The sequence below is a fragment of the Apium graveolens genome, chromosome 3, assembly GCF_009905375.1.
Source record: "Apium graveolens cultivar Ventura chromosome 3, ASM990537v1, whole genome shotgun sequence".
Classification (NCBI taxonomy): Eukaryota; Viridiplantae; Streptophyta; class Magnoliopsida; order Apiales; family Apiaceae; genus Apium; species Apium graveolens.
The window spans coordinates 280,251,940-280,316,732 of NC_133649.1; the positions used below are offsets into that span (position 1 = coordinate 280,251,940).

General features: G+C 35.9%; 1 long non-coding RNA gene across 6 annotated transcripts; it reads left to right on the plus strand.

Moving 5' to 3' along the window:
- The first annotated feature begins 54,303 nt into the window (after positions 1-54,303).
- On the plus strand, positions 54,304-57,441 carry LOC141713445 (uncharacterized). Of its 6 annotated transcripts, none has more exons than XR_012571960.1 (9): positions 54,304-54,674; positions 54,796-54,859; positions 54,960-55,033; positions 55,116-55,226; positions 55,352-55,402; positions 56,009-56,043; positions 56,474-56,706; positions 56,981-57,020; positions 57,126-57,441. It is a non-coding gene; the product is annotated as an uncharacterized LOC141713445 (long non-coding RNA). The 6 variants fall into 6 exon arrangements; XR_012571956.1 differs by having other exon boundaries at positions 54,305-54,674; positions 56,474-56,607; XR_012571959.1 differs by having other exon boundaries at positions 54,305-54,674; positions 54,796-54,833; positions 56,474-56,607.
- The last annotated feature ends 7,352 nt before the right edge of the window (positions 57,442-64,793 follow it).

A 64,793-nucleotide genomic window follows, 5' to 3' on the forward strand; every position in this document is an offset into this window, starting at 1 on the left:
GATCAAGACAAACGCAAGAAGAGATATGCATGAAGAAGGAATTCTATGAAGAATAGAATACTTGGAAGAAAAGATAACTAGTTGATATATTTTAGGAAGCAGAATTATATTCCATATCAATTAGTGATTATCTTGTAACTGTGTAGTATATAAACACAGACATAGGGTTTACACTAAATATATTATCAATAACGAGAATAATATTCATTGTAACCCTAGCAGCTATCATGATATTTGTTCATCACTGAGAGAGGACAGTTCCATATTGTAACAGAGTTTAATAAAGTTTGTTTTCTATTACTTGTGTTCTTTTAATTCGATTTGATTGTGATAAACACTGTATTCAACCTCCTTCTACAGTGTGTGTGACCTAACAAGTGGTATCAGAGCAAATCTGTTAACACACAAACAGTTTAAGATCCAAAAAAAAACATTTCTGAAGAAGAAACTCCAACCAAGCCCACCAAAACTGAAGAACCTCCAAATACTCAAATCCATAGTCGATATGAGACTATTAGAGTTCCCATACTAAAACCATCTGAATATTCCATATGGAGGGTGAGGATGTCTATGTTTCTGGAAGCTATTGATCCAGAATACCTTGGCAGAATCAATGAAGGACCACACAAGCCAACCAAACTCTCTGTTGTAGTTGCAGGTCAACCAGCAAAGTCTGTACCAAAGGAGAAGAGTGATTATACTGCTGAAGATATCTCATCAATTGCTAAGGATGCTAAGGTACGACACTTGCTGCATAGTGTTATTGATAATGTAATGTCAAACAGGGTAATCAACTGCAAGACTGCAAAGGAGATATGAGATGCTTTGGAGACAAGATGCCAGGGAACCGAATCAATTAAGAAGAACAGGAAGACTATACTTACTCAAGAGTATGAACACTTTGAATCAAATCCTGATGAGTCATTAACTGGTTTATATGACAGATTTGTCAAACTCTTGAATGATTTGTCACTAGTTGACAAGGAATATGATCTTGAGGATTCAAATCTTAAATTCCTGTTAGCACTTTCTGAAAGATGGGATTTGAAGGCCACCACTATAAGAGACAATTATAATCTTGAAGAAACAACTCTTGATGAAATTTATGGGATGCTCAAGACTCATGAACTTGAGATGGAACAAAGAAGCAAGAGGAAAGGAGGAAATTTATAGTGATGATGACTCAGAAACTGAAAGCTTTCCTGAGATGGATGCTGATGAAGAGATGATGAAGCTGTGTGCTCTTATGGTGAAAGGAATCACAAGGATTGCATACAGAAAATTCAAGAAGGGAAAGAAATTTTCCAGGAAAGGTGCAAGTTCTGATAAGAAGAGTTTCATAAAATCTGAAGGCAAAGGAGGAAAGTCTGACAGAGGAGATTACACAAATGTCAAATGCTACAACTGTGGTGAGAAAGGCCACATATATCCTGATTGCAAGAAAGTGAAGAGTGACAAAGGCAAGGCTCTTGTCACAAAGAAGAAAAGCTGGACAGACACTTCAGATTTTGAAAGTGAGGAGAACTATGCCTTGATGGCAAATGCTGATAGCAGTTCTGATGCTGCTGAGTTAAAGGTACCTCAAACTACTTATGCCTTTCATACTGATGATATTAATGAGTTGAGAAGATATCTTAAAACCATGTTCATTAGTTATAGAGATCAAACTTTAACATGTGAAAGATTAACTTTTGAAAATATTGCTTGTAAAAAGAGGAATTATTATTTAGAAAAAGAGTTAGTCATGTTCCATCAAACTCAGAAAGATAGAGATGATGCTTTCTATGTTAGGGATGAAGTACTTAAAATGAATGAATCTCTAAAAACTGAGTTAGAAAAGGAAAGAGGGATTATCAGAACTTGGACTAACTCTGGCAGAACAACTAAGAATTTGTTAAGTAGTGGAAACTGGAAAGAAGGCTTAGGTTATGGAGATGATAAGAATGATAAAGGAACTGTAGAAATTGAGCCTATAGTTGTTAAACAAAAGTCAAAGGTAAAACCTGTTAAGTTTGTAGCTATAAAGTCTGATACTGAGAAATTAAAAGTTAAAGAGAAATTAACTTCTGACAAACTAAAACAGGAAAAGCCAACTGAAGTAACATAGGCTTAAGGACAAAGAAGCAGCTTAAGTACAAGCTGAAAGATGTTAAGAATGAGGTAAAGTCACCTAGGAAAAATAGGAATGAAAAGGAAGGTGTGAATAAAGGCAATGATTATAAGCCTGTTCCTAATGCTCCTAGAAAAACATGTCATAACTGTGGAAAATCTAACCATCTGGCTTCTTTTTGCAGGAAAAATAAGAACATAAACTCCTTACCTTCAAAATCAGGAGTTAAGAGTCAGTCTGTTAGATATAAGCCACAAAATCCTTATTTTCATTGTGGTAGTTTATGGCATTCCATTTATACTTGTAAGGAATATCATAGTTTGTACAATGATTATTATCAAATAAAACCTTCTTTAAAGAAAGTTAGCATTGTTCCTTCTAGTGTAAGTTCTGATACAAAGTCTGATAGTGTAAATGCTGATAAGAAAAATGTTAACATAAACTCTGATGCTAAATCCGCTGCAAATGTTAACAAATTTAATAAGGCCAAAGGATCCAAGCAAGCCTGGGTCCTTAAAACTAATCATTAATGGTCTTTGTGATTGCAGGGCAACAGGAAAAACATCCTAATTCTGGACAGTGGATGTTCAGGACATATGACTGGAAATAAAGCCCTGCTATCAGACTTTGTGGAGAAAGCTGACCCAAGTGTTTCTTATGGAGATGGCAACATTGGAAAAACCTTGGGATATGGCAATATCAATCTGGGGAATGTCATCATTGAAAAAGTAGCTCTGGTCTCAGGACTTAAACACAATCTGCTGAGTGTTAGTCAAATCTGTGACAGAGGTTATCATGTGGATTTCTTTGAAGAACACTGTGAAGTTGTAAGAAAATCTCAATTGAAGAAAGCTGGAATTGGCACAAGAAACTCTCTCATTTAAATTTCAACAATATAAATGAACTAGTCAAGAAAGATCTTGTGAGAGGACTGCCAAAATCAATATTTGCTCCTGATGGCCTTTGTGATTCTTGTCCAAAGGCTAAACAAAGAAAATCTTCATTCAAGAGCAAGACTGAATCATCAATTCTTGAGCCTTATCACCTACTACATGTTGATCTATTTGGTCCAGTGAATGTCATGTCTATTGCAAAGAAGAAATATGTTATGGTCATAGTGGATGAGTTCACCAGATACACATGGGTGTATTTCTTGCACACAAAAAGTGAAACTACATCTATTTTAATTGATCACGTCAAACAACTGGATAAATTGGTCAAAGATTTTGTGAAGATTATAAGAAGTGATAATGGCACTGAGTTCAAGAATTTGATTATGGAAGAGTTCTGCAAAGACCATGGAATAAAGCAGGAATTTTCTGCTCCTGGAACTCCACAGCAAAATGGAGTTGTTGAAAGAAAGAATAGAACTCTTATTGAAGTTGCACGAACTATGCTTGATGAAGCAAAGCTACCAACCTATTTTTGGGCTGAAGCTGTGCAGACTGCTTGTTTCACTCAGAATGCAACACTCATTAACAAGCATGGAAAGACACCATATGAGATGGTGAAGAAAAAGAAGCCAAATCTGAAGTATTTTCATGTATTTGGATGCAAGTGTTTTGTTCTTAAGACTCATCCTGAACAGCTATCCAAATTTGATCTAAAAGCTGATGAAGGAATTTTTGTTGGATATCCACTTTCCACAAAAGCCTTCAGAGTCTACAATTCAAGAACAAGGGTTGTCATGGAATCTATCAATGTCTCTTTTGATGATAAGTAGAATACTGGACTTGAAGATTTCAATGATCATGATCAGCTGAGATTTGAAAATGAAGATTTAAATTCTGATAATGTAAATCCTGACAGTCTAAAACCTGACAGTCTATATCCTGATACTGCAAACTCTGATGGATTAAACTCTGATATTATTGAAACTGTGGTGACTACACCAAAGGAAGATGCACCTGTGCAGGGGGAGCATACTGAAGATACAACCACATCTCAAGAAGCATTAGAACCTACAACTGGCTCTTCAAGTTCTGATTCATCAAGTTCTGATGAGCCAAGTTCTGATAATTCTGGAAACTCAAATTCTGAAGGATCCAACTCATAGAGCATAATATCAGGGGGAACATCAGAAAATGTTGATGAAGACAGCATGGATCATGGGGGAGCATCCAGTTCTAGAGAAAACCTTCCATCTGCAAGGAAGTGGACTAAATCACATACACCTGACTTAATTATTGGAAATCCTGATGCAGGTGTCAGAACTAGAACAGCTACATCAAATGAATATCCTTATAATTCTTTTCTTTCTCAGACTGAACCAAAGAAAGTGGAAGAAGCTCGTCAAGATGCTGATTGGTGCAAGCAATGCAGGAAGAGTTAAATGAATTTGAAAGAAACAAAGTCTGGACCCTAGTGCCAAGACCAAAGAACAGATCTGTTGTTGGTACAAAGCGGGTGTTCAGAAACAAAACTGATAGTGATGGCATAATTACAAGGAATAAAGCAAGGCCGGTTGCAAAAGGATATTCTCAACAGGAGGGAATTGATTATGATGAAATATTTGCACCAATTGCTAGATTGGAAGCCATAAGGATATTTTTGGCTTATGCTGCTCACAAAAAGTTTACTGTCTTTCAAACGGATGTAAAAAGTGCTTTTCTCAATGGAGAATTGGAAGAGGAAGTATATGTTGAACAACCTCCAGGCTTTGTAGATTCCAAACTTCCAAATCATGTCTACAGGCTTGATAAAGCACTTTATGGCCTTAAGCAAGCTCCAAGAGCATGGTATGAGACTTTAGCTCAGTTTCTTCTGGAAAGTGGATTTAACAGAGGAACTAATGACAAAACACTGTTCTATCTCAACCATGGAAAGGACTTACTTTTGGTGCAAATATATGTTGATGATATCATTTTTGGTTCTACAAATGACAGACTTTGCAAGAAGTTTGCCAAACTGATGCAGTCAAGATATCAAATGAGTATGATGGGGGAACTTAGCTATTTTCTAGGCCTTCAAGTCAAGCAGAATGAAGAAGGCACTTTTATTTATCAATCCAAGTACACCAGAAATTTGCTGAAGAAATTTGGAATGCAAGATTGTTCAAGTGCATCCACTCCCATGGCCACTGCAACAAAATTGGATAAGGATACTGGTACATCAGTAGATATTACTGATTACAGAGGTATGATTGGCTCATTACTCTATCTAACTGCAAGTAGACCTGATATCATGTATGATACCTGTCTTTGTGCAAGATTTCAAGCAGATCCAAGAGAACCTCACTTAACAGCTGTGAAAAGAATTTTCAAGTACCTTAAGGGTACAACTGATCTGGGATTGTGGTATCCTAGAGAATCAGACTTTAAGCTAATGGGTTACTCAGATGCAGATTTTGCAGGATGCAAAATTGACAGGAAAAGCACAAGTGGAAGCTGCCAATTTCTTGGAGGCAGATTAGTTTCTTGGTTTAGCAAGAAATAAAAGTCAATTTCCACATCAACTGCAGAAGCAGAGTACATTGCTGTAGGAAGCTATTGTGCACAGATTCTTTGGATGAAGAATCAATTACTAGATTATGGGTTAATATACTTTAAAATCCCTATTTACTGTGATAATCAAATTGCTATTTCTATGACAGGTAATCCAGTTCAACACTCTATGACAAAGCACATCAGCATTAGGTACCACTTCATTAGGGAACATGTGGATGAAGGTACAGTAGAATTGCATTTTGTTCCAACAGATCAACAACTAGCAAATATCTTCACAAAACCACTGTGTGAAGCTACTTTTACAAGATTGGTAAATGAACTTGGAATGGTTTCAGGTTCTTTCTCTAAATCTGCTTAGTTTATGTTCTGATACATAAGACTTTATGATCAGTATTTACAGATATTACTATCTTTGTGCATTCTGTGCTTAAATTGAAAATTTCTTAAGTGCTGATTGTTGTCTGATGTGAATTTCTAAACTCTGATAGTGATATGAATATTTCTGTGACTATTCAATCCAATGAGGATAACTGTGCTAGATGCTGACCTAGTAGTCTTTAATATACTAATGTCCCATATTTGAAGTAATTATTTATGTGGAAATCTTTTAAAAACAAGCAAATTCTGATATTGAGCTTAGTTAAGTTTACTTTGTGTATCTTATTACTAAGTCAAAAACTAGAATAGTGCTTCTTATCTGTTAAGTTCTGATGTTAGTAAATCTGATGGATGTACTAAGTGCTGATAAACCTCACTTATCAAAAGAAAAAGGAAAAGAAAAAGAAAAAGAAATAAAAATCAGGTACTCCTTTGAGATCTAGAGTAAAAATGTGGAAGGGACGACCCAAGTGCATTGCTGGTATTAAGTAATATGCATTAGAAAAGCAAAATAAAAATTTTCTTGGTGACTTTTCATACTCTGTGATTACTAGAGAAATACTCAGATAATAGCATAAATTCTGATAAGCAGTCGTGACTCACTTACACTGAGAAGCCACTGTAAAATGGAATTTCAAAAGATGCATAAAATGAGCACAAAACAGTTGAGGTGGACTCATGCATGAACTCATTCTAAAGTAGACTTCAGAATACTGACAGATTTTGAGCAAAGTTCTTAGTTATGCCTTATTTTTAAGATGTACTGAAGTGAATCAGACTTTAATCTTTATCTGATATTTAGCTTACTGCACACACATACACTCCATATGAATGATGAAAATTACTGTGGTGATAAATGTTATTTTAGATGAACAGGTTAAGTGTCAATTGCATAAATTCTGAGGACAAGTTATGATGGAAATTCTGATGATTAAGTTCTGACGAAACAAAATCAGTATTTGTGTGAAGAATTACAGGAATAGACAATCACTTTTCGAGTTAAGGAGCCATATTCTGATGACTGTTAAGTTCTTATATAAGTCTAAGTACTGATATTAAATCCTGATTCTTTACTTGACTTATTTATGGTTCAAATCTGAAACAGTCATATTTAAAATCAGAATATATTTGGGTGAGATATAAACAGTCAATATAATTTGGGTTAGTGGTACTCGTAAATGAATAGTAATTTTTATTTGTTTCGTATGCTCATTAACTCCTGTTTTAAGCTTCCAATGGCTGTCATTACTGCTCATCAGTCTAAGGAGTCGAGGGGTCATTTTTACTTGTAATTGTTGCCCAGTCCTCTCGTCCCTTGGTATTCCATTGGCTATTTAAACCAACGATTCATTCCAGCCAAAACATCCTTCACTTTCTCACAAACTCACTCTCTTTTTATTTATATCAACAAAAATGGTTGAGTTTGGTTGGTTTTACAACTATGGCACCGAAACTGTGCATATTTTTCAAAATGGAATTTTGACTGAATATCATATCAACAATATTCCTTATAATCTCTAGATTCAATTTCCAGAGATCATTAAAAATGACTTCTTGACTGTCCAAAGGACTCTTCATCTCCGTTATCTTCGTCAGCAAGAACGGATCATCCGTCTTGCATTGCTCTTCGTCAGCAGCAGAAGGAGTTAGTCGTTAGGCTTCTTAGCTTAGGACTAAAGCTGTTGATGTTAGGAATTATAGCTTAGGACTGTCTTGTAATTTTTGCATGTAATTCCTAAATTTCATCGCATGTAACATCTGATACATTAATGAAATTTTGATTAATTGCAAGATTTTGTCTCTAAAACGTTTCATATTCTGATGACCTATTAAATACTGATAATAATCAAGTTCTGATGACCTGTTAAGTTTTGCTAAAAATCAAGTTCTGATGCTGACGTGGCAGTATTTGTTTACTTGGTTTATTTTTGGTCATTACCTCATTGGTCATATTTTTACAGAATATTGGTAAAGCAGTAATAATCATTTATTTAGTGGGAACAGTTTTTTTAAAATATTTAAAACAAAACTGAACGTCCTTGATTAATGGGATTACTTGGTTAGTGGAGCAGTTTTTTTCTCCTTGAAAACTGCATGTGATAAGTAATGATTACTGAATACCCGTGCCCATTAATTATCTTTTACTGCTGCATGTCTGACAGGTGTCTCAACGGCTATTTTTTTACCGTGTCTAAGTAAAAGAGAGAAAAGATTGTAAAATCTTTTATTCACTTTCATACTCTATCTCTCTCTTTTTACTCTTATTCTCTCTCACAACTACTGACGATTTATCATACAGACATTTTATCAAACACCTTACAGGCAACCTAATTTCTCACTTATTTCTCATGGCACCCAAGGATTTGATTGTAGATGGAGCCAAGTTTGTACCTAACAACTATGCTGCAATCTTGAACAAGGCTGAAGTTCCATCTGATTTGCACTATGTGCAAGATTTTCTAGCAAATAGTGAGATTGGGTATGTTTTGACCCAACCTCAAGCCATTTCAAGCCAACAAGTTCTGACGTTCTGGCGGACTGGGCATTTTGATAATGGTGGTGCTACTGGTACTCCAAGCATCGTTTTTGAAGTGTATGATGTTGAGCATGTGGTTACTCCTGGAGCAGTTCGTAAAGCTCTCCACTTACTAGAAGGCTGTACTTTTTCAACAGTGGAGGAACCTGTTCTACAGCAGCTCATGGCCAGTTTGGGGTATGAGGGCAGTTTGGGAAAGCTTGGACAATTCAAAAGAGAAAAAATCAGGAAGGAATGGAGCTTTTGCTTCGATTGTATCTGTAATAACCCCAATTTTTGGAAATTTTTGAAACCCTTATGAATAGTGTTTTGCTGAATGAGAAAACTTTTCATGCCACACTATGTAGGGGTTCTGTTATTGATCTTCTGGGATATTATTAGTACTCTATGTGGTATATAAGTGTATGTAAAGATCGTCAGAATCCAATTCCGAACACTTTGATTTTTCCCGGAAATCCACTAGATACGGAAAGAATTGAGTATAAGGTAACAGGATAAAAAGGATTTAAATTAAAGGATTATAAGAGAGGATCATAAAAGGATTATAATGTATTGAGAAAGGTTAAGGAAACCCAAGTAATAAGATCCCGGGTATGATCCCTCAAACGATAAACGAAAACGAAAGTTAAGCGAACCGTATAACAGATCAGCGGTCATTAGGCAAACAATTAGGAGGTTAATCAAGGAGGTTAGGGATGATGAGGTCACCCAACCAATGAGAAGAGGGCAAGTAAGAGATGATGACACAATAAGGTGATGTAAGCATGACATAGGGAAGGAGGAGGTGTGGTTGGTTTATAACCACACAAATATAAGGTTATTAAGGTAATTAACCAAAAACAAAACAAAAAACAACCAAGCTAAGCCAAACAAATCAAAAAACACAAAATCATTTCATTCTCATCATCTTGCTCTCGGCTTTTCATCTTTTTCAAAGGAAGAAAAATCAAAAATCAAGTTCCAAGCATTGTTAAATCACAAGGTAATTATCTAAGGTTCCTTGTACATAGATATGGATATCCTATAAGTTTAAACTTCTAATTCCTTCACAATCTCTTCCAATAAATTAAGGAAGAAGATGGTGAATAGTAACCTTCAAGAAATAACTTTGGTTTTCTTGATTTTTATGAAAGTTCAAGGTAGCTTAAGCATAGATCAAGGATTCCATGGGCATTCCAAGGATCTTTCATTGATTAAGAAGCTTCAAGAAGGTATAAACTCCAAACCCTAGCTTTAGTTTTGAGTATTTAGGAATGGTTATGAGTAATATAGTATATGTGAAGCATGAAGCTTGTTTGTTTAGAGTTTGGGTTGGAGTGGTAGTGGTATGAATGTTGAATCTTGTTGATTTGTTAAAGGAATTAAGTATAGTTTAAGTTCATGATGAGAATAACATAAATTGGAAGAACTTGAGGTGTTGGGACTGTTGTAGTGTGTTTTGGATGAATGTTGATTGTATGAATGAATTGGGATTGATTGGTGGTTGTTTTGGAATGGTTTAAATTTGGGAAATCGCGTAAACATAGCCGTCGTAATGCCCAATTTACCGTAGACTGTTTTTGTTCTTAACATCAGAACCCTTGAACTCACTGCTAGGTTTTGAACATTGCCATGTTTAAATATTTCATGTTACGAGCTTCATTTTGATATGTGGTTCGTTTGATTCCGATGAACGGTTTAGGAGAAACGGCCGTTTTAAGTAACGACGTTTCGCGACCGAACCATTACCCCTCGCCTTACTTTGAAACCTTAGTTAAGGACTTTAAATGACTATTTGGGGTATGAAACATTTATGTAAAGTGAATTAGGCAGTTGGTAAGGTACTCGCGAAAGAATCGCTTTAAAATTCTTAATGGTAATTTTATTAAAAATGGTGGAGCCGAGGGTACTCGAGCGACTTAAGTAAATCGTTAAGCGCGAAAGCGAACGTTAGGACTCTAAATGGTTAAAGTCTAGTTTCTTAAGCGACCGGGGTTTAATTCCAACTTATGTTGTTGTTCATAGGTTATCGGACCCACTCTAAGCTTAAGTCTATCCGGGAGCACTCAGGCAAGTTTTCTACCCGTTATACTGTTGTTGTGATGTATATGTATATATGCATGATCTTGCGATATATGCATATTTGTTATTAGCAAATTCTTGCGATATATTGTAGCATGTGATATGGTACATATGCATGCCTGTTTCGTATTCTTGCCATATATATCTGTTGGTTCAGTTGATAATACCTATGCTAGAGAATAGCGGTAATTTGCATATACCCTTAGTATAGGGACCCAAAGGTGAAAACATTTTCTAAAACCGGGAGTTGAGGATCCCGAGTAGATTATATATATATATATATATTTATATATATATATATGGTTATAGTTTTCAAAACTATTAATCGAATAAGGTTTATTCGATAACTTTATTTTATTAATGAATATTATCTTGAATATTCATTCGAGGACTTATGACCCCTGTATATTATTTATTGAATATTACTTGGATATTCATTTGAGGATGTATGACTCCTTTATTTTATTTAATGAATATTATTTATAATATTAATTCGAGGTATTATGACTCCGCTTATTATTTAATAATATTTTTTATTTTATTAAAGAATAATGTTTCGATAATCAAACTTATTTTCGATTATTCAAATAAAGATTATACTTTCGTATAAGTATATCTTTGGTTATTTAATATCCATTTCAAGTATAAGTTTTAAAACTTCTACTTCAATTATTTTTATAAAGATTATTATTTATAGGAATATTATTTAAATAATAATATTCAGATATTTTCTAAATATATTGGGACTGATTTATTTTAATAAATCAGCAGTACTCCAAACATTCTTAAAAATGTTTTCGAGTCTTCAAAATGATTTTTAAAGTTAGAGTAGACCCCAAAACTCATTTTTATATTTAAGATCTTCCTTTCAAAGGGGATTTAAATACTCGCTCAAAACCTGGGGGATCCAGCTCTGTGGTGTATTTTACATTCGCAACGTGGTTGCTGTTTTGAGAAAACAATTTGATTACTTGCCCAACGTTCGGGAAGTAAGTCCATCTAATTGAGTCGGCATAAGCGACAGGCCGGGGTACGGTCTATCAAAGTGTAAGTGGCTGGGTGGCAGTCCATCAACGCGTAAGAGGCTGGTGGCGGTCCAGCACAAGGTCCTTATGTGGCCAGGGTGATGACCGGTGGGGGATTCATCCATCTACTAGTAGAAAAGGTTACTTAATGGGTATCTTTGCCTGATCAGCAAGATATCGGGTTTATGCCAAAATTCTTTTCTTTCCAAATTCATTGGATATTACAACTCTGTTCATATTTTACATGACAGAGATTTTCAGGAAATGTATGAGATATATATATATATATATATATATATATATGGATATATATATCAGGACTTAATGAAGTATCTCGTAACTTCATTATTTATAATGATATTTCAAAGATTGAATCTATTCAAGTCTTATCTTGTAGTCTCATCTGGGTGATGAACTTTGAAACTGATTATAACTTGAACGGTGGTAGTTCAAGTAGTATTCGGATATAAGTATATTGGAGTATCTTGTAACTTCATCTTTTAAACTTATATCTAGTAAATGATTATCTTATGCATGACAAAGATTTTCAGAAAAATGTTGAGACAAGGTTAGATATATGAGATCACCTTGCAACGATATTTTTATACAGTTATAAACTGGAACTCTGTGTATATTATGCATGGAAGAGGACTTCCAAGATTTTGAAAAGTATATATACATATATACTGAATATTTTGCGACTTGGTCGCGTTAAGATATCAACTTGGTTCATTTCTTCTTGACCAAGACTTTCATGAGTACTATGAGAATGCTCATATATTGTAAATCACTATACATATTATTTTGGTGGGCTTGTTGCTCACCCTTGCTTTCTTCTTTCATCACACAACATCAGATAGACAAGATGAACAGGACCAAGCTCCCAATTCGCGAGCGGATAGGAAATGTTCCGCAGTTTCCTATAGGCGTTGATGTCGCTGTAGCTGAGGTAGGAACTACCAATAGGCTAGGCTTTCAACTTTTGATGTACCACATTATGTATATTTATGAATTGTAATAATGGCAAAGAAATGTAAATTTATTCAGAAACCTTTTTAAGGTGTATTGGCATATAATTGTGGAATAAAACGACTTGTGATTATTTTTGGATATTCATCTCTGAGACTATAAATTGTGGTGTGTGTGTTTATTGTGGGGTCACAGTACATAGTAGTTGATTGTTTATTAAGATTGGGTGTTATTAAGGAAAATGGAACTCATGACAACCCAGATCCCCGACCCCGGATTTGGGGGTGTTATAGAAGTGGTATCAGAGCTAAGCGTTATAAACCTCAGAGATGATGCGACGTTAAGATAATAAGTTCACTAAGATAATAAGAACTCTTGCCAAGTTCATAGTCGGGCTACCTAACGTAGTACTGACAATTAAAACCCTTATGGGAACCCTTATAAATATCGTGATAGAAGCGTAGTTCGTTATCGTATATGGTAGCGGGACTCCGAACCCTGAGGTTGAGGAGCAACAATGCGATGATGTTTTATTAATTATTGGAGATCAGATTGTGGACCCGATAGAGCGTCCTAACGCAGGACCGGATGATGTTCATATTGAGGATGTAGCGGTTGAGGATGTTGTCCTAGAAGGGATTGTGGCTGAGGAGGATTCCGTGGAAGATCCTAACAAGAATGAATAAAGGACCATTGAGGAATTGATGACCATGGTTAGGGAAACTACCAGAGGTAGGATTGGCCGGTCACTACCGGAGGTTCGTTCAAGTTTGTAAAGATAGTAGCCCCTTTGACGCAGCTTACTCGTAAGACTAAGAAGTTTGAATGGACAGAGAAATATGAGAAAAGATTTTAACAACTAAAGCAAAGGTTGGTGGCGGCCTATATGTTGGCGTTGCCAGATGAAAAAGGAGATTTTGTGAATTGTAGTGACCCTTCGCATAAGGAATTAGGGTGCTTCTTATACAGCACAGCTAAGTAATCGCGTACGCGTCAAGACAATTAAGGGAATATAAAATTCGATATCCCCACCTATGAGCTTGGGCTCATGGCAATAGTTTTGCCCTAAAGATTGGAGGCACTACTTGTATGGAGAGAAGTGCGAGAATTACCTAAGCCATAAGTACTCTAGTACATTTTCACGTAGAAAGAGCGCAACATACGCCAGAGGAGGCGGTTAGAGCTAATCAAGGATTACGATTATGAGATTCTTTATCATTCGGGGAAAGCCAATGTGGTGGCTGATGCCCTTAGTAAAAAGGAGAGACTCAAGATGATAATGTCTTTGAGAGAGTTTATAAGAGGTTTTGAGAAAATGGAAATAGAAGTGAAGGTAATCGGAGCCGGTACCGAAAAGCTATTTGAGATTGCAATATAGCCCGAATTATTGGAAAAGAACAGATTGTGCCAGAAAAAGTGATGAATGAAGGCAGGGAGCCAACAAATAGATAAGAGATTAATACCGAGAAAGATGATAAGGGAATAATGAGGTATTCCTACAGAATTTGGGTTCCAAATGTTCAAGAGCTTAAAGATGAGATCTTAGATGAAAGCTAGTTTGAGGAATAAGATTTAGAGCAAACCCTGAACGTGATAGTCAGGGAGGTCGCCATCAAGATAGAAGGAACCCATAACATAATGAAGTGGAAAATAAGGATTTTTAACGTATAAGATAACCCCGATTATGGGAGAAGTTGGAACATTTCATACTGAGAAAATAGAAGTTGAACAAGATAGGGAGAATCAGGATGGTACTCCTATTGGGCAATTCATGGACCTGCCTAAACAGAACTTATACTATTATCCCCAACCACCACCCTGAGGAAACAATGCGGTGAGAAATTCTTTCAGGTTCTTTAAGTCGCTAAGCTCTCAGAGTTCCAAGGAACAAGCTGACCCAGTCGAGGCAAGAGCCTGGCTAAAGGAAATACAGGAATCATTTGAGATTCTAAATGATTGACGAATCACAAAAGAGTGTTTTTGTCACTTACCCTCCTAAGAGAGAGACCACCCGCTGGTGAAAGTCCAAGGAAGGCACGGAGCCAGAGGTTACAATAAACTGATTAAAGTTCAGTCAATTGTTTTCAGGAAAGTACTTCCCAAGGTTATGGAGATAGTGTAAAAGCTTTAGAGCCAGAACAAAGGCGGACGAGTATGATGAATTATGAATCTAAGTTGTAAAAGTTGTCAAGATTCGTTCTGAGGACACGAATCCAGAATGACGGGATATTTGAAATCAATGCTTATGTTGTGTTGGTTCATGAAATAAGTATAATAGAAAGGAAAATAAAAAGAAACTGAAGTGGAAAGGAATATTAAGGCATAAGAGATACATATATTTTATCCCCTGTAAGTTGGGAGGATTCGAGGAAACCTTGAGATAGTTCGAAGGATAAATAATGAGACGCGGATAGACTGAGGAGACAAGGAAGTAAGAAATTAGGAAAATTGGATGAAGGAAGTGACCTTCAAGAATGTGAAGTGTAAGACCGGTAGCTTGATACCCAGAAAGGGAGACGCCAGGTATGAAAGATATCCCAACATTGAGATGACTGTTGAAATAAACAACAAAAGTAAATAAGGAATTATTAAGAAGAAGTTCCCGTTGAACACGACCAATATCTTCCAGAACATCCTTGTTATTGTTACCAAATTAGGCAAGAAAAGCGGATGACCATTGTTATCTTTTGGAGGCCATATGGATTGACCTCAATTTGAATAAGGATGATATTATGAAATTAGGTATAGACTATCGAGGTGGGAATGATGAATAAGATAATCTATCAAGGATATATGACTTGATTTATCCATGGAAGGATGCAAGTACCTTTTTAAAGGTGGGATTAAGGATATAACTTCGATAACTTGAGATGAACTATAGGGGAATGCATGAAGGTTGGCATTTCACCCTTAATAGGGATAGTATGAGTTTTGACAGTATGAATTGGAAAATATTAAGGTAATGATGACCTTTAAGTATCAGTGGAGAAAATTTTTCAGAAACATATAGATAATGGTTCTAGTATTAGTAAAGGGTATTTTGATATGCCCTGTATCTAGGGAATACAGGAGGAACGAATCAAGGATAACCTTAGAGGTTTTACAAGGAGAAAGGTAATATTCAAAATTCTCAAGAATAGAAATATTGATAAAGGAGATATGACGTAATTATAATGATGCCAAGTGGGGCACGTGTTAAACCACGAGAAAGTATGGATCGAACCAGTAAAGGTCGAAACTGTTCAGGGAAATTAGGACCTAAGATAAAAGATGTTCTAAGTATGATTGAGAGTCATTCGTGACAGTGATCAACCTCTAAAGACTGAGGCAATAACTTATGGAAAAATGGTGATATTTTTTTTTATTTACTCATCAGATATTAAAGAAAAGCATTTTCACATAAGCAGTGATTGAAATGAGGTAGAAAATTTATTTGGAGGTGGTTAAAATGACATTGACTGTAAGGAAATTTTACTATCAGGAAAGGCCAAAGAGGTGGCCGACACTTTAAATGTAAGAGGATAATTATAGGCGCTCGTGCGAGAGGAATACGGTGATGATGGTTAAAGCCGGGAAGGTTGTATTACGGTTCGGAAGATTGACATTCCTTCTGATGACTGTGCAATACTCAACCGTAATAGTAGTTGGGTAAAGGTTTAATTCGTGTAATCGCCATTAGCGGGCTATCTATCTTAGAAGATCCTATCTTGAGAATAAGCCAGGACCATATTTCAAAAAGGACCAAACAAACCTTTGAGTTAAGTCTTCTATTGAAGCATATGATTAAGAATGGTATTAACCTGCTATCGTTGCTTTGATTGAAACTCTTCTGCAATTTTATCTGCTTCATGTCATGTATGTATGTCAGGATCAGGAGTGTTCTTCATGAATCATGAATGGTGATTATGTTACCTCCTTAGAAGGATTTGATACGACATGTATGGACTCCGTATGGTTAGATATTAAGATTTCATGGAACATGAATGACGACAGTAGGTCAGTAGTGGACCATAGTAATGCAACAATGATTCTGCGAGTAATGAGCTGATTACAACCGTGAGAGTTGTATTGGAATGGAGGTTGAGATTAAGTACCACTAATCAGGTCATGTTGACGTATAAGTTATCTTTGATAGAAAAACTAGGTCGATTATTTACCTATTGAGTATCCATTCCTTCTTATCAATAGGGAGTCATGTTACTATACGAGGAAGGTTGCAGTGCAAGCATAGAATTCAAGTAACGATGATGTCTAGAATGAGATTCCAGATTCGATTTTCGATGTCGAGGGAGTTTCAAAGGTGATTGAGTATAAGCTCGAGGAAGAGCATGGGTTCATAGAATGATGGACGGAATAGCAAAAATATTTAAGCATGCGAAATGCGATGCGATAATACTTGATGTTGATATATATATACACATATGTTTTGTTCTCCTATGACAAACCTCTATAGTTCAGAGGTAGATTCCAAGCCAGATATTTTATGGCAATAAATTTTCTTTACGTATATACAATACTTTTCAGTTCGTTCTTTTCTCTTCTTTTCATTTCATATAAACTGAGAAGAACAACCCTTCCAGAAGGGGAGGTATTGCCGAATGACTATCTATCTGTGTGATAGAAGTCGAGTAGGATACCAGCTATTGTTTAATTGCTTGTCAAGTACTAAAGGCTGGCCACCTTCTGTACTAACTATGCGATATAACAAGTGTTCATGATCATAGTGATCTCTCAACAAATTCCTTTACTTATATATGATTGATCAAATTTTGGAAAATAGAAACAGCTGAAAAAGGAGTAATAAAGTTGTGGTAGTATTCGGAATGGAAACACATTCGTGATACTAAGGTTGACATGGTTATTAAAAGGTTATAGAACGATAATGAGCAAAAGTGTAACCAGTATAATATTATGTACGGAAGATAGTAACGACTACGAACTGGAAAAGGATGGGTAGTGAGAAGCAAAAGCTATAATGCGAGAAGCTATAATGAGAATCTGTGCAATAGACTTGAAAGAATTTGGAATGATCACTTAACGCGGATTGAGTTTTCTTACGACAATAGATCATATGTCAGTATTGAGATATCGCCTTATGAGATCCTTGAGGGAAGACAATGTCGATCTCTCTTATGTTAGGATGAAGTTGTAGAGCGTAAAATGCTCGGACCAGCAGTGGTCTAAAGGACCAAGGATATGATAGATCTAATCAGAGGACGGCTGGTAGTAGCCCAAGATGGACATGATACATATGTTAATTTGACACGAAAGGACAAGGAATAGGAAGTAGGGGACCTAGTGCTGTTATAGGTATTCCCTCGGAAAGGATTGATGAGATTCGGAAAGAAAGGAAAGCTAAGTCCACAATGTGTCGGACCCTTGGATATATTAAGAAGTATTGGGAGGTTAGCATATGAGCTAGCCTTACCCCAGAACATGTAGCAAGTCATAACGTGTTTCAAATATCAATGTTAAGGAAGTGTAATTCGGATGCCAGACAAATAGGGGCATATGAGCGCATAGACATGCAACCCGACGTAACCTATATGGAGCAACCAGGAAGGGTTATAGAGTGAAAAGGAACAAGTGCTTAGGAGAAGAGTTATCAAACTATTCAGAGTTTGATGGAAGAACCAAAATGTGGGAAAATTTACTCGAGAGTTAGAAAGTGTAATGTTAATAAAGTATCCCTATTCATTTTCTATCTGATTCTGGGACGGAATCCTTTTAAGGAGGGGAGACTGTAATAACCCCAATTTTTGGAAATTTTTGAAACCCTTATGAATAGTGTTTTGCTGAATGAGAAAACTTTTCATGCCACACTATGTAGGGGTTCTGTTATTGATCTTCTGGGATATTATTAGTACTCTATGTGGTATATAAGTGTATGTAAAGATCGTCAGAATCCAATTCCGAACACTTTGATTTTTCCCGGAAATCCACTAGATACGGAAAGAATTGAGTATAAGGTAACAGGATAAAAAGGATTTAAATTAAAGGATTATAAGAGAGGATCATAAAAGGATTATAATGTATTGAGAAAGGTTAAGGAAACCCAAGTAATAAGATCCCGGGTATGATCCCTCAAACGATAAACGAAAACGAAAGTTAAGCGAACCGTATAACAGATCAGCAGTCATTAGGCAAACAATTAGGAGGTTAATCAAGGAGGTTAGGGATGATGAGTTCACCCAACCAATGAGAAAAGGGCAAGTAAGAGATGATGACATAATAAGGTGATGTAAGCATGACATAGGGAAGGAGGAGGTGTGGTTGGTTTATAACCACACAAATATAAGGTTATTAAGGTAATTAACCAAAAACAAAACAAAAAACAACCAAGCTAAGCCAAACAAATCAAAAAACACAAAATTATTTCATTCTCCTCATCTTGCTCTCGGCTTTTCATCTTTTTCAAAGGAAGAAAAATCAAAAATCAAGTTCCAAGCATTGTTAAATCACAAGGTAATTATCTAAGGTTCCTTGTACATAGATATGGATATCCTATAAGTTTAAACTTCTAATTCCTTCACAATCTCTTCCAATAAATTAAGGAAGAAGATGGTGAATAGTAACCTTCAAGAAATAACTTTGGTTTTCTTGATTTTTATGAAAGTTCAAGGTAGCTTAAGCATAGATCAAGGCTTCCATGGGCATTCCAAGGATCTTTCATTGATTAAGAAGCTTCAAGAAGGTATAAACTCCAAACCCTAGCTTTAGTTTTGAGTATTTAGGAATGGTTATGAGTAATATAGTATATGTGAAGCATGAAGCTTGTTTGTTTAGAGTTTGGGTTGGAGTGGTAGTGGTATGAATGTTGAATCTTGTTGATTTGTTAAAGGAATTAAGTATAGTTTAAGTTCATGATGAGAATAACATAAATTGGAAGAACTTGAGGTGTTGGGACTGTTGTAGTGTGTTTTGGATGAATGTTGATTGTATGAATGAATTGGGATTGATTGGTGGTTGTTTTGGAATGGTTAAAATTTGGGAAATCGCGTAAACATAGCCGTCGTAATGCCCGATTTACCGTAGACTGTTTTTGTTCTTAACATCAGAACCCTTGAACTCACTGCTAGGTTTTGACCATTGCCATGTTTAAATAGTTCATGTTACAAGCTTCGTTTTGATATGTGGTTCGTTTGATTCCGATGAACGGTTTAGGAGAAACGGCCGTTTTAAGTAACGACGTTTCGCGACCGAACCATTACCCCTCGCCTTACTTTGAAACCTTGGTTAAGGACTTTAAATGACTATTTGGGGTTTGAAACATTTATGTAAAGTGGATTAGGCAGTTGGTAAGGTACTCGCGAAAGAATCGCTTTAAAATTCTTAATGGTTAATTTATTAAAAATGGTGGAGCCGAGGGTACTCGAGCGACTTAAGTAAATCGTTAAGCGCGAAAGCGAACGTTAGGACTCTAAATGGTTAAAGTCTAGTTTCTTAAGCGATCGGGGTTTAATTCCGACTTATGTTGTTGTTCATAGGTTATCGGACCCACTCTAAGCTTAAGTCTATCCGGGAGCACTCAGGCAAGTTTTCTACCCGTTATACTGTTGTTGTGATGTATATGTATATATACATGATCTTGCGATAAATGCATATTTGTTATTAGCAAATTCTTGCGATATATTGTAGCATGTGATATGGTACATATGCATGCCTGTTTCGTATTCTTGCCATATATATCTGTTGGTTCAGTTGATAATACCTATGCTAGAGAATAGCGGTAATTTGCATATACCCTTAGTATAGGGACCCAAAGGTGAAAACATTTTCTAAAACCGGGAGTCGAGGATCCCGAGTAGATTTTATATATATATATATATATATATATATATTTATATATATATGGTTATAGTTTTCAAAACTATTAATCGAATAAGGTTTATTCGATAACTTTATTTTATTAATGAATATTATCTTGAATATTCATTCGAGGACTTATGACTCCTGTATATTATTTATTGAATATTACTTGGATATTCATTTGAGGATGTATGACTCCTTTATTTTATTTAATGAATATTATTTATAATATTCATTCGAGGTATTATGACTCCGCTTATTATTTAATAATATTCTTTATTTTATTAAAAAATAATGTTTCGATAATCAAACTTATTTTCGATTATTCAAATAAAGATTATACTTTCGTATAAGTATATCTTTGGTTATTTAATATCCATTTCAAGTATGAGTTTTAAAACTTTTACTTCAATTATTTTTATAAAGATTATTATTTATGGGAATATTATTTAAATAATAATATTCAGATATTTTCTAAATATATTGGGACTGATTTATTTTAGTAAATCAGCAGTACTCCAAATATTTTTAAAAATATTTTCGAGTCTTCAAAATGATTTTTAAAGTTAGAGTGGACCCCAAAACTCATTTTTATATTTAAGATCTTCCTTTCAAAGGGGATTTAAATACTCGCTCAAAACCTGGGGGATCCAGCTCTGTGGTGTATTTTACATTCGCAACGTGGTTGCTGTTTTGAGAAAATAATTTGATTACTTGCCCAACGTTCGGGAAGTAAGTCCATCTAATTGAGTCGGCATAAGCGACAGGCCGGGGTACGGTCTATCAAAGTGTAAGTGGCTGGGTGGCAGTCCATCAACGCGTAAGAGGCCGGGTGGCGGTCCAGCACAAGGTCCTTATGTGGCCAGGGTGATGACCGGTAGGGGATTCATCCATCTACTAGTAGAAAAGGTTACTTAATGGGTATCTTTGCCTGATCAGCAAGATATCGGGTTTATGCCAAAATTCTTTTCTTTCCAAATTCATTGGATATTACAACTCTGTTCATATTTTACATGACAGAGATTTTCAGGAAATGTATGAGATATATATATATATATATATATATATATGGATATATATATCAGGACTTAATGAAGTATCTCGTAACTTCATTATTTATAATGATATTTCAAAGATTGAATCTATTCAAGTCTTATCTTGTAGTCTCATCTGGGTGATGAACTTTGAAACTGATTATAACTTGAACGGTGGTAGTTCAAGTAGTATTCGGATATAAGTATATTGGAGTATCTTGTAACTTCATCTTTTAAACTTATATCTAGTAAATGATTATCTTATGCATGACAAAGATTTTCAGAAAAATGTTGAGACAAGGTTAGATATATGAGATCACCTTGCAACGATATTTTTATACAGTTATAAACTGGAACTCTGTGTATATTATGCATGGAAGAGGACTTCCAAGATTTTGAAAAGTATATATACATATATACTGAATATTTTGCGACTTGGTCGCGTTAAGATATCAACTTGGTTCATTTCTTCTTGACCAAGACTTTCATGAGTACTATGAGAATGCTCATATATTGTAAATCACTATACATATTATTTTGGTGGGCTTGTTGCTCACCCTTGCTTTCTTCTTTCATCACACAATATCAGATAGATAAGATGAACATGACCAAGCTCCCAATTCACGAGCGGATAGGAAATGTTCCGCAGTTTCCTATAGGCGTTGATGTCGCTGTAGCTGAGGTAGGAACTAACAATAGGCTAGGCTTTCAACTTTTGATGTACCAGATTATGTATATTTATGAATTGTAATAATAGCAAAGAAATGTAAATTTATTCAGAAACCTTTTTAAGGTGTATTGGCATATAATTGTGGAATAAAACGACTTGTGATTATTTTTGGATATTCATCTCTGAGACTATAACTTGTGGTGTGTGTGTTTATTGTGGGGTCACAGTATAGAGTAGTTCATTGTTTATTAAGATTGGGTGTTATTAAGGGAAATGGAACTCGTGACAACCCAGATCCCCGACCCCGGATTTGGGGGTGTTACAGTATCACTAAGGCATTCGCCAATAAGTGCTCCAACTTTGATGTCATTCCAATTATGAGTCAGCACATCGGGTATGCTCTTATTCATCAAACTCACTTTGAGTTTGCAAGTGATGTGCTAGGTTTCATAGGGGATAGGATGACAGAAGATAGGAATGTAGTGTACTTTGCTAGATTCTGTCAGCTTATATATAATTTCTGTTGTGTTGATGAACCCCAACCTACCACTGATTTAATTCCACCCTTTAAGCTTACAAAACGGGCTTTTAATGATTTGTTAAATGCTGACATAAAGAAACAAGTGGTTAGACCCTTACAGATACCTCAGTCTGTAAAACAGATCCTGGTAAATGCTGATCCTCAAACCTACACATCTATTTTCCCTGATGTTTAACCCACCAGCACATCCCAGCCACCACAACAACTATCAGAACATACAACACCTACACCTCAAACTTCTCAACCTCAACCTACTCAACCCTCCATTAGAACATATTTCAAACCATCACAGACATCTCAACCTTCACCATCAGCACATCCTAAGAGGACAAAGATTGTACCTCAGACACAACAGAAGAGAAAGAGGATTGTTCTGAGAGATGAGTCAGACAGTGAGGAATAGGTTCCAGTATCAGAACCTGTTGTTGAAGAAGGTGAGAAGATTTCCTCTCAGAAGGATGTTAAAACTGGGAGTTCTAAGCTTCTCAAAAGACTTAGAATGATGTATTCTGATAAAACTCCCAAAGTCTCTCCACCTTCAAAGAGACATAAAAAGCAAAGAGCCAGGAGGCCTGTCAGTGTATCATCACATTCTGAAGAAACTCTAGAAGAAGGAGCTAAGGAAGGGGGGTCAGGAATCTCTGATCTCAACAGAACCAATTGTTGTTAATTTTCTTCCTTCAGCATAACCAGAACCTACTCAAGACAGACTGCCTACTCCTCCTGTGTCTCCTGTAATTGAACCAGTACATACTGAAGACCCAGGCACAAGTGCTGGGATTGATATTCACAACATGATTGTGCCTGAGTTTTTGTACTTAGAAGCTCCACCAGCTCCAATCACTCCACCACCAACACCACTTCTTGATGTTAATTTTAATCCAGAATTGCCTACAACACCTTCTCTGCATCTAGATACTGAAGATCAGATTTTAGGTGAGCATCAGAATATGGATGTTGATCAGAACTTAATTGGAGATCAGCACTTAGAGGATGATGTTGAAGCCTCCATAGCCTCTCATACTATTCTTTTATCAGAGGATGCTGATGATGCCGATTCTATAAGTTCTGATGCTGCTAATGATGAAGTTACTGGTGAAGCTGCTGCTCCAAATGTAGATGCTGATGCAGCTGGTCCATCAGGACATGCACCTCAACAAACTGTTCATAAAGCTGAGATAGTCAAGAAGTTTGTTACAGGGGAAGCACCAGTACCTTAGAGTGAAACTCCTAGAGGACAGGAGTGGACTAAGGAGTGGAACACAGTTAGTTTTGTTCTTTCTGAAAAGATTCTTGCTGAGCATCTTGCAAAAGCTGATGAAATGCTGATAAATGATGATTTCAAGGCACAACTGCGAGTTACTGCATTGAGTACAAGGCACCTTCAAGGTCAACACTCAATAACTCATGACAAGGTGAATAAAATTCAAGAAAACTTGATCCAGCAAGATATGAATCTAAAACTTGAAAAGAAAAGGTTTTTCCAACCTACTTTGACAGAATTGCCTACATTGAGAAAACCCAAGAGAAGCAACAGTCTCAGATTAATGAAATTTTGAAGAATCAAGCTTCTCATCAAAATCAACTCAATGAGATCCAATCCTCAGTGGAATTGCTTGTCTCTCTTTTATTACCTGCTGATGCCAAAAAGGGGGATAAAGTAATTAAGTCCAAATGCAAACCTATTAAGACACTGAAGGGAAAGGATGATGGAAAAGATGATCCGGGAAACTCTGGAATGGGTTGAGGTCATGGTCAAGGTAAAGGTCTTTCATCAAGTAGAACTGGAATTACAAGTCAAAGAACAAATTCTGATACTGGGAGAAGAATAACTTCTAATACTGGTAAAAGGATAAGTTCTGATGAACATCTGGAACTTGATAAGGAGATTTCAAGACAGTTATTTCTGAAAGAAAATCCAGGAATGGACTTTGAGAGTCTAAAGGAAGAAGAAGCTAGACTTAAGTTAGAAAAAGTCAACTCCAAATCTGAAGCTTCTATTATTGAAAAGAAACTTCCTAAGGCTAAAGGCATTGTGATAAAAGAAAGGACAAATCCTGAGGCAACTAAGGCCAAATCACAAATGGAGATAGGTCCAAGGGCAAAGAGAAAGTTGGTGAACCTGTAAAGGTTTATGTGCCTCCTATGGATGAAAAAATATTTGTTGAAGATGTTAATCTTACTCTGATTTCAAAGAAGATTTCTCAAACAACCTTTGACATGGCTCAAGTTGTTCAGAGTCAAGATATAGTAAGTTCTGATATGACAATTAAGCAAGCAACCTCTGACATAGCTCAAGTTGGCTTGATAACAGAAGATAAGTTAAAGGAAACCTCTGACATTGCTCACGTTAAATCCTCAAGGTTACTCCTACCAGGATTCACTAAAGCCAAACAAACTCAATCTTTGAAGACTGCAACAAGTGGTTTTGAAGCAAGAGTGGTTACAGGAAAGGAAGCAAGAGATAAATCTGGATTGGGTAGTGCTGATGAAAGAAGAGTGCAGAACACAACCAATGATCCAACTTCCTTAAGTGAACCAGGTGTTGGAGCAACTCCTGAAAGATTGAATCAGCTTGAATCTGTACAGATGGTTTACCATACCTTCTTGAAAGAACACATCTTGTTATATTTCATGACAGATGGAAGGGTTTATGTAAGGCATATGTCATAGCCTATTTGTATATTCGAGGATTTAACTCAATTCAAATAAGAATGTAATAAGTAAATAGTGGATCTACCGTCAAAGAGATCTCGCAAAGTAATATCTGTCAAAGGATTCAGAAACAAGGTTCATCTATAGACTTGAGGAATTAATTCACTGGAAGAAGTTCAAGAAATTGATCAAGCCTCAGTGATATAAATCAAGGTTGTGGATTTAATCAAGTGACAGAGATCTCGTTAGGGTATCAAAGAATTACAAGGATTTAATCTGAAGAAAATCAATTATCAAAGTCAAGACATGAAGAAACGTCACGGAAGTTAGTCACTCATGAATCAGACAGTACATCGAGTGTCAACATTGAAGTGGTGGAATTGATTCATAATTTTCAGTGATTTTCAGAAGATTTGTAGAAGAATGGTTGCTGCTCAAGATTAGTATTAATTCTCTATTAATTAATTAAGTCATATAATTTAATTAAGAAAATAAATTATATCTGCAAAGATTAATTTATTGATTAATTGAATTAATTGGTTAATTAATTCTGAATTAATATTATGCATTTTTCAGAAATGATTTTGAATTAATATTCAAGATTAAATCAGCAAGACAAATATTTGAACTGGTATGACAATTGGATTGTCATACCGAAAGTCTTTCCAAGCCATTTTCAATAGTATCACCGAAAGTTACACTGGGAGGAGGATTGTCTTGCTAGTTCATTCTGATAGTCTTGCTAGTTCATTCTGATAGACTTGCTAGTTCATTTGATTGTCATACCGAAAGTCTTGCTGAGCTTACAGGATTGTCTTGCCAGTTCATTTCAGTTCTGTTGAATGAATTAAAAAGAAGAAAAGCAGCAGAAAATAAATACAGAAAACAAGTCAACAAACAAGAACTCATCAGAAAAGAGAAGCAAAATATTTCATCCTTCATCTGCAAACTTCAATATCATAATTTCTAGTTTGTAAAGTTAAATCCAATCAACTAATAATCATTCTCTTGTTCTTGTGTAACTATCTAGCGGATCAAAATCCCTAGAACTTAATCTCAAATTGCGTTTAGCATTTATATCTTTTTATTACAAAAATAGATAAAGTTCATGTCGAATTTATTCTAGATTTATGATAATTAATTTGAGATTAATTCCTTGTAATCGATACAGTTGTTGTAACACCTTTCAAGTTTAATAATATTCTTATTTAACTTGAATTTTGTTTCACTTTTTTATTCCGCATTTAATTCGATTATTCGGTACTGTTTGTATTCAACCCCCCCTTTTACAAACACATTGGGACCTAACAGTTTACCACATAAGGGAGAATGCTATACCACTGAAGTATTTTGAGGAACTAGAACATGTTCTATTCTTACTTCAAGTGAAGAACAGATTAACAGAAAGTGCTGCAAATTATTTGAAGACTTAAATTCAGAGACAGAAGAAGCTTTATTCTGTAAAGTCTGATAGCACATAATGTCCCAAGTACAGAGATCACAAAGGTGATATTGTTGAGATGAAGCCTAACTCTGCTAAGATTACAACTACCTTTCTGGGTTATAAGACTGTAGAATTCAATCTTGAGTCTGACAAGGCATATATGATCAGACTGGATCAGGACATAAGGAAAGCCAGAATAAATGATCTCAGGGCTGCTATCTTTCAAATTGGTGAAGATACAGTTGAATTGAAGAATGCTAAAAGGAGGATGATTGATGAACTTAAATATGCTGAGAGATGTTTATTAAAGAACTATCTCAGAACAACTCCTGACATCAAAGAGATCAGTAATTGAAGCCAAGTCAAGATCTACAACTGCTCAAATTCTGATGTGTATACAGACTGAAGCTGTTATCAGAAGTTAAAGTTGGTAAAGCTTTAAGGACTGTAAGTTGTAGTTGTCTAGTCAAATTCTCATGCATTTGTACTTAATATTTTTGACATCATCAAATATCTGTTAAACTTGTATATTACGCTAATTTACAAGTTAGGGGAGATTGTTAGATATATTTGATAATGTCATGTCTAATATGATTTGTGTTTAGTTTTCAGATCTTACTTAAACAGGACAAATCAGTACTTAACTGGAAATCAACACTTATACTGAAGTTAGTACTTAAGATATCAGAACTTAAGTGGTCAGGACTTAAGTTATCATGAGATATTTATCAGGAGATAATATCAGGACTTAAGGAGACTTTCAGATAAGGAAGGCGGCTGATTGAAAGGAAAGAAGATCAAGACAAACGCAAGAGGAGATATGCATGAAGAAGGAATTCTATGAAGAATAGAATACTTGGAAGAAAAGATAACTAGTTGATATATTTTAGGAAGCAGAATTATATTCCATATCAATTAGCGATTATCTTGTAACTGTGTAGTATATAAACACAGACATAGGGTTTACACTAAATATGTTTGTTATTCCCAGTGGACTAACAATGAGATTTACAGAAGGGAGGTTGAATGTAAATCTCAAAACTTTTTCAAGTTTTGAGCAGTTTCTAAGACTAAGTGTTTTGATGAACAAATGTGTGTAAATTGCTTTAAGCTAATACAGACAGATATATATTCAAGCACAAATGTAAAGAACACAAAGAACTTAAAAACTTTTCTGGTGGATTTGTTGTTCCACCAGAGATGTGTTATTTCAGAAAATCTGTGAATCAAAGAATTGATCACAGCTGCGTCCTAGTACAAACTAGATGATTTTCTCTCTGGATTTTTTTAAACAGCTCTGAAAATTCACCATCTAATTACTAGCTGCTACTTGGTTTATATATCACCAAGTTTACAAGTGAAGACAAAACTGTAAAATACAATTAAAAGATTCTTCACATGTTTCTTCTTCATTTCTCTATCCAATGCAATTTAGGTTTAGCTGTGAATCTTTGAATACTTCCTTGTTTGCACCAGAATGGAAATGCTGCTTTTTCTTGATTCCTCCAAGAGGCTACCACATTCCAGTTTGTCTCTGTCAACCCATGTGCCTCTCTCAGCTTATGAATTATCACTATTAACTGCTATTGAACTTAGCATCCGTTAAAGCTTTCATCCGTTGATGGCTTTATCCGTTGAAGCTTTATCCGCTGATGCATTAGCAGTTGAAGCTTTAGAGACATCCGTTGAAGCTTTGTTTCTCATCCGTTGAAGGCCTTTAATATCAGTTGATACTACTTCACTTATACAAAATTACAAGGCATGAAATATTTACAATTAGCCCTCCTATTTGCATATCCACTAGTAGTCAACATGACTCATAATTTCCCACATCTAAGAATTACAACTTAAATGCAGAGAATTAAATGTGCTACAATACTAAACTTATTTCTAAGTAAGGTTACTCCTTCAACAGATAGCCAGAATGGTCTTATCCGTTGAGGCTATAAACACAAGATTTCTACTTAAGTGTTTTGTTGAACTTATCATCAAACTAATACACATATTCCTAACAATCTCCCCCTATTTATGTCTACTAGAACTGTAAGCATAAATTTGGGTTTAACTTGATGATAACAAAACACTTAACAAACATATGATCTGAAATAAAGAAGAAATTCAAAAATGCTGCAAAAGTATGTGTACTGAGATAGAATTGAAGAATTACATTATTTTCAAGGGTGCTCCTTTAGCCTGAGCAGATTAATTCCTTTTCCTTTGATCCCTTGTTTTCTTCCCTAGCCTCCTGTCATTCTCCTCTATTTGGAGTTGGAGTTGTCTGTAGAATTCAGCTTCATCTTCTTCATTGATGTCCAACTTAGATTGCATATCCTTGAGAGTTTCATTACTGGCAATCTTGAGCTGATCTTCAAGTATGAAAAATCTTCTGACTCTTTTATTGTGTCTGAACTCCATCAACCAATGAGGTGATTTATGAACTGTAACTCCATGCTCTGGGATGAGTAATGTTCTAGGCAAGGCATTGGGCTCCTACTAAGTTTTCCTTATACTGGCAATCTTGTTGAGAATCTCAGTTTTGGCAGTCCTGGTAAAGCCAGAATCCCTTTTTATAGCTGAGTAGACTCTAACCAAGGTAGAATAGCCTTCATCCAAAATTCTATAAAGGGGCCAAGTCCTTTCCCCACTTCCTTTATATTTGAACACTAGTCTTTCTGGTAGATGTCTGTAGGCATCTATTCCCCTTACTTCCTCCAGCTCATCCAGATAGAGTTTAATGTCTGTAAACTCCTTTATGTCACAAATGTGAACATAATCATCCTTTGAGGCTTGTGGCTTAGGCTTAGGCTTCTGAGTGAATTTGATTGAGGTTAGAGGAGGTGTTGATTTGATTTTTCTTTTCTGTTTCTTTGATGGTGGAGAAGTGGTTAAGAAGGTGGGCAATTTGATGGTGTTCCAATCAATTGGTTCCTCCTTAGGAGTGATTGTTTCACCATGGATGTTTATGAAGGGGTCAGGCACAATGGGTTCAGGAATGGAAGGTAATGGTTTGGATTTTGATTGGGTTTCTTCAGTTTTATCTACAATCTTCCTTTTTGCATTGGCCTTCTTTCTGTTCCCTTTCTGCCATTTCTTTCTTTCCTCACTTCTTTCTTCCACATCATCACTAAACATGTCCCCCATACCTACATCTCCACCCTTGTCTTCAATTTCTTTCTTTTCTTCAGCTTGACTTGACTTTAGCTATTTTTCAAGCTTTGCTTGTGCTCTTTTGTCAGCCTTTAGCTTTTCAGCTTCTTCCTTCAACCTTCTGGTTTCTTCCCTCTTGGCTATTGAGAATTTGGAATGTCCTTGTATCACACAGATACTCTTTCCCTCTCTGAAGATAATAGCCATGTTCATTCTTTCAACCACATCCTTGGTCTCCTTGTGCTTTATGATATTACCACCTAAAACCTTGTCTTCATCAGGCTTTGGAAGAGGAAAATCCACTCCTTTCAACTGAGCAAGGCTTAAAGGGTTCTTTGTAGAGTCCTTGTTGGATCTGTTGTTGGGCTTGAGAACCATAGGTTTCAGATTCTTGGAAGAAGTCTCTCCAACCTTATTCCTCCTTACTGGCTTGAGCTCCATAATGATTGGCTCCACCTTTGTGCTATGCTTCACAGATTGTGATTTTGAAGTTGTAGAACCAAAAATTTGTTGCATCCTTTCATCAATTCTCCTCCTTTGCTCTTTGACTTTCATCTCAGCTGCTGCTATCTGGATTAGATCAATTCCATCAAGCTTTCCTTTGATTTTAAGTGTTGGAGAAGTGGTGATGGCAGGAACTAACACTTTAGATATTTGAACTTTTGTTGATGGCTCTCCTTCCCCTTCCCCTTTATACTCCCCTTTTTTGTTATCATCAAGAATAGGGGTCAAGCCTTGTGCTTTTGCCAGTTGCAATAGTAGACTTGTCTGAGATTGTTGATTTTGAAGAATGGTGACCACGGAGTTTTCAATGACTTGAACTCTGTCTTCCAACTTGGCCAGCCTCTTGTTAGCATCAGATTCTCTCCCCAGTCTCAGCAACAAATCTTGCATTGTACCATAAGGCATGACTGAATCCAACTTCTCAGAACTGTAGGCTTTCAAGTCAGCAATATCCTTTTTGAGTTCATCCACACTCAAATTCTGTCTGTTGTGCTGCAACTGCAGGAGATGCGGAGAGTCTAGATGAGCTTGAAGAATAGCCTTGGTACCAGCATCTGAAGTTGTCTGAAGGGTCTTTTGAATAGCCATGACCTGCTTGACCAAAGCTACACCAAACTGTCCTGGTGTAGATTTCTTTGTCCATGCCCATTCAGGTAAATTTGGAACAGAACTTGGGCCTTCATCTCCCCCTAAGTTCATGCTTCCATCCAAAGAAATAGAGTCATCATCATTAGAATTTACTTCAAATTCTTCAGATGGCTCACCAGCTTGAGAAGGCATCCAATTAACAGCAGCTTTATCTCTTTGAAGAGATTCTGAAGTGTGCACTATGTTCAAAGTCTGCTATGCCTCCACATTACCCTGAGCAGCCAACAGTTGATAGGCTGAAACAGGATGAGTAAAAGTGTCAGCATCCAAGGAAATGTTATCAATTACAGTTTTGTAATGTTGCTAAAATTGTCTTTCCTTTTCAGCATCATCCACAATCATTGACTCACTAGCAGTGGCTGGATCCACCCTTATAGCTTCTGTACCTGCTTTTCTCTCATTTTCTCTATATTCTTGCATCAGGGGCTCCCCCTGGCTCACACACACCCTCACACCCTCACCCTCACCTACTAAGGTGGCACTCCTCTCACTCACTTTTGCCATGCTGGAAGAAATAGCATGCATATTTTGACTCTCAACCTCTCCTTTTGCCTGGGAGCAACCCAGCCTCTCACTCAAATTATCACTCCCTTCCCTCAATCCTAGAAGTGATTGTACAGTAACCATGTCTTCTACACTTGGAATTGATTCAGTTATATGTGTAGAGACCATCAACGGATAGGGAGTATCCGTTGAAGTAGAAACTGACGATATCAACGGATAACTGCTGTTAAGCTTATCCGTCGAAGAACAACCACTTGTCAACGGATGAGCGATATCCGTTGAAGAAGGAAAAGATGTAGATGTTGAAAGTGACATAATTGTTGAATCTGTGTGGATGGATTTTAAGTGAGTGACACAGATTCTTCAACTAAGTCTGAAAGAATTGGCTGATGATCCAACAAATCATCTAAAAGATGATGATCACCAGGATTTGAGTGGGGCTCCTCCCTGAGTTTTAAAGAGGGAGAATCAGGAATTGATGTGAATATCATATCCACATCCAGAGATGGTGATGGAGAATTTGGTGATTGATGTGTGTCTATTATGAGAGAATGGGGCTGTGACTCCACATTTGCTGGACCCACATCAAGCTGAATTTGAGAAGGCAAAGATACAGGTGGATGTATCTGTGCAGTGTGTGCCCCCTGTGTTGAAACTAGGGTTTTAGCCTTCTTTCTTCTTGAAAAGGCTTTGATAGGTGAATGTGTGGCTTCAGTGTCCCTCCCTCTTTTGTTCTGTGTCCCTGGTTGGGGACTATTTTCAATAGCTGCATCCTTTTGGGAGGATGCAACTAGGGATGTGTTTGAATCCTTTTGAACCACCACAGTCTTTTGAGAAACTGTGGCTTGGCTGGCTAGGGTACCACTCACCTCTCCCACCATATCCTGGGGGGTTTCTTGATGTTCACCCCTCCCCTCACCACTCACACCCTGTTCATTCTCTTCAGGGTTTATGGTAGTTGTTACAACTGTTGTCTTTTGAGAAACAACATAGGTGGTTTTCTTTGACTTGTGTTGTGGAATTTTAGTTTTGGTGGCTTTGGTAGGAATCTGTTGGGACAAAGACACTGATTCCATTGCCACACTAGAAGGCAAAAAAACAATGGGGTTGGAAGAAGTAGGAGTTGCAGAAGTATTTACCTCACTTACCTGAGGTGCATTCATTATTGGTAAATATACCAATGGCACCTGGCTATTGAGGTTAATTCTTAAAAGGTCTGCAAGGACCCTTTTCTCTTGTGCCCAACATTTGAGTTTATTGCTCTCATTAGTTATGACCAAACCTTCAGCAACATGGTTAGCCAATAACATAAAGAATCTAGCATAGTAGATGTTATGAGGTCTATTAGCTTTGTTACCTAACCTGGAACCTAATTCTATCAGGACATAGTTGCTAAAATTAAAGTACCTATCAGAAACTAGCATATAGAGCATATTAACAAGAGATGAAGTTATGGCATCAAAATTGCTAATCTTTCCAGAGAAAACCTTGATAAAGGCATCTCCAAGAAAATTCCACTCTTTCCTAAGGCCCTTTCTTCTAATGCTCCCTAAACTAGCAGAATCAAAAGAATAGCCTATGGAATCTAACATAGCAGATACATCATTATCAGTGTGTGGTGTCATGACATTATTCTCAGGTAGCTTAAAGCAAGACTGTATATCATCACAGTTAATACAGTAATCCTTACCTTTGAGAGAGAAAGCAATGGTCATATATGTGGAATTGAACTCTGCAGTTGTCCAAATCTCCTCAATTACCTCACAATAGATAGTTGGGGCTTCCAGCATTGCATAGCTTAGTTTGCAGTTTTTGATGAAGTCCATCATCTTGTGATAATCAGAGTGGGCTTCATTCTTTTCCACCAAGGCTAAGAAATTGTTCTTTTCATAAACAAATCCAGACTGAGACATAATCTTGACTATTGGTGCCATAGTTGTGAGTAGAGGTTGCAGAGAAAGATTGAGAGTTTTGGGAGAGAAAGAGAATAAAAATTGCAGGAAAGCGTAAAGAGAAAATAAGAATTCAAGGGGCTTTTATACTTTCTCGAATTAAAACGTAAATAGAATGATTAAATAATACTTTTAAGTAAATTACAGCCGTTTGAGAATAAAGAAAACTGTAGAAATTCTGAAAACTGCCTTTAATACAAATACATACAACTATGTATATATGTATCAACGGTTAAGTAAAAGAATCAACGGCTGTGACTCACTTAAAGTAACTGATGTGACACTTCAACGGATGAGGTAAATAGTTATCCGTTGAAGATTAACACAGTTTTATCCGTTGAAGGATAAAATTACCAGAAATGTATTTGTCTTTCAACGGATAATGAACATCCGTTGATAGAACAATTTTGGCTTTCAACGGATAGGGAATATCCATTGATAGAATAATCTTTACTTAAAGCCAACTTTGTTCTTGCAACAAAATCATTTCAGGCTTAAATACAGATTATAATGAGGACATGAGTTTATGAATAATTAAGCATACCTAGCTCACTTACTAATCTTGTGAATGTTGATTCATCAAGTGGCTTGGTAAATATGTCTGCAATCTGCTTTTCACTTGGAACAAAATGAAGTTCCACTGTACCTTTCATCACATGTTCCCTTATGAAGTGGTACTTGATGTCAATGTGCTTGATTCTTGAGTGTTGTACTGGATTTTCAGTAATGGCACTTGTGTTATCACAGAATATAGGAATTTTGTCAACAGTTATTCCATAGTCAAATAGTTGATTTCTCATCCACAGTATCTGTGCACAGCAACTACCAGCAGCAATGTACTCAGCAACTACCAGCAGCAATGTACTCAGCTTCAGCTGTTGATGTAGAAACATAATTTTGCTTCTTGCTGAACCATGACACAAGCTTATTCCCTAGAAACTGAAAGGTGCCAGTTGTACTTTTCCTGTCTATTTTGCAACCTGCATAATCTGCATCTGAGTAGCCAATTAGATCAAAACCAGTCTCTCTAGGGTACCAAATTCATAGATTTGGAGTACCTTTGAGATATCTGAAAATCCTTTTAATAGCCACTAGGTGAGACTCTTTAGGGTCGGCTTGAAATCTAGCACAGAGACATGTAGAAAACATTATATCAGGTCTACTAGTAGTTAAATATAAAAGTGAGCCAACCATGCCTCTATAACTTGAAATATCCACAGACTTTTCAGCCTTGTTTAATTCAAGCTTGGTGGCAGTGGCCATGGGAGTTTTTGCAGATGAACAATCCATTAAGTCAAACTTCTTTAAGAGATCATAAATATATTTAGTTTGACTAATGAAAATTCCACCACTAACTTGTTTAACTTGTAAACCAAGAAAATAAGTTAGCTCTCCCATCATGCTCATTTCATATTTACTTTACATTAACTTAGCAAACTTTTTACAAAGCTTATCATCTGTAGAACCAAATATAATATCATCTACATAAATTTGAACAAGTATTGTAGAGCCATTAACATTTCTAAAGAAAAGAGTTTTGTCAACAGTATCTCTTGTGAAGTAATTATCTAGAAGAAATTTTGACAAAGTCTCATACCAGGCTCTAGGTGCTTGCTTTAGTCCATAGAGTGCTTTCAACAAATAATACACATAGTCTGGAAAATTTGGATCTTCAAATCCTGGAGGTTGGCTTACATAAACTTCTTCCTCCAATTTTCCATTCAGAAATGCACTCTTGACATCCATTTGATAGACCTTGAAATTGGCATGGGTTGCAGGCTAGAAAGATTCTGATGGCTTCAAGTCTGGCAACTGGAGCAAATGTCTCATCAAAATCTATTCCCTCTTGTTAAGAATATCCTTTAGCAACCAATCTGGCTTTATTCCTTATGACAATGCCATTTTCATCCATCTTGTTTCTGAATACCCATTTTGTGTCAATAGAACTCTTGTTCTTTAGCTTGGGTACCAGCTTCCATACTTTGTTTCTCTCAAATTGGTTTAGCTCTTCTTGCATTGCTAAAATCCAATCTGGATCCAATAGGGCTTCTTCCACTCTCTTAGGTTCCTCCTGTGATAGAAAACTACTATACAGACATTCATCTTGAGTAGCCCTTCTAGTTTGCACTTTAGATGTAGCATCACCAATGATCAATTCAAAAGGGTGATTCTTGGTCCATTTCCTTTGAAGTGGTAGATTAGCTCTAGATGAGGTTGCCTCGGTATTGTCATGATGTGAGATAGAATGTTGATTGGTTGAAACTCCCCCTGAGTTGCTGATCCTTTGAAAGGAATTGGGAGTTCTAGTGAAATGATTATCCATTGACAGACTGTGATCAACGGATGCTTCATTATGAACTTCAACGGATGATGCACTTTGTCTTTCAATGGATGTTGCATTGCTTCTATCAACGGAAGCTGAATTATGACTTTCAACGGATGCAGCATTCTGTGTATTGTCCAAAAGCAGATTTTGAATTCTTTTCGAGGTGCCTTCTCCATCATTCTCATCTTTACTATCATCACAATATATCTCAATGTTGTCAAATTTGATTCCTTCATGATGTCCCTCATCTTTTAGTCCATCAATCTTTTTATCATCAAACACAACATGCACAGATTCCATGACAATGTTGGTTCTTAGATTGTAGACCCTATATGATTTTCCAGCAGAATAACCAACAAATATTTCTTCATCAGCCTTTGCATCAAATTTCCCTTTGTGATCAGTTGATTCCTTAGAATGTAGCATTTGCAACCAAAGACATGAAGAAAGTTTAAAGTTGGTTTTCTTCTCTTGAACAATTGATAGGGAGTCATGCCTTTTGCCTGATTGATTAGAGAAATATTCTGAGTGTAACATGCACAGTTAACAGCCTTAGCCCAAAAGTATGTTGGGAGTTTTGACTCTTCAAGCATTGTTCTAGCAGCTTCAATTAGTGATATGTTCTTCCTTTCCACCACACCATTCTGTTGTGGAGTCCTTGGAGCTGAGAACTCATGCATGATCCCTTTTTCTTCACAGAACAACTTCATGGTTGAATTCTTGAACTCAGTTCTATTGTCACTCCTGATATTCCTTACTTTGAAATCCGGATGATTGTTGACTTGCTTGATATGATTGATAATGATTTCACTAGCTTCATCCTTTGATCCAAGAAAATAAACCCATAAAAACTTTGAGAAACCATCTACAATCACTAGGCAATATCTTTTCCTTGAAATTGACAATACATTGACTGGTCCAAAAAGATCCATGTGTAGCAGTTGTAATGGTTCATCAATTGTTGATTCAAGCTTCTTACTGAATGATGCTTTCTTTTGCTTTCCTTTCTGACAAGCATCACACAGTCCATCCCTTGTGAATTCCACCAGAGGCATTCCTCTAACTAAGTCCTTTTTGACTAGATCATTCATTATCTTGAAATTCAAATGGGACAGCCTCTTGTGCCATAGCCAACTTTCATCTGGACTTGCTTTGCTGAGAAGACAAGTAATTGATTCTGAATCTGTAGAGTTGAAGTCAGCTAAGTACACATTTCCTTTTCTAACTCCAGTTAGAACCACTTTGTTGTCCTTCTTACTTGTGACAACACAGGATTCAGAATTGAAGGAAACAGTATTCCCTCTGTCACATAGTTGACTGATGCTCAATAGATTGTGTTTGAGACCATCAACTAATGCAACTTCATCAATGATGACATTTTCTTTTGAAATCAAGCCATATCCCATAGTGAACCCTTTGTTGTCAACTCCAAAGGTTATGCTAGGGCCAGCTCTCGCCTTGAACTCTGTGAGCAGGGTGAAATCTCCTGTCATGTGCCTTGAACAGCCACTGTCCAAGTACCATAGATTCCTTCTTTTTCCCTGCACACGACAAAATCAATCAAGTTGATTTTGGTACCCAAGTTTCCTTGGGTCCAGCCTTGTTAGTCTTTTTCCTAGACTTCATTCCTCCTGCGTCTTTTGACTTAGGTAACTTTGGGTCAACCTTGGTCTCAGATGTAGTTGGTTGAAGTGTAGGGTTAGTCACAGAATCATTTAGCACATTTGGTTGAATTTGATAAGGCATAGATTGTGCAAACATATTATTCCATATAGGCATGTTGTATGGCATTTGAGGCATACTGAATGCAGTAAAATAAGGATTATTAACATATGACATGTTTGCAAAATGTGCATGAGGATTCTGATGAGACATAACAGGCATAGCATGCAGAGGTGACATAGACATGTTAGGCATGGAAGGAGTTAAAGGCATGAGAGCATTCTTAACAGATTTGCAGTTATCAGATAAATGATTAACACTTTTATAATGCACACAGCTTTTTCTAGTAGCATACTTATCAGGTGTGTAATTGTTATGTTTGTTAATCCCTACCTTCCCATTTCTATTAGATTTTCTTTTAGTTTCCTTTTTATCCTCAACCAACATAAGCCTATTTTTTAACTAATCTAAAGTCATGTGTCCTATATTCACCTTACTGGCATCTTTGGATGTGCTAGCTCCTTCTTTGACAAAGTTCTTGGAAGTTGAACCAAACTTCTTATTGAGATTTTTCTTTTTAGAATCACTTGCCTGTTTTAATTGATAAGCCTTCAACGGATGCTCTTTTTCTTCCTTCAATGAATAACTTTCATCATCCGTTGATTCCACATTCATTGACAATCCATCAATTAATTCAACTTCCTTTTTGGTTTTCTTCCAGGCATTCTCACAGAGTGATTCAATTCCCTGAACCTTGACAATTTGAGCACTAACATCCCTAAATGTTTTCCAGGCCTTGATTACCTCTTGCTCACGTTCTAATTGTTTAGAAAGAATTTCTACTTTCTTAACAGATTCTTCTAGTTCACTCTCAACAGTCAAGCATTTGATTTTAATCTTTTCAAGCTCAATTACCTTACCCTCTAACACAGCATTCCTATCACTTAAAAACACATTATTCTCTTTGATTCTTGTGTTTTCTTTAGCTAGTGATTTAAGGGAAACACGCAAATGATATAATTCATTGGACATATCATTTATGGCTTCATTGCATTCAATATTAGAAAGCTGAGAGAGGTCAGTAGTAATTACCTGGTTACTTGATGAACTAGTTTCATTTTCATCAGAATTAGCCATCAGGGCTAGGTTGACATATTCCATATCATCATCTTCATTGGCTCCATCTGTTGCCCATCATCTTGAGTCAGAAAAGCTCTTTCCTTTTGTTTGAGCAAATCAAAATATTTCTTTTTGTAATCAACTTGCTCAAATTTCTTCTTATCAGAGGATGGCTTTCTGCACTCATTTTCAAAGTGTCCACTTATGCCACAGTTATAACATTTGAACTTAGAATTGTCCACCATGTTTTTGTTTGACTTAATGAATTTTGCATTTTTCTTGAATTTCATCTTTGCAAACCTCCTGGACAGAAAAGCCAGATGTTCATCAACATCATCAGAGTCATCTTGACTGGAATTGTCTTCAACCTCAGCTACTTGCTCTTTTCCCTTGCTAGATTCTGATTTGCTTGTGCCACTTTTAAGACTTGGCATTGTCTTTTCTTCATTCCTGACTTCAATCTTCTCATTGTCAGCTACAAGTGCAATTGATCCACCTTTTCTCTTTTTTCCTTTTCCAACAGCTCATCTTGCTCCATCTCAAGTTCATAGGTCTTTAAAATTCCATATAATCTTTCAAGTGTGAAGTCCTTATAATCTTGAGAATTTCTTAGAGAAACAGTCATAGGCTTCCATTCCTTTGGTAGAGACCTGTTAGGTCCCAATTTGTTTGTAGAAGGGGGGTTGAATGCAAACAATACCGTTTAATCGAATAAAATGCGGAATAAAATTGTGAAACAAAATTCAAGTTAAATAAAACTTTTATTAAACTTGAAAGGTGTTACAACTACGATATCGGTTACAAGGGATTAATCTCAAATCAATTATTACAAATCTAGAATAAATTCGACATGAACTTTTTCTATTTTTATAATTAAAAGATCAAATGCTAAATGCGATTTGAGATTAAGTTCTAGGGATTTTAATCCGCTAGATTGATACACAAGAACAAGATAAATATTTCTAGTTGATTGGATTTAACTTTACAATCTAGAAATTTAATCTTGAAGAAAAGCAGATGAAAAATAAAATGTTATGCTTTTGTTTTCTGCTCCTTTTTCTCTTGTGTGTTCTATTTTCTGTTTGATTGGATTCTGTAAGTGTTGATCAATAAAAGTCTTCTGCTGCTTTTATCAAACACCAAACTGAAAAATGTACTGGCATGACAATCTCTTTGGCCAGCAAGACTTTCGGTATGACAATATTTACAACTAGCAAGACAATCAAAATGAACTAGCAAGACTTTCGGTATGACTATTGATTGTCATACCGATTGTCATATTAGTTCAAATAAATTGTCTTGCTGAATTAATAACAGATTTTAATCTAAACAGAAATTCTAATAAGACAATTAAATGTATTGGCATGACTTTCGGTATGACTATCAATTGTCATACCGATTGTCATACTAGTTCAAATGAATTGTCTTGTTTTGAATTTAAGCAGATTTTAAACCAATTAAAATCTTGTAAATCCTCAATATTAATTCTAAATTAATTAATCAATTTAATTCAATTAATCAATAAATTAATCTTTGCAGATATAATTTATTTTCTTAATTAAATTATATGACTTAATTAATTAATAGAGAATTAATGCTAACCCTGAGCAGCATCCATTCTTCTGACAATCTTCTGAAAATCACTGAGACTTATGAATCAATTCCGCCACTTCAATGCTGACACTCGATGTACTGTCTGGTTCATGAGTGACTAACTTCCGTGACGTTTCTTCATGTCTTGACTTTGATACTCTGATTAAATCCTTGTAATAAATGATACCCTGACGAGATCTCTGTCACTTGATTAAATCCACGATCTTGATTTATATCACTGAGGCATGATCAAATTCTTGAACTTCTTCCAGTGAATCTTCAAGTCTGCAGATGAACAATGTTTCTTTATCCTTTGACAGATGTTACTTTGTGAGATCTCTCTGATGATAGATCCACTATTTACTTATTACATTCTTATTTGAGTTGAGTTAAATCCTCGAATAAACGAATAGGCTATGACATATGCCTTTCAATCTCCCCCTATTTGCTTGTTAGACAATAACAACAAATACCTAGAGGATAACTCAACTAACAAATAAGAAAAAGATATAAACAGTAATGCAAAGTAAATAGCAGAAAAGTTCTGGATTATATTTAACATTTTCCAGATTCCAAATGAAATTTACAAGTGAATACAAGATAGATGTTCCTCTAGCCTGAACATATAACTACATTAGACTATCTTGATTCATAAAGCTCTAATCATATTACATTGAGTTTTGAGCTAATTGACTTCAGTTGTCTTCTCTTCTGACTTCACCTTCTTCTAAATCTTGAAGCAATTCATTGTCAAAGACACGATCCTTTTCTGAAGTGAAGCTTGCTGGTCTGACTGGTTGAACTCCAACTGACTTCAGCTTATTCTTGATCTGATTGTACCTTTTAATATTCTTTTCACAATAAGCTTGAATCAAATCAGCAGCTTGAGTCTTCAACATGGATGAATATCCAGCAGTTCTTAAATGATGTTCCATCCAGACCAGATGCTTAGCTGAGTAGTCTTTAAGAGATTGTACATCTAGCTGACAGATTTGAATACAATCAGACTTAAAGAATCTCACCTGATGAGGATTGTTGACCACTTGAGGACTAGCCCTGCTGGCAAACTCTTTAAGCCTTTCTCGAAGAACTTCATTCAATTCTGAGCTTCTTTTAACCTTGTTGAGAAGAACCCAATTCTCTGACAAAGAACTATTCTCGAATAGATGAAGTGACACCTTGAAAGATCCTTCACTCTAACAATATACAAAAATGCTCATCTCATTTAGGGATCTATCAAAAGCAGCTGTGATCCTTGAGACTTCAGTCTTGATAGCATTCATGTACATGTCATTGTTAGGATTTGAGATTTCCAGCTTGTCAAGAAGATGTAGGAACTGCCTATCATTGTTAGTGCTCAGCTGAGGCATATCAAGTACTCTCCTAGCTTCATCCCATTTTTCACCAATCTGCAGTCTGACATCTCTTCTCCTTTCTTGAGCCTTAATGTCATGAAGACGTTGCTTTTGAAGAGTTTCTGTTCTTTGAATGTCTTTCCTCATGTCAATGATCTGAGAGACCTTCTTGAGTTCAGCTTCTTTTCTTTTCATCTCTGACTGCTCTTTCTGAAATTCTTTCTCAAACAGAGGATCCACTTGAGCTTCTTCTTCCCATTCTCCAAAATCACTTTCCTCTTCAGCTTCAAATAAACCATCTTTATCTTCCTGAACTGGTTCAGTGGGAATGTCAAAAATATCAAAGTCATCCTGTTCTCCACTGTAGTAGACATCATCAGCCTTTCCTTTGTCTCCAGCAGAGGTATCTTTTTCCTTCCCCTTTCCACTACTCCCTTTCTTCTCCCCCTTAGTTGAGGGATCCTCTACTGATTTTCCCTTAGATCCTCCATGACCTCCATCACCTCCCGAGCCTGAGCCTCCACCAGACGGCCCTTCAAAGTAAGTCCTTTGTTCTTCATTGGGACAGTGAGAATTTTTGATCATGTAGTACAGGTGCTTCATCCCTTCATTCAGATGTTCCATACCTGTCTCTATCTTCAGAAATCTAGAGGAATCCAGTGAATGATTCATTTCAACCAAATCTTCAAGAGAAGTCATCCTTGTATGTAGAGAGCAGAAGTCAGAAATGTCATCAGCTGATAAAGTTGGAGTTTCCTGAATGGAATTGAGCTTTGGTGTGACAGTGTTCTTGAGATCTGAGATATCATTCCTTATGATTGCCAGCTGATTGTTGACAGAGGTGGAAGAAGAAGACCGTTCAACCACTTGTGCTTTGAATGCTTGAGCTTCAGCTTGGCTTTTAGCAAGTTCTTCTTTTAGAGCAGCAATTTGAGCTAACAGGTTTTGAGTATCTGTGTCTGTGTGTGCTCTCACCTGAATTTCACTCGTGTTTGGTTCACTCGCCTCACGTGCTTGTGTTTCTCTCAATATAATTGCTCGTGAGGAGTCTTCCTATTGCTGTTCTTCTGTACCTGCAGTTAAAATCACCCTAGCCTCTTCAAGAGAGGTCAGTAGTGGTGCAATGGGAATTCGCGAGTCCCGATCCTCAGTCAAACCTATCATTTCATGTGATATAGATGTCTGAATTGCTTCAGGGATAGATTGACCGAGTTGCCCTCCACTTTCTCCAGATAAATCTGCGAGTGGAGAATCCCTTGAGGGAGCCAGAGGTGTTTGATCTGGGAGGGGAGAAAATGACTCTATTAAGGGTGGCTGAGAGTCAGATTTTCCCTCAGAAGCATGTGACTGCTCTTCTGCCGTAACTATGGCAGGCACTGTAACCGACTCTACGTGCACTCCTCGTTCTGTGTCCTGAGTATGATCTGGGGAAGTGTATGGTTCCATTGTGAGTAATGGAATTGTGCTTGACTCAGTACAAGATGCCATGGCCCTATGGCGAATTTCAATAGATGCATCCTGTTGAGAGAATGCCTCTAGTAACTGTTCATTGGCCATTTCAAAGTCCATGTCCTGTTGGGAGGACAAGGATGGGCTTTCAGATGCCTCAGTATATGTTCTTCTTTTCATAGGAGGAGGCAGAGCTGAGGGTTCACTCATATTTAACAATGCACTACTTCCTAGTAATCTTCTGGGTAACATTTTAGACAGTGGGGGAGAGGTTGAGATAGAATGTGACTCTGTGTTTGGCTCTATGACCTGGGATTGAAGTTGTGGTTCTACAACTTCATGGTCAGCCCTATCAACCACTGGGGGTCTTTCAACAGAAGTAGGAAGGGAGTGAGAGTGAGGAATTACTACCTGTAATGGAAGAGCATCTGATGTTGGAGGAGCCTGGGTGGCTTGAACCACTGGAGGTTGAGGTTGCTGTTCATGACCGGGAAGATTGAAAATAGGTAAAGGAATATAAGTGGCCATGAAAGCAGATACAAGTACTGGAACTTGCATGAATTTGAAGGTTGTGTCTTGGCGAGTGTAAATCTTTTTGCTAACTGGAGGGGGTTCGGTTACTGCAGAGTTAGCAAAAAGGGCTTTGTGTTCAGGTGTGAGAAGATGATCTGCTATAAGCATGAGAAAACGAGCATAGTAACATGATACCCTACGATTTGTAGAATGATCACGTAAAGCAGAAGTTAGACGTCTCAAGAGAATGGGAAAAAGTAGTTTGCCAAAGTTGATCCTTTGATTGAAAACAACCGCAAGACCAATATACTGCAGAGTGGAAGTGATGTTATGAAAATTGGATTTTGTGCAGTTGGCAAACACTTTGGAAAGTGTATCGAAGAAAATATCCCATTCAGACACCAAATTGGATTTAGAAAGTTTGGTTAAATTGATCACCCCCTAATAGTGATAAGCATGGAAAAAGTTTGTGATTTCATTTTCAGAGGGTAAATTACAGAAATTGTCCAACGGAAAATTTAACGCCTGATTAATGACTGATTCATCAACTACATACTGTGTGTTTGCCACGGTGAATGAAAAAGATTTTGAATCACCGACCACAGTAGATGTTGTGCAAATCAGTCTAAGAAGATCGACATTTAAAATCACATTTGATTTTATAGCAGAGCTAACAATCGAATGGTCATTTAAAAATCTAATCCAAGGCTTAAATTTTTCAACATCACATTTTTCCGGATTAAAATAACCAACCTGATTATGCGCGACAATTTGGAAATTGAGAGCCATTTAAAATAATAATAAGACACACACTTTCAGAATTTTAAGAATAATATTAAGAAAATTCAAATTAATTAAATTAATTCAATAATTCGAATTAAATTAATTATAATCGAAAAATTTAGACAGGAATGTATCTCGTTAAAATCCTTAACTCACAAACCCAGATTAAACAAGCTAAAAGACACAAATCAGAAATTAAAATAAAAATAAAAATGTTCAAAATCAACAAACACAAATTGAATTTGAAGGGGCAAACTGATTAAAAAAAATTTTGAAAATTTTGACAGCACTCCTGTATGTATATATATATGTAAGTATATATCACAGGAGTGAAGATTCAGTTTGCTGAGTAAAAACTCGAGCAAGGAAAGAAGCAGTTCGTTTGTTTTAGTTCGAAGAGAGAGAAGAGAGAAAATGAATAAAACTGTTCGACTTATAAAAAGAAATGAACTGTTGAAATGGTTTTTAAAAAAAACAAACGCACGCCTTTATATTACAGCTGGTATGACAATCCGGGATTGTCATACCGATTGTCATACCAGGCAAAAGAAAGAAAATAACCGAAAACAATAAGAATAAAACAAGTGATAATATATAACTGGTATGACAATCTGATAGTCATACCGATTGTCATACCAGTATAAAATAAAATAATATATATATATAATGTTTATAACTGGCAAGACAATTGATAGTCATACCGATTGTCTTGCCAGTATAAACTATACTGAAAAACACTAATATGACAAATATATACTGAAATGACTTTCAGCAAGACAATTTCAATTGTCTTGCCGATTGTCATTTCAGTAGAAATACAGTCAAAATGTACAGACTTCTATATATATGTACTGAAATTATATTACAAAATGGTAAAACTGAAATACAGACCTATAATATTTACAGAATTAAAATAATTAAAATATTTCAGAGATAATAATATTTTCAGTCCAAAAATAGATTTCTTTTGAATTTTAACAAATTAAATTCATAGAAAAATATTTTTAGAGAAAATAAAATATTCTGAGACATTAAAATTAACAAGTTGAGTAAATAAATAAGATAAGATAATAGAAATTACATAGAAATAAGCAAGAAATATGATAAAATGATAAAATAAATTTGCAAATAAATTTTTCATTTATGAAAAATTCATTTGTAAATTCATTCAAGAACAGATCCCAGATATTAACTAAATTAATCACTAAAACTATTCAACATGCCCAATTTACCAACTAATCTGGTAAATGTGGATTCGTCAAGTGGTTTAGTGAAAATATCTGCTATTTGTTCTTCTGTTGGAACAAAAAATAGTTCAACAGTACCATTCATGACGTGCTCTCTAATAAAATGATACCTGATGTCAATTTGCTTTGTCCTCGAGTGCTGCACAGGGTTGTTGGTGATGGCTATTGCACTTGTATTGTCACATAAAATAGGAATTTTGTTCAATACAGAGCCATAGTCTCGTAGTTGGTTCTTAATCCACAAGATCTGAGCACAGCAGCTTCCAGCAGCAATATATTCAGCCTCGGCCGTTGAGTTGGAAACTGTTTGTTGTTTCTTGCTGTACCATGAGACTAGTCTGCTACCTAGGAATTGACAACTCCCTGAGGTGCTTTTCCTATCAACAACACTTCCTGCATAATCTGAATCTGTATATCCGACAAGGTTAAAACCAGATTCTTTAGGGTACCAAATACCTAGATTTGGTGTTCCCTTAAGATATCTTAATATTCGTTTAACAGCAACGAGATGAATATCTCTAGGATCCGCTTGGAACCTTGCACATAAACATGTAGCATACATAATATCTGGTCTACTTGCAGTAAGATAGAGTAACGAGCCAATCATACCTCTGTAGCTTGTGACATCTACCTTAATGGAGTTTTCACATGGTCCAAGCTTGACAGCTGTAGTTGATGGAGTCCTTGCTGATGCAGAATCCTCTAGATTATACTTTTTGAGGAGTTCCTTGAGATACTTGGATTGACAAATAAATGTTCCATCTAACCTTTGATTTACTTGTAATCCAAGAAAGAACTTTAGCTCTCCCATCATGCTCATTTCAAACTTGCTGTGCATTAACTTAGCAAATCTCTTACAGAGATTATCATTAGTAGACCCAAATATTATATCATCCACATAGACTTGGACTAATATAGTATCATTCTTATGTTTTTTAGAAAAGAGAGTTTTGTCTATGACACCTCTAATAAAGCTATTTTCAATAAGAAATTCAGAGAGTGTGTCATACCATTTTCTTGGAGACTGTTTTAGCCCATAAATAGCCTTGAAAAGAAAGAAGACAAAATCCAAATGATATGGATCTTCAAAACCAGGAGGTTGCTCTACATATACCTCTTCATCCAGCTTTCCATTCAGAAAGGCGCTCTTGACATCCATTTGATAAACTTTAAAGTTTGAGAATGCTGCGAATGCCAGAAATATCCTGATAGCCTCAAGTCTAGCCACTGGAGCATAGGTTTCATCATAATCAATGCCTTCAGCTTGAGAATACCCTTTTGCTACCAGTCTTGCCTTGTTTCTCGTAACCACACCATCTTCATCTAGTTTATTCCTGAATACCCACCTAGTACCAACAGCTTTCTTGTGTGTAGGTCTAGGTACTAGTTTCCAGACTTGTTGACTTTCAAACTGATTGAGCTCATCTTGCATAGCAATCACCCAATCTGGATCAGTTAGTGCTTCTTCAATCTTCTTAGGTTCCATCTCAGAAAGAAATCCTGAGAACAGACACTCATTTTGAGTAGCACGTCTAGTTCTGACTCCAACATCTGGATCACCAATAATCAACTCAAAAGGGTGAGCTTTATTCCAGACAGTCTGTCTTGGAAGATTTGATCTTGATGATTCGCCTTGAAATTCATTGTGATGTTGTGTCCTACTAGATGATCCTTCAGCATCTCCCCCTGAGTTGTTGCCATGTTGACTTGAAGATTCTCCGTCAGTAGCAGTGGTATCTTCATTGTTGCCAAAGTTTCCATCACTATTACCTTGAGTATCATCATGATTAACAGGTTCTTCACCAGCAACAACTTCAGGTTCTTGACCATGTTCTGATTCTGAATCTGACGTATCATCAAACTTCAGTTTCTCAGAAGGATCTTCAGTTTGGATACTAGGGAGTTTAGTGTCATCAAATGTAACATTGACACTTTCAGTTACTTTGTGTTGATCAATGATATACACTCTATATGATCTTCTTCCATATCCAACAAAAATACCCTCATATGCCTTTGCCTCGAACTTACCATGACGATCATCTCCATCCTTGAGCACGAAGCATCTTGCACCAAATACATGAAAGTATTTGATAGAAGGTTTCTGTTCATTCAAAATCTCATAAGGAGTTTTCATGAAGTCTTTGTTGATTAGAGTTCGATTCTGAGTATAACATGCAGTATTGACAGCTTCAGCCCAAAAGTACATTGGAAGACCTGATTCACTTAACATCGTTCTTGCAGCTTCAATCAATGTACGATTCTTCCTTTCTACCACTCCATTTTGCTGAGGGGTTCTAGGAGCTGAAAATTGTCTAGTAATCCCTTTGTCTGTACAGAATCCATTGAGAAGTGCATTCTTGAATTCTGTCCCATTATCTGACCTTATTGCTCTAATAGGGACGTTAGAATCTAACTCAATCATCTTGATATGATCAATCACAACTTGTGGTGTTTCATCCTTAGAGTGAAGAAATAAAACCCACGTATACTTGGAATAGTCATCAACTATCACAAGACAGTAACACTTCTTTGACATTGAAAGGATATTAATTGGACCAAATAAATCCATGTGCAATAATTGCAGAACACCAGTTATGGAAGATGTATCAGTGCCTTTGTGACTTGCTTTCTTTGACTTTCCTTTCTGGCAAGCCTCACATAGTCCTTCTGGAGAGAATTCCAGCTGAGGCAGACCTCTTACCAATTCTCTTTTGATAAGAGAATTCATTGTTTTGAAATTGAGATGAGAAAGTCTCTTGTGCCATAGCCAACTCTCATCTGACGATGCCTTTGCATAGAAACAATTGACTTCAAGATTGCTTCCAGAGTTCATGTCAGCTACGAACAGATTTCCTTTCCGGATTCCCATTAAGGAGGGTTTTTCACTTTTCTTGTGCAGAATCTGACACTTCAGCTTGTCGAATAAAACATTGTAGCCGTTGTCATAGAACTGACTAATGCTTAAGCAGATTGTGTTCAAGTCCTTGCACAACATATACATTTTCAATGATAACATTTCCAGCTAGCAAACAGCCATATCCCTCCGTTAAACCTTTGCTGTTATCTCCAAAGGTAACCACTGGGCCAGCTTTCTCAACCACATTTGATAGCAGGGCTCTATCTCCGGTCATATGTCTTGACGATCCGCTGTCAAGAATCCACACTACCGGTTGTACCTGTTTAATGCCCTCTTTTCTTGACGATGAGGTGCTTGCATCACTAGCCATGAGAGCAAGATTCCCAACTTCTTCATCTTCACTGTCAGTATCATCCCAGCTTCTTCCCTTTGCCAGGTAAGCCCTTTCAGATTTACTCTTCTGATTAAAATCGTAAGAGTTTTTCCTAGCTTGTTTTGGCTTCCTGCATTCTGTGGCAAAGTGTCCCAACTCATTACAGTTGAAGCATCGAATGATGCTTCGATCAACCATCCCTGATTCTCCTTTTGAATCTGACATTGAGAATCTCTTGACAATCAGGGCCATTGACTCATCCTCCAATTGCTCCAGTTCTTCCAAGGAAATAATATCTCTCCTAATTGATTTGTAGTAGGAGAATCAAATTCTGCTACTATCACATTATCTTCAACTTGGAAGACTGTACCATTCTTTCTGACTGTTTAGATTGTTGTTGATATTGTGGTTGTTGTTGTTGTTCATCAGCTACTAGAGCAGTAGACGTGCTGACTACTCTTCCTTTCCCGTAAACTTCCTTCTGCTGAATCTGCTCCAACTCATAAGTCTTTAACACACCATATAGCCTTTCCAAAGAAATCTCACTCAGATCTCTTGCTTCTCTTATGGCAGTGATTCTATGTTCGAGATGAGTTGGCAGTGTTAAAAGGAACTTTTTGTTGACCTCCCTGATGGAATAGTATTTACCATTAATGTTCAGGTTGTTGATCAATGCATTGTACCTCTCAAACACTTTAGTGATTCCTTCCCCTGGATTGGATTTAAAGTATTCATACTCAGAGGTTAGGATTTCTAGTTTGTTCTCCCTAACTTCCTCTGTGCCTTCATTAATAATCTCAATAGTTTCCCAGATATGTTTGGAATCTTTACAATTCATCACATGTCTATTCATCAGGGGATTAAGGGAATCTACTAAGATTAATTGAAGGCTAGCATCCAGGGAGGCTTCTTCTATTTCAGCAGGAGAGAAGTCCTCAAGATCCTTCACATAAGTTCTCGCTTTGGTGATCACCACATCATTTTCTATTACCTCTGGTTCAATAACCATAGGAATTTTTGGACCCTTCTTCAACACTTGCAAATATTTGGGATTAGCAACCTGTAAAAACAGTAGCATCTTCTTCTTCCACATAACATAATTTTCTTTATCGAAAAGTGGAATTTTAACGGTTCCAACTTTTTGTGTAGTCATTATGATTTTTTGAGTGAATAAAAAATTCAAGAAGTGAAAGAAACACAAAAGTCTAGGATCTAGATTTGTACGTTAATCAGAAGCTCTGATACCAATTGTAGGTCCCAATTTGTTTGTAGAGGGGGGTTGAATGCAAACAATACGTTTAATCGAATAAAATGCGGAATAAAATTGTGAAACAAATTCAAGTTAAATAAAACTTTTATTAAACTTGAAAGGAGTTACAACTACGGTATCGGTTACAAGGGATTAATCTCAAATCAATTATTACAAATCTAGAATAAATTCAACATGAACTTTTTCTATTTTCGTAATTAAAGATCAAATGCTAAATGCGATTTGAGATTAAGTTCTAGGGATTTAATCCGCTAGATTGATACACAAGAACAAGATAAATATTTCTAGTTGATTGGATTTAACTTTACAATCTAGAAATTTAATCTGAAGAAAAGCAGATGAAAATAAAATGTTGTGCCTTTGTTTTCTGCTTCTTTTTCTCTTGTGTGTTCTGTTTCTGTTTGATTGGATTCTGTAAGAGTATTGATCAATAAAAGTCTTCTGCTTCTTTTATCAAACACCGAACTGAAAAATGTACTGGCATGACAATCTCTTTGGCCAGCAAGACTTTCAGTATGACAATATTACAACTAGCAAGACAATCAAAATGAACTAGCAAGACTTTCGGTATGACTATTGATTGTCATACCGATTGTCATATTAGTTCAAATAAATTGTCTTGCTGAATTAATACAGATTTTAATCTAAACAGAAATTCTAATAAGACAATTAAATGTATTGGCATAACTTTCGGTATGACTATCAATTGTCATACCGATTGTCATACTAGTTCAAATGAATTGTCTTGTTTTGAATTTAAGCAGATTTTAAACCAATTAAAATCTTGTAAATCCTCAATATTAATTCTAAATTAATTAATCAATTTAATTCAATTAATCAATAAATTAATCTTTGCAGATATAATTTATTTTCTTAATTAAATTATATGACTTAATTAGTTAATAGAGAATTAATACTAACCCTGAGCAGCATCCATTCTTCTGACAATCTTCTGAAAATCACTGAGACTTATGAATCAATTCCGCCACTTCAATACTGACACTCGATGTACTGTCTGGTTCATGAGTGACTAACTTCCGTGACGTTTCTTCATGTCTTGACTTTGATACTCTGATTTTCTTCAGATTAAATCCTTGTAATAAATGATACCCTGACGAGATCTCTGTCACTTGATTAAATCCACGATCTTGATTTATATCACTGAGGCATGATCAAATTCTTGAACTTCTTCCAGTGAATCTTCAAGTCTGCAGATGAACAATGTTTCTTTATCCTTTGACAGATGTTACTTTGTGAGATCTCTTTGATGATAGATCCACTATTTACTTATTACATTCTTATTTGAGTTGAGTTAAATCCTCGAATAAACGAATAGGCTATGACATATGTCTTCACACTATATGTGTTATCATTCTCGAGAATATTATTCATTGTAACCCTAGCAGCTCTTAGTGATAACATACATCATTGAGAGAGTAGATTAACCTACTGTAACAGAGTTTGATATATTGGATGAACTTGTTTTCTGTTACATACTTGTGTTCATAATCGAATTGATTATAGATACTATATTCAACCCCCTTCTATAGTATCATTGAGGCCTAACAGTGCAGGTAATGGAATATTTAGAGCACCCATAATAGCTCCCAAAGATACTGAATTTTGTATTTGAAGATGCTTATGGGATTCCACCAAAGTCTTGATGTCAGCCTGCTGACTTTGTACCAGAGCTGTGAGTTGAGAGACTTGAGCTGTCAATGAATCATTTGATGACTTTAAAGTGGAGATTTGAGTTTGAAGAGCTTGGATTTGCAAGTTTGTTGATGTTGACATTGGTTGTTGAGATCCTGAAGAGAGAGAAGTACCAAATGTAGCCTGAACTGATTCCTTAATGCCTTCCATCAAAAGAGCAGATGGTTCATATCTAGCTTGATGAAGTTGATCCAGTTTCACTATTGTGTCATTATTACTGGTGATATGATTATGGACAACTTCATGTAGAGCTATAAATGATTGTTTGAGATTCTTGATGCTTTGCTCCATGCTAGTCATATCAAACCTTGCTATTTGATTAGTAAATCTTTGGAATTTATTCTTAATCTCTACTTGAGGTGGTAGAAGGTCATCAAGCCTATCTTTTACCAACCTTCTTATCTTATCTTGATGGCTATCCAGAGTCTGTTAGAGTGCTTTACTCATGAGATAAAAAGCTTTGAGTTGAGATTTGTAGACTTCTGTCATAGCATCATAGACTTCCCGTGGACTGAGTGTCATGGCATTGCTTCCCAATATTGTGATATATTCTTCTCTAAATCTTGCCAAGACCCCATCCATGCTAAGCTAAAGTCCTTGTCTAACCAAACATCCACATTGCCATCTTGTTCAGCTTCATTGACGGTTTTCTGTTGTTGGTCTTCAACATCTGTTTTGTAAGACATCAAGATTGCTTGATAGTCCTGATTGGACATGTCTGTTGTAAGAAGCTGTTATGTGATGTTGGCAAGTCCAGAAGGTCATTCATGGTAATTGGTGAGCTTGAGCATCCTATACCAACTGGAAGATTAAGGTAAGGGTTGTTGAGAAGGTATTGATGTAGAAGGTATGTCTGTTTAAGTTGAGGTGGATGGTTGAGGTTCAGTAACAGTACTTGTGATAGATGCCACAGTTTGACTCACATTTGGAACTATGGTTGTGACAGTGTGTTGTTCACCAACAATGGGAACCTCCAATTGAATTGGAGGGGATTTGACCAGGTTACTATCATGTACCATGGCCTCAAAACCTTGCTCTTCTTTCAAAGAGTTAGCACTTGAATGTGCTTGACTTGCCTCCCCAATGACAGGTTCATTGGCAATTGGACTCCGAGCTTCAATTGTTAAGGCAATGACAACTAGGGTTTTGAGGGGAGTTGTCCCTTCATGAGGAACCTCCGATTAAATTAAAGAGGATTTAGATAGCCCGCCCCTCTGGATTACTACCTTCAAACCTATCAATCTATGAAGATTATTTAGCACATGAAGGTGCTTGAGAGACTACCATTGGGTCTTCAGTAAAAACTGATGAAACTCCTGTATTTGTGTTGGTGTCATCGAGGTCTACTCTAGAGTGTAGCCTCTCACCAACTCAATATGGTTCTTGGGTGGTGAGCATAGTTTCTTGAACCATGTCACTTGATTTTAGCAACACTTGAGAATCAGATTCAAGTGTCTTATTGTATGAAGAAGAAATATTAGATATAAGATTAGTAATTTCAGGATTGAGTGTTGGCAGCTCCCCTTGAATAGAAGAGGGAGCTTCAAAAGATGTGCTCTGTGTGTGTGTGCCATCCTTATTCCTTCTTTCAGACACTTAAATGTGTACAAGGTGCACTAGGGAGAGTGCTCTTTTCAATAGAGCACCCTGTTGAGAGGATGCCCCTAGAGTCTATTTTATGTCCTCTTTTGCAACTACATCCTTTTGGGAGGATGTAGAGGTAGTTTGAGTGGTCAGCTCATATTTTTTTTCTTTCTTAGGTTTCTTGACTAGGGTGAACTCTATTTGTGTTTGGTCCTCACCACTCTCATAATCACAATCAAGGTGCATGTTTTCTCTTCCTTTTACTCACTTCATCCTTTTGAGAAGATGAAGTGGTTGGTTTCCTAGCTGCTAGTGGTAAAGAAGGAATGGTCTCAGTTTCGGAAGGTCCATGTTGGTGTTCTTGTGTTTGTTCTTCCACAGGTACATGAGCCATAACTCACTACACCATAAATTACCTATTTGCACGTTTTTGTATGGTGTTGCCTTAGAAAATGTTACAATAGGTATGAAATTATGGCCCTATCACAACACCCAGACTTTGGTGTTACTATAGGCTTGAAGATATGTTGTTATAGCTCAACACTTCTGGGATGTTCATGTCTCCCAAATTGCAACCCATGAGGTCGTGTTGCCATACACAGTTGAATATTTTTTAATGTAACTCAAAATTATTATTATTTTTAAAAGTGATTTTAATAAAGTAATTTATGCACTTTTGTAGCAATTAAATGTACGCAAAACAAATAATTTTTAATATTTTATAAATATAATTTTTTTAACTTGTTTAAAACTAATTAAATAAATTTCAATAATTATTTTAAAATATTGATTAAATTTTTTGAAAATAGTTTTAAAATTAAAACATCAAGGTATATAATAGATTTGAATTTATAAAAATAAATCATAATAAATTAATTATAATAAATATAATGTGTGCAATTTAAAAAATATTATATATAATATTGAAAATATCATTTAAATTGTGTAAAATTAAATATATTAGGCCTTGTGGTTGAATTTTAGGTTTGGGGTTGGGCGGTTAAGTCTTATATAACGCGGCAAATGAAATTTCACTGAGAGCGAAAAATGAAAAAGGGGAATCAATACACCCCACTCGACTTTTATCTTCTTCTTTCTTTGAGAATTTTGAGATGAGCAAACTAAATTTACTCGCGCCAGCTGCTTTCACTCCAAAGAAATAAAGGAAGAAGGGCGTGTAGCTACATCATGAAAGTAGAGGTTACAGAGTCTCTCGACCTGCGGGCTTTTCCTTTTCAGTCACCCGCCATTCTATAGAATTTAGGTCTTCTACCTTTGTCTTTCCATCTAAATTACGGTATGAGGTGAGTTTGAATTTAACTCAAGACAAGTGGCACTAATTTGGGATTCAAGGGTTCAATTAGGGTTTAAACTTTCAGTTTGATTTTGATTTTAAGGTATAATCCTCACTTGATATGTGTGTAATTATTGTGTATCTCTCTCCCTCTGTCTATCTATCTCGCTCTCTAGATTTCTTTCTCTCTCTCCTTCAGTTTGTTGTTTTTTCTTTTTTTACAGATTTTCAAGATGGCAGTGGTGAATTCGCAACTGATTGAGTAATTACTAATACCCAATTGATCGAGTAATAGCCAATATTTTTCGATTATATTTTCAAGACTTAAAGCATTTGATTTTGAGATTATTTCTATAATTAAATCCCCGAAATGTTTTTTGTATACAAGGTTGTCGATTGTCGTATCTGTGGTGACCCAAATTCCGTTCTTCGCTTTGCATTTTGTCGAGTTCACTGTTGAGGGTAAGCTTATAAAAATTACTTTGGCATTTGTGATGTTGAATTAGATTCTCATATTTTATTGTTTGTTATGTTGCGTGTGCAGATTGTGCAAGAAATGCTTTAAGTCTTGCAGGAACAATGCTTGGTTTTTATCTAGTCAGGGCACTGCCTTCGAAAACTGCAATTGCACCTGTTAACTATATTTTTGCCAAGGGTTAGTATCTAAGTTCACTGTATCATAATAATTTTCATTACTATTCAATTCTTAAATATAATCATAGATATGTAACTGAGAGGCAGAGTTATATTTATTTATTTCCTTTTGCGATGTCTTTTTAGTCTGAAACGAAAGGGATATATGCGCAAGGACAATTTACTGCACAAATATAGGTACGAAGGTTATTTAGAATACATATAATTTCTTGTTTGGTGGGTTGAGAGATTTGAAAGGTTACTCAAGTAGATGTCAAGCTCTTTTTTGAAACCGTTTGTGGGGAGGTTTGTGACTTTTTGAAGTTACTCTTGTTCTTAAATTTATAACTGACTTAACTAAACTTCTTGTCATCTTATATTCTGGACCTGTTGAAGCTTATTTGTTTGTTGATAAGTTGGGTTGCATGTTAATAATCAATATGAGCTTGTATTAATATTTTAGTTTGAGACAATATGTAGTCCATAATTTAGTTTGTTTCCAATCATTTCTTTGTAAGGATCCTTACAAATTCTACACGAGTGTCTGTATTTTGGTGATTGATGCATCTAGTTAACCTATAGCTCTTACAATTGTGTTTAAAAATTCATAGAAAGTTCTTAATTTTCTTAATAGTTTATTTTTAAATTGTCAAAAATAAAAAAAACTTCAAGCAGCTTTTGTATTCCTGAATTTAGCGTGTTGTATTACCTTGTTTCTTGCACTGTAAACAGGAAGGCATCAATGCATACGCTTATCTTTGCAACTTTGTACAATTTCCTAATTAAGTTCATTTTTAAATGCAGAATCTGGATTCTTGCTGTGCAGATCCTCTGCTGAGGTATCATATTTGGTCTATCTGCATGGTTTAATATCTCATTTATTTTTATAATATACCTATCTTATATTCATACGGTATATACCGACTCAATGACACATCACACATGTAAAATATAATAGAATACTTGAGTTTATTTTCAGTTACCTCTACATCTCAACCACCTACATGACCTTAATTACAAGCTGGAATACTTTAGTCCCACTAGCAAGCACATATCAGCCAGATGCTCAAGTAGTCCACCTGGTTTGAAAGGGATGACGGTGATTGAATTTTTAAGCAATATTCGAGCACTATTTCCCACTTTTAGGAGACATTTTAATTGTGCAATTTGTGTGCTTAAAGAATATAACTAATATGCACATTAAACCTCCAAATTGAGGTGCTTCAGTTCTTGATATTATTATATCGTATTACTTGTACTATCTTGCAGGTGATGAAGCTTGTCAAGAACACTGGAAGGCTCATTCTCTTTTGGCCGGGATTCTAGATATAGTTAACATAGTGGTTTCAAAGTCATCAGTTTCCACCTCCGTGTTCGTTGAGATACTTCTTGGCTATAATAAGGTGCCATGAAGAACTCTATAATGTAGATGTTATAGATATTGTATGATCTAAAATGGACCTGGACCTGTTGAAGCTCGTATGAGTGAGAACTCTACAATGGCAAGTTTGTTGACCCAACTTTTAAGGCTCTATAACTATCTCATTACTGATGAAATATAGCCAAGTTACCATGAAAATTTTCCTTCTGTTAAATTTACTTCAAATATTAGAATTTGCATAGGACACTCCTAGATAAGAAGATATTGTTTTTTCGAACATCTTGTTTTATTTCACCTGAACAGTGTTTCACATCAATCAACCTTATGATACTATGATAGTTATCTGTGTTGATTTACAAATATATAATATTTATATATCCTTATTTTTCTCTCAGTACGTGTGAAACATTCATGTCAATTGTGAAAGAGCACCAGGTACACACGTACACTATTCAACTGTTTGTTTTGTTCGACATAAATGTCAAGATCAACTTTTTTATCTGCTAAAATCTTCTCTTCGTCATCTTTCTGGGTTGGCAGGAATTTGTTTCATTTTTCAAAGTCATGCATGAATTGAGAACTGATGTGTACCGTGCATAAAGTTTAAGGGCTAATGGTCAGATTAGTGTTGCAATTGGAGTTCTTCAACAGGCTCTAGTAACTGCGCAGATGAACCTGGAGGTTGGTTCTTAATCCAGAGGCCGATAAGTTGGCCGATAATTTATTTATCGGAACATGTACTTTAATAGAACTTATTAGTCTTAATGACAATAGAATGTAATTTTTATAGAATTTGGTTTAACTCTTTTTAATAATTCATGAGTTTTATGTTAATTAATTTAAATTGAGTTTTATATTTTGGCTCTAAATATTTGTCTAATTAATGTTATATTTGTGAAAATTTAAAAAAAAAATAAAAAACTATTAAATATGAATATTTTAAAAACTACTGATGTAGGGCCCACATGTGGGGCTTTTTTTGTCAGTTAGTATACTTATTGCAACACCAAATCTATGTTGCTATACTCTAAAAATCCTGTTGCAATTGATATCTATAGCAACAATTGATATCTATAGCAACATATTTTGCTGTGTTACCATAGATTGACACTGATGTAAGGTTAGATACCTATAGTGACGGCCTTAGACCCAACACCGAAAAAGTGTTACAATAGACCTCTTTTTGCCCATGACAACATTTTTAGGGGTCGATAGCAACACAGTTTCGGTGTTGCTAAAAGCCATCTATGGCATAGTGACTGTACTAATTGATACTATAGACCTCATGTCAGGCATAGGGTAAGGGTAAGTCATGAATCTCTCTAACATAAATGGAGTGATTCTACGACTTACAGGTACCTTGTTCTTTGTAATAAGTGAGCCAAATAGAACTTTGGAGACTTGTTTACAGTTGCCTATTTTAGTTCTATCTATCATTAAGAAAATGAATGTTATGTACTTTATGATTTAAAGCAGATATAAATCTAGGAAGAAAGATTTCCTTACCTCTTGATGTCAAAGGCATTGTGAGCCTGGTGCTGAGCTCCTTTATTATCAAATGTCCTACATTGAGGTGTCTGTTGTGATCCATGGAGAACACCAGCTTCTAAACAACACTTGAAATGTTGTCATAACCCGTCTTCCTGCAGGAGAAGGCCCTTACAATGGAGTCAAATAGAAAGGACCATTCTCTCCTCAAATGCTTCTTGTTCAAGCTAGCCAAGTTGATTTTCTCACTATAATTGATGAAGTCCATGAACTCAGCTAGCTCCACTTGAGTTGGGACCTCCATAAGGTTGTCAGTAGGGATGCCCAAGGCCATATTGACATCATTTTCAAAAAACTCCACCTGTTGGCCTTAAATGGAGCAGTTAATCAGCTTGGTTCTCATGTACCACTGTCCTTACCACATCTGTGTTCCAGAAATCACTACGAACATCTGAGTACAGTACTGGATTTGCAGTTAGAGCACCTGCAAAGTATGTCTCATAAAGGAACTTCACAAAGCTCTTGAAGCTATTAGGAGTTTGGTTTGCATCTGTGAATGCAAGATAGTTGGTGTTCTCCTTTGGGATAAAATGTGTAACTTTGTTTGATGCCATGTGAAGTGTTTGAATTTGTGTGGGTAAGAAAAATTAGAGAGAAAGAGTTTGAAATGAGAGAACACGGTTTGGATTTGGAGAAATTAGGTCACTTAGAGATCTCAAAGGCGTAAAGAGGTGTATGTCGAGATGTCTGGGTATTTATAGTAGAAGGTAAATGATTTATCGAGAACTCAAAATAAACGTTTGGAATTTGATTGTTGAGAAGTCATATTGAGAGAATAGATACATATCAATATGTCACTTTCCCGATTCTTATCGAGAACTAGAAAATGACTTATCGAGATGTCAAATAAATTCCCAGTTTATCCTGAATGGACTGAATTTTTTCAATTTTTATTTGAATAAATCAAAATAAAATTAGAATGATTTTATCAAAAGTATTTACCAAAATAATTTGTTAAATTAAATTATCCCAGTTCTAAATTATTGATAAGTCTAAAATTTATACTTGTAGAAAACTTTGTGAATTATCACTTATCGAGATCTCTATAATGACTTATCGAGAAGTCATAATAATGCTTGTCGAGAAGTCCTTCGAGAAGTCAGAAAAATGACTTATCGAGAACTCACTCGAGAAGTCTCAAAATGACTTGTCGAGAAGTCAGTTAGACTTATCGAGAACTCAGTTCTCTATATATTTCTGTTCTATTTGATTCTTTCTTATGGTAATTTCACATATTGAAAATGTAAATTAACATTTAGACAGTTTTCTCATAATCGAAAAATTCCAAGCTAAAATTTTAAATTTTGAATAATAAATATACAGAGATTTCTGAAATATTTATAACTTATATTCTAGTTAATTTCCAATTGAATAAAATTAATTTTGATTTATTAGAAATCAATCTGCTGCAAAATATTAGCTGAGTTCTTGCCTTTAGGATGAAGAATTTAGCATTCCAATTTCATCTACAAGTCTAGTAAAAGTAGTTGTATCCAAAGGTTTAGTAAAAAATCAGCTAATTGTTTTTCTGTTGGAACAAAAATGAGCTCAATGATACCATTTGCAACATGTTCTCTAATGAAATGGTACCTTACATCAATGTGCTTTGTTCTAGAATGATTAAATGGATTAGCCACAATAGATATAGCACTAGTATTGTCACACATAATTGGATTTTTTTATAACACTAGACCATAGTCCATTAGCTGATTTTTAATCCAAAGCACTTGAGCACAGTAACTTCCAGCAGCTATGTATTCAGCCTCAGCTGTGGAAGTTGACACACATTGTTATTTCTTGCTATACCAGGATACAAGTCTTTGTCCAATAAATTGACAGCTTTCACTAGTGCTCTTTCTGTCAATCCTGCATCCAGCAAAATCTGCATCTGTGTATCCAACAGCTTCAAATCTTATTCCCTTAGGATACCATAATCCCAAGTTTGGAGTCCTTTTAAGTGTCTGAAAATTCTCTTCACAACCATCAACTCTAATTCTTTTGGACTAGCTTGAAATCTTGCACGCAGACATGTTGCAAAATATAATATCTGGTCTACTAACAGTAAAATACAGCAAAGATCCAATCATTCCTCTATAACCTGAAATGTCTACACTTTTTCCTTTATTATCCTCATCCAAATTTGTAGCTGTAGACATAGGTGTTGATGCAGGTGAACAATCAACCATACTAAACTTCTTCAATAAATCTTTAATATACTTGGTTTGGTTGATGAAGATTCCATCACTTCTTTGACTGACTTAAAGTCCAAGAAAGTAACTTAACTCTCCCATCATACTCATTTCATATTCACTCTGCACGAGTTTTGAGAATCTTTGACATAACTTTTCATTAGTAGAACCAAAAATGATATCATCCACATAGATCTGAACTAGGATCATATCACCACCATGCTGCTTGTAGAAGAGAGTCTTGTCAATTTTTCCTCTAGTGAATCCATATTTAAGCAAAAAATTTGACAGCGTGTCATACCATGCTTTAGGTGCTTGCTTTAGTCCATAGACAGCCTTGAGAAGTTGGTAGACAAAATCTGGAAATTCAGGATCTTCAAAGCCAGGTGGCTGTTGCACATAAACTTCTTCTAACTCACCATTTAGGAATGCACTCTCTACATCTATTTGATACACCTTAAGGTTTGAGTGTGCAGCAAATACACGAAAGATCCTTATTGTTTTAAGTCTTGCAACTAGAGCAAAAGTTTCATCATAGTCAATTCCTTCTTCCTGTGAGTATCCTTTTGCAACCAACCTTGCTTTTTTTTTTCTTATTACAATCCCATTTTCATCCATTTTGTTCCTGAACACCCACTTCTTCCAATTACACTTCTGTTCTTTGGTGCGGAACTAACTTTCAAACTTTATTTTTTTCAAACTGATTTATCTTCTCTTGTATAGCAGATATCCAGTCAGGATCAAGTAGAACTTCCTCAGTTTTTTAGGCTTAATTTGTGAAAAAAAGCATGTATATAGACACTCATTAGCAGTTGCACTTCTAGTCCTCACTCCAGCATTTGGATCACCAATAATTTCTTCTCTTGTATGACTCCTATCCCATTTTCTAGTGTGAGTTTGTTGACTTGAATTTTCTGCATCTTCTTCACCATTGGCATGACTTGCAGAACTTTCTCCTCTTTCTCCCCCTGAGTTTGTACTCTCAAATTCAGGTGTTTGAGATGAGCTTTCATTCTCATGATTCACTTATTCAGTAGACTCTTCATCCATTCTGTTGCTTGTGTTGATTTATGCTTCATCTTTAGAATCACTATCAATGTTAAGATTTTCAAATTTAAGGGCCTCGACTTCGTTTTCATCAAAGCATTCCAAGCCTGGGTACTTGTCATCATCAAAAGTCACATCTGTGATTTCCATAATTTTCTTTTGTTCAAGCACATAGACTTTGTAGGCAGTTCTCTCCAATGAATATCCCATAAAAATTGCTTCAAAAACCTTAGAGTCAAATTTTCCCAAATATTCAGAGTTGTATTTTAGAACATAACACTTGCTTCCAAACACATGAAGATGCCTCACAATAGGCTTCCTTTTCGATAGGATTGAGTAGGGTGATTTTCCAAGATTCTTGTTAATGAGATATATGTTTTGAGTATAGCATTCAGTGTTGACAACTTCTTCCCAAAAACTTGTTGGCAATTTGGCATCTTGCAACATTGTTCTAGCAGCCTCTACTAGTGTTCTATTCTTTCTCTCAACTACCCCTTTTCTCTGAGGTGTTCTAGAAGCTGAGAATTCTTAAACAATGCCCTTGTCTTTGCAGAATTCAGTTAAAGTTGCATTTCTGAATTCTGTGCCATTGTCATTCCTCAATCTCTTCACACAATTCTGATCTTCAGCTTGCTTCTCAATCTTCTTGATGTGTTCAATTATGATCTGTGAGTTTCATCCTTAGAATGCAGAAATTTTACCCATGTGTACCTTGAGTAGTCATTCACCATCACAAGTGTATATTTTTTCCCTGAAATTGATAAGACATTAACTGGTCCAAATAAGTCCATGTGGATAAGTTGCAAATATGCACTTATGGAATTTACAATTTTACTCTTGTGACTTGACTTCTTCATTTTTCCTTTTTGACAAGCCTTATAAACTTCATTTTGAGCAAACTCCAGATTTGGCATGTCTCTCATTAACTCCTTTTTAACCAGGGTATTGATTGCCTTGTAATTCACGTGGGAGAGATTTTTGTGCCATAGCTTGCTTTGCTCAACAGATGCCTTAGTGTAGAAGTAGCATATTCCGTCCTCATTTGCTGAGTTTAAATCTGTAACAAGCAAGCTTCCTTTTCTTGCTCCTTTCAAAGCAATTTCACCAGTCTTTTTGCTAATTATTGAACAATCTCCTTTATCAAATGAAATATTGAATCCTCTATCTGTGAATTGACTGACACTCAGGAGATTCACTTCTAAACCAGCCACTAGTGCTACATCTTCAATGACACTATTTCCAGAAACTAAATTGCCATATCCCATTGTGAATCATTTGCTGTTGTCTCCAAAAGTCACTAATGGGCCAACCATCTCCTCAAATTGTGATAGCAGGGCCTTATCACCTGTCATATATCTTGAGCATCCACTGTCTATGATCCATATGACTTTTTTCTTTGTCATGCACATAATGAGGGTTAAGTGTGTTTAGCTACCCAAGCAGTATTGGGTACTTTCTTCTTGCTAACAGAATTTACAGAATTAGAATGAGTTGACTCATAAGGAACAATGTGAACTGATTATTTTGCATTTTCCTTTTTTGACTGTAGATTCAAAATTAACATATTTCAAATCTACTCTCAATTTATGACAACTTTTCATCACTTTCATGTTGCAAGGTATGCAATCAAATTTGTCAGAAAAGGAGTAAAGGTCTTCTACATTTGCTTCATTATATTTGCAGGCTCCCACTTTTGGCTTGCTAACATCCTTTTTAAAAAGGTGAGTTAGATGATTTGTTGAGCCACATTTCTGACATTGCTTTCTGGGGGCATCTGCAACAAATGCAAAGTTGTTGCTTTGTTTACTCCTGCCTTGCCATTCCGGTTCTTTTTCTTCCTTCCTGTATTCTCAGTCTTGATTTCCTTGACAGGTGTCTTAGGGGCTTGGTTAACCTTGGGCTTCTTCTTTCTTTCTGTAGCAGGAGTGGTTTCTTCATTTTTCATTTCTTTATCTTCATCTCCAAGTTCTTGATTGATGACCAACTCATCTTCACTGAAATTGACTTCACATGCCTTGAATAAAGGTGGATTAACCTTTCTCAGCATAGCTGGGACATCTTCATTTACAGTTGATTTGCCCTTGTCACCTTCATTTTTCTTGTTTCTATTTAAGGCATTATATTCAAGGCCAATGGCTATATTAGCACATGACTTTTTCTTCTCATGGTACTGACCAACTAACTGAGAAGCATTTCTGAAGGACTTCAACTTTACTTCATTATTTTCTATCTTTTCCCTCAATACAGCTTCTATTTCACTAGCACACTTCAGCTTTTTATCAAATATTCATTTTCCTGCTTGACAGTTTCAAGCTCAAAAAGTTGTAGTTCCAAATCTTGCTTCTCAATCTCAAGCTTCTCAATGGCTTTTGACAGTCTACTAACCTCCTCAGTAGCTGCCACCATGCTAGTATGGATGTGGAACATCTCTGTGCTTATCTTTTCAACAGTCTCTTTATATTGACTTGTATTTAAACCAATAGTAGTAAGAGTTGGTACCTCTGTTTTTGATGAGGATGACTCTCCTTGCTCCAAGGTCATGAGTGCATAATTCCAAACTCCTCATCTTCAGCATTATCAGAATCATCCCAACTCTTTTCCTTTGTAATGTAAGCTTTACCTTGTTGCTTCTTCAAGAGAGATTCATACTTTGCCTCCAATCAAGATAGGCTTTATCCTTTTCACTTTCTTTGGATTTCTACATTCTGTGGCAAAGTGGCCCAATGCATCACAATTGAAGCACCTTATTTTCGATCTGTCAACAGATCCAGTTTTGTAGCCACTTTTACCACCCAGATTTGTACTGAGCTTTTCCTTTCAGTTGTTGTCTTTGTTGAATGTTTGCCTTTGTTCTTGAAGGACTATGGCTTTTTCACTCTAATAATTAGTAGAGAACTTCCTGCTAAGTAACCAGGATTGACAACTCATCCTGTTTCATCCAAGGTATAGAACTCATTTTCTTCAAGTTCCATAATAACTTGGTTGTGTGACTCCTTGTTTTTGCTCAACACTGAGGTAGTTGGAGTCTGGATTTCTTGTCATCATCAGATGATTACTATAATAACAACTAGTGCACTTGATCTACAACAATGTGCCTTTGACGAGCTCTTAAGGATTTTCTTTGTATCATTTCAGTTCATAGGTTTTAATATACCATACAAGACCCTCCAATGGCATTCTACTCAAGCTCTTCAGTCTCTTATAGCTGAGATTTTCTGTCAAGATGGTCAGAAAGGGGTGAGCAAAAATTTCAAGTTACTCCTCAGCTTCATAATTATCAGAAAGTTGCAAGTCATTTATCAGCTTATTGAATCTTTCAAACACATCAGTTATACTTCCTTTGGTTTAGCCATAAAACCCTCACACTGAGATACTAGTTGAAGGGTTTTTTAGCACATAAACGCAACAAAATATTAATTTAAAT